General features: G+C 33.7%; 10 protein-coding genes, 1 long non-coding RNA gene and 2 pseudogenes across 13 annotated transcripts in view; 3 read left to right on the forward strand and 10 right to left on the reverse strand.

Moving 5' to 3' along the window:
• Positions 1-358, reverse strand: part of LOC144548315 (alpha-1,3-arabinosyltransferase XAT3 pseudogene) — a 2,129-nt pseudogene extending 1,771 nt beyond the window's left edge. Inside the window, exon 1 of the transcript XR_013509339.1 lies at positions 223-358. The product of XR_013509339.1 is annotated as an alpha-1,3-arabinosyltransferase XAT3 pseudogene (transcript). The remainder of the gene's footprint in view (positions 1-222) is intronic.
• Positions 359-9,872: 9,514 nt separating this feature from the next.
• On the reverse strand, positions 9,873-11,513 carry LOC144548408 (oxygen-evolving enhancer protein 1, chloroplastic-like). The gene is made up of 2 exons (XM_078297067.1): positions 11,109-11,513; positions 9,873-10,772 (listed from the first exon to the last, which is right to left on the reverse strand). The coding sequence occupies exons 1-2, from the start codon at positions 11,316-11,318 to the stop codon at positions 10,014-10,016; spliced, it is 969 nt and encodes a 322-aa protein (XP_078153193.1). The 5' UTR covers positions 11,319-11,513; the 3' UTR covers positions 9,873-10,013.
• Positions 11,514-12,248: 735 nt separating this feature from the next.
• On the forward strand, positions 12,249-15,464 carry APG2 (Sec-independent periplasmic protein translocase). The gene is made up of 4 exons (XM_078297069.1): positions 12,249-12,608; positions 13,409-13,716; positions 14,371-14,661; positions 15,100-15,464. Exons 1-4 carry the CDS (start codon positions 12,377-12,379, stop codon positions 15,307-15,309), a joined length of 1,041 nt encoding a protein of 346 aa, XP_078153195.1. The 5' UTR covers positions 12,249-12,376; the 3' UTR covers positions 15,310-15,464.
• Positions 15,465-15,634: 170 nt separating this feature from the next.
• LOC144548409 (Thiamine pyrophosphate dependent pyruvate decarboxylase family protein) lies at positions 15,635-18,732 on the reverse strand. Its single transcript, XM_078297068.1, has 3 exons — positions 18,125-18,732; positions 16,912-17,949; positions 15,635-16,169 (listed from the first exon to the last, which is right to left on the reverse strand). Exons 1-3 carry the CDS (start codon positions 18,509-18,511, stop codon positions 15,855-15,857), a joined length of 1,740 nt encoding a protein of 579 aa, XP_078153194.1. The 5' UTR covers positions 18,512-18,732; the 3' UTR covers positions 15,635-15,854.
• A 5,573-nt stretch (positions 18,733-24,305) lies between these two features.
• LOC144548413 (stress response protein) lies at positions 24,306-40,487 on the forward strand. 2 transcript variants are annotated; one of them, XM_078297073.1, is made up of 6 exons: positions 24,306-24,622; positions 24,915-24,971; positions 25,721-25,938; positions 26,471-26,599; positions 27,039-27,101; positions 27,805-27,995. In XM_078297073.1, the coding sequence occupies exons 1-6, from the start codon at positions 24,370-24,372 to the stop codon at positions 27,883-27,885; spliced, it is 801 nt and encodes a 266-aa protein (XP_078153199.1). In that variant the 5' UTR covers positions 24,306-24,369; the 3' UTR covers positions 27,886-27,995. The 2 variants fall into 2 exon arrangements, with proteins under 2 accessions (XP_078153199.1, XP_078153198.1); XM_078297072.1 differs by lacking the exon at positions 27,805-27,995 and adding an exon at positions 40,208-40,487 and having other exon boundaries at positions 24,311-24,622.
• LOC144548634 (splicing factor U2af small subunit A pseudogene) lies at positions 28,626-29,666 on the reverse strand (annotated as a pseudogene).
• On the reverse strand, positions 34,995-35,899 carry LOC144548277 (splicing factor U2af small subunit A-like). Its single transcript, XM_078296962.1, has 2 exons — positions 35,314-35,899; positions 34,995-35,211 (listed from the first exon to the last, which is right to left on the reverse strand). The coding sequence occupies exons 1-2, from the start codon at positions 35,897-35,899 to the stop codon at positions 35,009-35,011; spliced, it is 789 nt and encodes a 262-aa protein (XP_078153088.1). The 3' UTR covers positions 34,995-35,008.
• A 1,344-nt stretch (positions 40,488-41,831) lies between the features above and the next one.
• Positions 41,832-42,725, reverse strand: LOC144548278 (splicing factor U2af small subunit B-like). Its single transcript, XM_078296963.1, has one exon. The coding sequence runs from the start codon at positions 42,723-42,725 to the stop codon at positions 41,832-41,834; it is 894 nt and encodes a 297-aa protein (XP_078153089.1).
• Positions 42,726-47,140: 4,415 nt separating this feature from the next.
• Positions 47,141-52,117, forward strand: LOC144548412 (ATP synthase subunit beta, mitochondrial-like). Its single transcript, XM_078297071.1, has 9 exons — positions 47,141-47,721; positions 48,246-48,321; positions 48,418-48,506; positions 48,595-48,712; positions 48,828-48,931; positions 49,467-49,625; positions 49,707-49,931; positions 50,602-50,913; positions 51,759-52,117. Exons 1-9 carry the CDS (start codon positions 47,269-47,271, stop codon positions 51,870-51,872), a joined length of 1,650 nt encoding a protein of 549 aa, XP_078153197.1. The 5' UTR covers positions 47,141-47,268; the 3' UTR covers positions 51,873-52,117.
• Positions 52,118-52,666: 549 nt separating this feature from the next.
• LOC144548411 (LEAF RUST 10 DISEASE-RESISTANCE LOCUS RECEPTOR-LIKE PROTEIN KINASE-like 2.5) lies at positions 52,667-55,284 on the reverse strand. The gene is made up of 3 exons (XM_078297070.1): positions 54,559-55,284; positions 54,343-54,399; positions 52,667-53,853 (listed from the first exon to the last, which is right to left on the reverse strand). Exons 1-3 carry the CDS (start codon positions 55,214-55,216, stop codon positions 52,691-52,693), a joined length of 1,878 nt encoding a protein of 625 aa, XP_078153196.1. The 5' UTR covers positions 55,217-55,284; the 3' UTR covers positions 52,667-52,690.
• Positions 55,285-58,269: 2,985 nt separating this feature from the next.
• Positions 58,270-58,824, reverse strand: LOC144548316 (receptor-like kinase). The gene has a single exon (XM_078296990.1). The coding sequence runs from the start codon at positions 58,822-58,824 to the stop codon at positions 58,270-58,272; it is 555 nt and encodes a 184-aa protein (XP_078153116.1).
• A 413-nt stretch (positions 58,825-59,237) lies between these two features.
• Positions 59,238-60,225, reverse strand: LOC144548544 (uncharacterized). Its single transcript, XR_013509386.1, has 2 exons — positions 59,492-60,225; positions 59,238-59,335 (listed from the first exon to the last, which is right to left on the reverse strand). It is a non-coding gene; the product is annotated as an uncharacterized LOC144548544 (long non-coding RNA).
• Positions 60,226-63,240: 3,015 nt separating this feature from the next.
• LOC144548317 (F-box/FBD/LRR-repeat protein At5g18770-like) lies at positions 63,241-64,648 on the reverse strand. Its single transcript, XM_078296991.1, has 3 exons — positions 64,312-64,648; positions 63,737-63,942; positions 63,241-63,606 (listed from the first exon to the last, which is right to left on the reverse strand). Exons 1-3 carry the CDS (start codon positions 64,646-64,648, stop codon positions 63,241-63,243), a joined length of 909 nt encoding a protein of 302 aa, XP_078153117.1.
• Positions 64,649-69,290: the final 4,642 nt, after the last annotated feature.

A 69,290-nucleotide genomic window follows, 5' to 3' on the forward strand; every position in this document is an offset into this window, starting at 1 on the left:
TTTGCAGATATATAGTCATATATATAGTCTTCTTAATTATATATAATCAAGAACTTATTATTCCTGAAGAAACAAAGAATCACAAGCGTAATTTTCAAAACAAAGAAACTATATATGCATCAGAATCAGAACAGAGATGTGTTTTATGAAATTTATTTGCAAAAGAAATAATTTACATATATAAAAATGAAATGTATCTCAATGGGTGATAAAAGAACTTACAATCGTGAATTTGATAAAATGTGTACAAGTCATCGAAGGAGAGAAAATAGAATGAAACAGAGAGACAGGATAAGACTAGTAGTACTGCAGCAAAACTCTTTGGTTGGAACCAATGCATTTTGTTGGAAAGCTCCATTTTTGTTTTCTTGTACTACGTAAAAGCGAATTAGCAGCTAGCTATATGTGTATACGTAACTATAAAGAATAAAGATATGTATTTTTAAGTGTAATGCACGTCAATGCATGAAAGTCAAGAGTAAGCTCGTCTCGAAGTAAGGAGAAAAGATAAGCATGCATAGTATAATGTAGAAATTAATTTTACGAGCATTGCAATTTGCAATTAGGGAATAGAAATTGGAAAAGAAAGAGAGACTCGAAGACTCGAAATTGATGCCATAAATGTTTCCTAAATTAACTCCACTGTACACGGAATTTATAATGATGACTAGCTAGTAGCTGATCGAAGTCAATATAATTTACATGCTAAAAATTAATATCATAGCAAATTATTTTTCATATATTTTTTTTAAAGAAAAAATATTGATTCTGAGAATTCTAAAAAGTTAAATAATATTATACTTTGATTGAGGTTACGGTGCTATGCATAGCATACACCGGTCCGTACTATGACTTAATATTTTTGTTTTTAAAGTCCAAAGAGTCGATCCGAACCACTTAACATGATTTCTATATAAAATTGTACTTGGAGACTAAATTTTATATTTTTTAGAATATTTTTACTATTTTCTTTAGAAAGATAGAAAATCACTAATTTCGAGTGATTTTTTTAAAATGTAAATGCTAGACACCTAGTATGTTTTAATATGAAAATCATGTTAATTGGTTTTGATCGACTGTTTGATCTTTTAAAAGAAAGATATAAAGTTGTAGGGACCGGCAATTTTTTTTTGAGTAAAGGTTGGAGGTCAAGCTACCCAACTATTTAATACACTTGTAATACAACAAATGATTTCCTCCATCTGGGTTTCGAACCCATGACCTCTCACATAGAGATCATGTGCCTTTGCCACTAGACTAAAGGCTAGTTCTTAATTGTAGGGACCGGCAATTACTATCGTTGGCAACCGTATGATCATTTGTGTTAATATAAAACTGAAGAGCAAAAACGTATCTAAACCGACGTCTCCCTTGAGCGTGAGAGCATCAACGATTTAGTTCATCCATAATAAGAAGGCCCTTTAAAGAGGCTCATTTAATTATGTCTTCTGGGATAATGAGAAATGAATTCATAATGCCTTATATTTTAACCAAATCTTTACATATAACCCAAATAATTTCTTGGCTGTCCAATTATATGGTAATTATTCAATTTTTCTCATCATTAAAATGAATATTACCCTTAAAGTTATACACATTAAAGGTCGAAACCCTATATAACACATTAATGTCAAATAATTACTTTTAATTGAACATAAAATTAACAATATAAAATATATAATTATTTTACATATTAGTTCAATATTATTGAATTAATGATCCAATAATTAAACCATAATACGGACCGATCTGCATTATGCATACTACCTTAGCCTCACCCTTATTTTTTATATTTCAAATAATAGGAAAGGAAACTTAAAAAATATCAGTGTTCTAAATAGCGCGCTATAGCAGCGCTATAGCGTTTTTGGAGACCAAACGCTATGCTATGGCATTAAAACACACTATTTGCGCTACAGACGCTATAGCGGTAATAGCGGTCCGCTATAGCGTATAGCGTATAGCGTGTAGCGCAAATAGCGCGCGCTATGCAACATTTGCTGTTTTTTTTTTCAATTTATATGAGCTTTAAAATAAATAAATGGTGAAGATATTGTTTAATTTTGATGAATATTACATTATATCAAATTCAGGTCCGCTATAATAATTATTTTTATTTTGCTCTTGATTTTTTTTAACTGATGATAAATCAAATAAATAATTGCTAAATTATGGAAATTTTAGGGACTAACAAGAATTTCTTCAAGAATCATCTGTTTATTTTACTAGAAGTATGATTTTTTTTTCTTTTCAATTTCTAGGTTATTTTGAAATTTAAATAGAAAAAAAGATAAATTATGTTATGATGTTGAAGATATTTTAAATAGAAAAAGATCGATAGTTTATGATATTAGTATTATTATAGATATTTTGAGTCGCAATTTGGACTTTGTATTGGTTTAATATGAATATTATAATTTTTAATCAATTTGATATTATTTATTGTTCTATGAGACTAAATAATGTTGATATTTAGTACAAATATATAATATAATTTTTATAAAAATAAAAAAACGTTATTTGGGATAGCTTTCGCTATAGCGTCGCTATTCGCTATAGCTTTTTTTGGAGGCTCCCCGCTATGACACGATAAACGCTATTTAGAACCTTGCAAAATATATACAAATCGGCCTACATAGCTCTCAAAAGTTGAGATTGAAAAAAATTATATTATTAACTTGAATTGACCGTTAATTTATTAAAAAAATAAAATTAATTAAATTTATAATACCGACCAATTGATGTCATATATATATAGCACCCTAGCTGACCTTATTTCCAACTATAATTTGCTTGTTCTAGGGGTGCAAACGGATCGGATATTATCCGACCGTAGCCGAATTCGTATCCGAAAATTTGATACAAATATCCGATATCTGAATATCCGTGCGGATATGGATGCGAATATAGTTTTAAATTTCAATTATCCGTATTCGAATAGTAGATATATACTATATAGTTTAATATATGCTATGAAATTTTTTATGTTATTTACTATTATAAAAAGCGGATATCCATATCTGTATCCGATTAATATCCGATCCGTATCTGTATCTGTCTAATATCCGATCCGTATCCAGAAAATAAAAAATAATACAGATATAGTTTTACCACTGTCCGATCCGTTTGCACCCGTAGCTTGTTCCAAACTAAATCATCAAATCAATGGCAATATTCGTGCTCCCCTAAGAGCATTTTCTGATTGTTTAAATAATAGTATATATAGTACATTTATCGTCCAATATCATTTTCAGATTTGTGTAAAAGATAATTAAATCCAGTCAAATGAAAGCATTGATTTAAGGCATCAAACCTGTTGAAAAAGCATATGCTGTATAAAATACTTGAAAGAAGCCGGATTTTATATTCATGTTGAAAAATTAAAAGTGTCAAGTAGTTTGCATTTCGAAAAATTCAAAGGGTTAGGTCTGTGTACCTAGGCATCAGTTAGGCACATAAACTAGGTCAACTTGCGACTCTTGATATTTTTTTTACTTACTTTTTAAATTTAAAAATTTGTGTATTATTTTTGGTTGAAATTGAAATGTTGTGTATCAATATTTGTCATTGTTAATCGTTTACAATGATATGCAATATTATTTGTCTTTGTTAATCGTCAAAAATTAAAATTAAAATTAAAAATATCTTGTAATGTGCTAAATCAAAATGAAGTTTTATGATGTAATATGATCCATCAAAATAGAAATAGAAATATATTATTTATATTTTTTAGATTGTATATTAATTAATTTGTTGACTAATAATTTATTTTGATAAAAAAAATTGCAGGCCAAATAAATTTAACAAGAAAAATCAGACGTTAAACCGACGTAGCAAATTTCGATTTCTTATTACGATCACAATCCAAAAAGCTCGCAAAAAGATATACAAGATATTTTGGATGTGACTCAGAAGTTTTCATTTTCAAAGCCAACAAGAACTTGAAGCCTCAAAAATAGAGTTGAAGTTTCTGATCCTTAATAATTTGTTTGTAAATAATAGTGGATATCATTTTGAACGTAATTTAACAATAACAAATATTAGTACTTGACTTTTTCAATTATATTACAACAATAAATAATACGTAAATTTTAAAATAAAGAAGTACAAAACCAGGCACGCGACCTAATATGTGTTTTTTTTTTTTTTGTCTTATGTTTTGAGATTTTTTTCAGCTGGCTGCTACTTTCTAAAATTTATTATTTTAAAATATACAAATAAAAAAAATCGGTCCTTCTGAGGTACAACTTAAATCCAGTATGATTTGTACATCGATCAGCACTTGTCAGTCTATCTAGTAATTTTGGAATCCGCATCCTCTGCATTAAAGTACTATTTGAGTTTAGTTCTGGATCGTTCAATTAGAATTTGAACTAATCTATTCTCGCGTGCAATGCACAGAGGTTTTTTAGGATGTGTTCTAGAGCATAGTGATAATTTAATGATTTTGAAAAGGTTTGACAGAGTCAACAATTTGTAATTTGAAAATAATTCGAGTATAATTCGAAAATAATTATGAAATATGTATTGAGAGCAAAAAAAAAAAATTGCGCATAAATCATGAATAATTTGGAAAAATGTCTAAAATTCAAATAATAAACAGATTGATTCGCCAATAGCTTAAATCCAAATTATTTGTAAATAATTCGCAAATTTTATTACCATATTCGAGAGAGTTAATGAAGGAAAGTGAAGAGGAGGATGAGGGGACTTTTTAAGTTAGCATGCTCTAAAAAAATCGGCCAGTCCGAATCTAAACTCATAATTAGAGTTGACGTTGCTATAAAAAAATAAACCAATTGAGCAACGTTGCTATAAAAAATAAAATAAATCAATTAAAATTTAATTTCGTTGAATGCTTTACGAGTTTAGATTCGGTCAATCTGAACTAGGAATACTCTGGCGTTGAAGTAGGAATACGCGGATTGGGTCAATCTCTGGCGCAAATCTCAATGTGTTCATTAATCGGACCACAACAACAGAATACGATTAATAAAACAATGTCCACCTAGGAATACTCGAATTATGATAAAATACGAAATTCCATGAAGTGCATTTCATCCGCACAGTGGCTTTTCGAATGCAGAGAGGTTACGAATTTCTAAATTTTTTTTTCTCATACGACGCAGTTTGTACCCAAATGTGCCGAGTTTTTTAAAAATACTCAAATTTATTAATATTTTATTATAAATAACCAGATGTTTCACAAAATTATATTTTTACCCAAACCGTAAGGAAATCTTACGGTTTAGATTAAAAATTCAAACCGTAAGATTTCCTTACGGTTTGGATTTTTTTTTTAGCCCAACTTTGCACCTTTGGTTAACATATCAAAACACCTTCAAAAATCATGAAAATTTACCGACATGCATTTTTGACTTTATAGAATAACACTGTGAAGTTTCATACAAAATCTCAAGACAGATCGTGAGATATCAGCTCTCAAAAATTGCCCGAACTGCTGAAAGAGTGCTTCTGAGCCCAAATTTGCACATCTGATTAACATATCAAAACACCTTCAAAAATCATGAAAATTTACCAACATGCATTCTTGACTTCATAGAACAAGACTGTGAAGTTTCATACAAAATCACAAAACAAATCGTGAGATATCGGCTCTCAAAATTTGCCCGAACTGCTGAAGAAGTACTTCTAAGCCCAAATTTGCACCTCTGATTAACATATCAAAACACCTTCAAATTTGCACTTCTGAGCCCAAACTTTATGAATGAGTGCTTTTATTATGTTTTCCTCTAGTGTAGTATTATGTTTTATGTTTTATGTTTTATTATGTTTTGTTCAGATGTGCAAATTTGGGCTCATAAGCACTCCTTCAGCAGTTTGGGTAATTTTTGAGAGCTGATATCTCACGATCTGTTTTGAGATTTTGTATAAAACTTCACAGTCTTATTCTATGAAGTCAAGAATGCATGTCGGTAAATTTTCATGATTTTTGAAGGTGCTTTGATATGTTAATCAGAGGTGCAAATTTGGGCTCAGAAGCACTCCTTCAGCAGTTCGGGCAATTTTTGAGAGCCGATATCTCACGATCTGTTTAGTAATTTTGTATGAAACTTCACAGTCTTATTCTATAAAGTTAAGAATGCATGTCAGTAAATTTTCATGATTTTTGAAGGTGTTTTGATATGTTAATCAGAGATGCAAATTTGGGCTCAGAAGTACTATTTCAGCAGTTCGAGCAATTTTTGAGAGCTGATATCTCACGATCTGTGTTGAGATTTTGTATGAAACTTCACAGTATTATTCTATGAAGTCATAAATGCATTTCGTTAAATTTTCATGATTTTTGAAGGCGTTTTGTTATGTTAACTGATAAGCCGGAATTATATCTATTGAAACCTAGGATTTGTTATGTAAATTAAGCCGAGTTTTGTTGAAATTAGATTTAATTAGGTTAGAAATGTTTAAAAGTTCAAGTTACTGCCCTAGTTATGTTTATTTTGTAGGTTAATCAAGTGCTTGGAGCTTAACGGAGCAAGACGGGTGTTCTGGAGCAAGACAACACGAAGCTGGAGCAACTTTTCACATTCATTGCGGACTGCAATACATTTATTGCGGGCCGCAACATCTTGAGACAGAACAACATTTCCAGCCGGCTTTCTGCACTTCTATTGCGACCCGCAACCAAGCCCATTGCGGCCCGCAATGTATCACTCAGCCTCATTTCAGACGATATTTTATAACCTACACCACTTATTGCGGCCCGCAAGGAACTTATTGCGGCCCGCAATAAACAGTTTCAGAACAATTTCTTTTGCTATTATTAGATGTTTTTATTTCTGGATGAGCAGAATAAATGTTTTTAGGATAAATTTTAGACATTAGAAGGAGAGAAAACAGAGCGAAAAAAGGGAGAAAAAGGAGAGACAAAGGAGGGAGAAGAAGATAGCGAATTCTTCGAGCGGTTATATTGATTTCTTTCTTTTGGAACTCTTTTAATCTTTTATTCTCATTTGTGCTTTATCCATGATCGGCTAAGGACCTTTCTAGGGTTGATTAAGGTTGTACTTTAAACTTTTGTCATGATTTAGTTGATTTTATCTTATATTTTCTTGTTCTTTGTCATGACCGATTCTTTATATTACTTGATTGTGAGGACTTAATCGAAATCGCATGAAACCCTAGGATTTGGTATTTGCAATTGAGAAATTGAATATTAGGTCCTTGTTGTTCTAGCAATAATCTTTTTAGTCTATTTGACTAATTTGCAAAAACATACAATTATTGAATTTTACGATTTCTTCTATTTTAGAATTATGCAGGTTCAAGTCAAATGGAATTGCAATATGGAATACTTGAACTGAAGAAATCATGAAGACTTATCAAGAATGTAAATTGTAAAATCTAAACTTGGTAAAGTATTTTTGATGTTGTTTCAACAGGATAAAAACGTTGGTAACGTTTGTAAAACGTTATAACGATTATACCTTAAGAAAACGCTGTGAAACAACTCGATCAAAGTAAAAAAAAGTCAAAAAACGTTGCTGTAACGTTTTAAAACGTTGGTAACGTTTTAAAACGTTGGTAACGTTTTAATTAATTTCCAAACTTCAGAAATTCCTGATTTTGATCAAGTTTTTACAGTACAAAACGTTATGTAACGTTTTATAAACGTTGTAACGTTTTGGATGAGTTAGCTGAGCTGTCAGAAAAGTGTAAACCTAAAATCGCATTATAAGTTAAAACGTTGTAACGTTTTTGAAACGTTTGTGTAACGTTTTGGTGCAGCTCTCGGACTTTTGAAGTTTCATAAAACGTTACCAACGTTTCTGGAAAACGTTGTAACGTTTTAGCTCAAACAGCTCATTTTTGAGCTGCCACTATAAATAGACTGAAGGGATCACTTTCAAATCTAACCTAGCCGTCCCTAAACTTCAAAAGAGGCGATTTTCTGAGAGGTTGGTTCCACCATTGTTGATTGAGCTTAAAACTTCAATATCTCTCAATCAATCTCAAACAACCTCAAATCCACTTCACTAATCTCTAGTTAGATTAGGTTAGAGTGATCTATTGAGTGTTTCTCTTGTTCTCGAGTTGCTCGTGTGACTTCCCTTGGTTGTAAGGGCTCGCCGGCGCTCATCTCTCGTTGGCCGTGACTTCCCGTTTTGTAAGGGCTCACGGTTCACAATTGTAATCCTTTCATATTGGGTAATAGAAAGGTGCACCTAGAAAGAGGTTGCGACGCCCCGGAGACGTAGGCCATTGTTTTGCCGAACTCCGTTATCATCCCGCGTGTCAATTTCTCTAAACTCATCTCTTTTACTTTCAATTGCAATTTATTTTCAGTTTTTGTTCATTTAGAGGTGCATTAAGTATAACAAAGAATATAGGTCCTGACCATAAAGAATAGGGTATTTGATAGGCTAAGTACCGAGAGGAGACACTTGTCTTATACGGGCTTTACCCGATAGGTTAGAAAATTGTACCAAGTACCGAGAGGTGAAGAATAGCTTTCTATACCAATTGGGACAGTTAAGAACTTAATGACTTTAGATTAGTGTAGCCAAGTACCGAGAGGTGACGTTTATTCTAATTTAGAGATGGTATTAATATAGAGATATCACTTTGTACCTATAACATTCAACTGTGCCTTCATAATTATAAAAACAACTTTAATAAATCAATTAATCGTGACATTAGTGGATAAGAACCCTAAGAAACCCTAATTTCTCATTCTTGTTAAAAACCGAATTTCGCCTTTAGACTTTAGATAAATTCAGTTCGATCACCAACAAACAAACCATTTGAACAAACAACAACCTTTTTACTTCACTTTTACTAAATTAAATAGCTAGGTTAGAATTAATATTCCAACTTGTCCCTGTGGAGACGATCCCTAAGTGCTACTTGACTAGGTTGTACACTTGCAACCGAATTAAGTATAAACGAGGATTTATTACTTGTATTGTAATAATCAACATCATTAACCAGAGGTGCAAAGTTGGGCTAAAAAAATAAAAAATAAAAAAAGCAAAAAAATAAAAAATAAAAAAATTCCAAACCGAAAGAAAATCTTACGGTTTGCAAAAAAAAAAAAAAAAAAATTTCCAAACCGTAAGATTTTCTTACGGTTTGGGTAAAAATATAATTTTATCAAACATCTAGTTATTTATAATAAAATATTAATAAATTTGGGTATTTTTAAAAAACTCGGCCAAATTTGCATCCATCTCAATTCTCAAATCATTTTATTAATTTTCAAATCAGTTTACTATTAAAATTTATGGGAATTTAGAAGTATTCATCAGTCTACTATTAATTTTAACATCAGTTTACTATTAAATTTAGAGGTGTTCATCAGTTTAATTCAGTTAAAACGGAAATACTATACATAGACAAACTAAAATTTTATTGGATTTTAAACAATACAGTCAAATCGGCCAAATGAACATATCATAAGAAGAATGATTTGAGATCACAAAAATAAGAAAATTAATTATAAAAATAAATATTTTTTTTAATTTTTTTTTTCCTTTTTTTTTTCCTTTAAGATAGATTTAGAAGTTTTTTTTTATTCAATCTAACATGCATGTTTTAAATGAATGAAACAATATAAATTATGTCGTGATTTTTATTTTTAATGTTTTGTTCGAATGGAAAACAAATTTGAAAATTTCGATCAATTCAATTTAACCTGTTTTAAAAGTTCTTAATCAAACCGAACTAAATAACTAACCCGTTTTTAAAAATGAATCAGATATATTTAACCGAAAACACCAAATCATTTAATTCAAGATCTCTCAGTTCCGTTTAAAACCGATCAACACCCCGAGATTTGATTGGAGCACTTGCATATGATTCGGCCTAGTAAAATAACGTGAACACCTTTGAAGAAAGGAACAATTTCTCTGTTTTTGTTTGTTTTCGTTACCAACATACTGTCCTTACAAATCATTACAATATACATTCGAGGTTCCCTGATCAGAGATCAGAGATCAAAGCTCACGAGAAAAACACCAAAACCAAGAGCACCAGATAATTAATTCATCGATCTAAGACTTTTCGATCTGTGCATACCAGATCCCTGTGATCTTCACATCCTTTGGCACCTTTGCTCCGAGATCCGTGTCCGATGGCTGCAAGCTCTCGAACACACCGATCACCTCACCGGCATCCGGGCTGCTGTTTGTCACGCTCATGGTTATGTTTCCGTTTGAAGATTCAGTGCTCTTGATGTTCTCCTTTGACAAATCCTCCTCATCTCCTCTGCCTCCAGCCGGCAATGCAACTGCGTTGTCATAACCGGTGGACCCACCTCTTCCCTTTGGGTCCAAGAAAGAGGAGCCTCTGTAACTCGGCACCAAGAATTGACCGCTGAAGCTCTCGGGTTTTCCCGAGGCAACCAATTGCTTGATTGTAAAGAGGAAAGGCACACGCTCACCTCCCGGAAGCTGCACGGTCACGGCTGCGTAGTCAATGCCGTCTTTTTCTTCGAATTTGAGGGTACCATCAGAAGAGACCTCAAGTGGGCCCTCGATCTCGTCGAGTGTGTAGGTGAGACGGGTCATGAGCTTGGTGTTTTGGAACTCAGCAGGTGCGTTCTTGCTGACACTTTCAGCTTTCACTGTGAAGGAGGTTGGTTCAAGGCAGAGCTTCTTTATGTAGTACTTGCCTGGCTTGAACGCAAAACCGTCGACACCACCGGCAATTGTGGGGCACTGGTTCGCTGTGCCGGTTCCCTTTACCTCCATGTAGGTCTTGCTCTGGATCTCGTCGAAGGTCAGACGCTTGCCAACCTCTGCGTTTGCTCCCTGCCATCCAACTTCCAGTTAGAAGTGAAATAAAATACCAAAAAAAAAAAAAAAAACTAGAATATATTGGAAGGATGTGTTATATTGAAGCCTATGAATTCTGATATCTATGACTTTTAGCTCTATATTGACACAATTTATACAAGTAGAGCTATAATTTGATGCACACAACTTCAATTGAGATATAATTGGATCCAATTTGAATATTGCACTCACAATAAAAATGAAAAATGTTTTGGCTTAGAAAGATAATTTAACCCTTTAAATCAAAAATAGCATTCTAAATTATGCTGGAGTGTAACCCTTTAATAAAAAAATAAAATATAGTTTTTGTACCGAGACAACAAGAGCTGAGGTTGCGAGGGCGAAACCGGCAAGCTTGGCAGCATCACCGCACTTCTGTGCCAACTCACGCACATCCGACTGGAGCGAGCAGGAGACGCGAGCAGCAGACCTCAGTGATACCGACTGCACAACTGGGGCCCGGCTAGCAGAGCCGAGCTTGGTCGGCTGCATTAAAGTTGCAGCTGCTTGGAGAGATGCCATCTTTCAATTCTTACTTTCACCTCTCTCACACTGTCACACAAACTATACTTGTTGAGACTTGAGAGGGGTCTCTTTGAATGCTATCTATTATCTGATTGATATCTATGTGGTGGATAAGAGGATTGGATAAGGGAATTGATCTCATTGGTTGATTGGCGCTATGGTTAGAGTGTTAGTACTTGCCATGTGGCAAGATGATGTACCTCTCTCTGCTAGTCTATGGTGGAGATTTTACAAGGTGGGCCCAGCCAAAATTTAGGATCTGAAAGCTTCAAACCATGAACTAGTATTTGCTTGCCATGTCACCAGCGGCCCAACAATTGTAAATTTCTGTTCTAAATTTATATTTTGCCCTTATGGTCATGACAAATGTATAATAAAGCATTTTTATTATAATTGCTTTGTATGCTGTAGCATACATAATTGGAAATTAAAATATATTTTAAGTTCTATTATAAATGTAATTTATTGAAACATTTAATAGTATTTATAGATACATATAAGAGAGAATTAGGGTCCGTGTTCCTAATACAATTATTTTTTGCACCTGACAATTGACATGTATCTTATCCTGAGGTTTTATAGATTATGAAATTCTCGGCCTTCTAGATGTATTAGATTGGGCTAACAAAAGGAGAAATAAATATTATTTAGGCAAGGCCTCTAAAGATGGGCTGAAATGGGCCGTGGTAATATAGAAAAGGATAATCATCCTTCATTCCTAATATTTTCTTTCCTTAACAAGATTTAACTAAAAGTTCGAGGCTGTTTCTGCAACATCATTCATCTAAGGTAACATAATATTTATGCTTATATTTGAACCGTCAGATCAGAAACCTCACGAATATTGAAGAGTCCTGTGCTCTCATGGTTGATCGGACGGTCCAGATCTAAACATAAATATTCTGTTACCTCAGAGGAAATGGACTCGAGGTGTAGAGCCGTAGAGGAATTTAGCAACCGCGGAGCTCAGATAAAAAATATCTCACCGCTCTCAGGCTCTCGCCGCTCGCCAGTGAATCCACCAGCGGCCTGAGCTTAGAGAGAGAGAGAGAGAGATGGGAAGCACATCGCTACTGTCTCAACCGCAGCTGAGCAGTTGCTTTGGTCGGCGAGGCGATTCAGTTGGGGCAAGCCGCCGCTGCTTCTGCTCCGCCCGAGCGCAGCTGAGAAAAGCGGCCTCTGTTCCCGCTTCACTCAGTGTTGTCTCTAAATCTACCAAGAAGTCACGGTTTCTTTGCTTTGCTATCGAGGATGAAGGTGCCGGGTCTGCTCTTGAAGAAAGACCTCGTAAGTTCCTTGTTAATCTTGATGTTTGCAATGGTTTCTGAGACGTGTCATGTCCAAGGGTTTCTCGATTTTGTCAAATTAGTATCGGTTTGCTTCTTCCTGTGGGGGAAAGTGGGTGGATTCAGATCAAGAGTCACTGTTATACCGGATATCCATTGCTATTCCCTACCATCATAGCTATTACCATTTCAGAGCAAAAGCAATATTAAGTATATATTTTTCTTTGATTGAAGCGACTCTTGTGGATCCTTTCTAAGTTGTGGTAGGATGAGAAGTATAGAGCATGTGTTCCATTCGTTACTTTCCTGTAGTCTTGTACAAACTAAAATCACTTCCATATTTTTTTTGAAGCAAAAGTAAGGTTCAAATACAAGTATGAATTAGCCCATCGAAGAAAAGAAATATCAACCTTAGCCCTTGGAGGCTTTTACAATGGTGTTGCTTCCAATCAGAGACCAAAATTCAGTTAAAAGAACTTTTCATACGAGGTTTATGATCGCAACCTTGTTATTTTGTTTGTATGTTATGTGCATGCTTAACTTTGTAAATGAATGAAAAATCACAAAATGAACAAAGAATGAAACACTTTTCTAGTGAAAAAAAATGGTTGAAATTATGGTATAGTTAAACTTTTCTTTATTAGAGCTGTAATAAGTGGTTAACAATAATTTAATTGCAGCATGGTTGAAATTATGGAATAGTTGAGACTTTTCTTTGAGCTGAAATAAGTGGTTGATAATAATTCAATATCAGCTTGAAAGTTCTATTTCTTATGGCTAACTGTATTTCATATATTTTAGCTGTAAATGGCAGCTTGGAAGAAAGCATTAAGTCAGATCCTGATTTGGATTTGGAAAGCAGTGCATTGTACAATATCCTTTATCCCGGCAAGGAACTTCTCCCTGATGACAAAGAAATGAGCATATTTGACCACCTAGAGGAGCTTCGTCAGAGAATTTTTGTCTCAGTTTTGGCCGTAGGGGCTGCCATACTAGGTTGTTTTGCATTCTCCAAGCAGCTGATTTTTCTTCTAGAAGCACCTGTCAGTAACCAGGGAGTTAGGTTCTTGCAACTATCTCCTGGGGAATTTTTCTTCACAACACTTAAGGTGTCTTTTTGTATATTCCACCAAGAAATATACCATGCAGTTTGTCATCCTCTTTGGACCACCAAACCTTAAACTGATGGTAATTGTATAAACTCACTGGAGCACCTCATAGGGAACTTGTCCTTTGCTACCTTTGAATAGAGAGAAAAGTTTTTTGGTATAAATTTACCATCTCCGCCTTTTGTGAAATTTATGTTGAAGATGTATGCTTTGGGGAGAGCTGTGTGAGTTCTCGTACAGCAATCAGCTGTAAATAATTAATAGTTGGATTAGGTCTACTCTATCATCCCATTGTTGATGTTATCTAAAATAGATATTATCATATCACTACAGAATTCATATGCACTGAGAAACTTTAAAGTATCTGCATGCCACTTGAGCACTTGAAATATCACTCATGCTTCTTTTCCACTTAGTACTAAAAAATTTCAAATAGCTTCTCCTCTAAATTTTAGAGAAACTTGAGGGTGTGATAGTGCAACTTCTAAAATAGGGAAGCATGCTGTGTATAGTATATTTTTGAACTTTTGTAGGTTGGTTTACTTGCAAATGATATTTTTCTAGTTTGAGAAGGTATTTGGTATTTGTGAAATATGTAAAATTCTGCAAGGTGATATGTGAAATTGCTCCTAATAGACAGCATTTTTTTTTCAGGTCTCAGGCTATTGCGGGCTGCTTATTGGGAGTCCTATAATCCTATATGAGATTATCGCATTTGTACTGCCAGGCTTGACCAAGGATGAGAGGCGATTTCTGGGCCCAATAGTTATGGGCTCTTCTGTGCTTTTCTATGCTGGCATCGCTTTCTCCTACATAGTCCTGAGCCCGGCTGCATTGACCTTCTTTGTCAACTATGCTGAAGGGGCTGTCGAGTCAATTTGGTCAATCGATCAGTACTTTGAATTTATCCTCATTCTCATGTTCAGCACTGGTCTCTCTTTCCAGGTAACAATTAGGCTTCTTTAACAGGAACTTGGTTCGAGCCAAGTCAAATGGCAATTTACTATTAATTGTACTTCAAAAGGCTGTGTATAATATATTCCAAAGATCTTTTAGTCTTGACCCATTTAGCTCTTGAATTTTTGTTCAAGTAAATCCTGTCTCCAAATTATCTCAAAATTAGATACATAAAAAAGCAGCATCACCTTGTGTGTCTTCTGAACCACTATCTTTGTACCTCGCAACTTGATCTGTTGGATTAACCTATCTATTTTAGACAGGCCTGACAGATTGACAGGTTAGCATTACTTCATGATTTGGCAGGTCAGGTTAGGTCTGGGTCATCCTGGAAAGAGAGACCAGCACTTTGAGCCTATACAAGTTAGACACTGGTCAATCGATCAGTACTTTGAGCCTATATAAGTTAACACCTTTTCTTTTCAGGTCCCTGTGATACAACTCTTGTTGGGCCAAGTTGGTTTAGTGTCTAGCAACCAAATGCTTTCCATTTGGAGATATGTTGTGGTGGGTGCGGTGGTGGCTGCAGCTGTGCTCACACCTTCAACTGATCCCTTGACACAAATGTTGTTGGCTGGCCCACTTCTTGGTCTCTACTTGGGTGGAGCTTATATGGTGAAATTAACAGGACGTTAATTTTGAATTTGTAATCAATCGTATTTCGATACTGTGGGGCTTATTATTAGACTGGTTTTAGTAGCTCTATTTTTCGTGTTATTTTTACTGAATGTGTTAACTTTCTAAATGTAGAATATTCTTTGTTATAGAAGAAGATATAGCCGAAGGTGGAATTTTTTTTCTTTTTCCAGCTTATGGAAGCATACGTAAACTCAGTCGAATTATCCATGAACATGTCCTACAACTGAAGAACTGATTGATATTGGATTGCATGATATCTGGAATCGAATGTGTTGTGTTCTCTTGGAAAACAATCTCTTGGCGAATTTGAAAGCATAAAATATTCAGCACCAAGAAATCACCTCTTATTTAATCATTTGGTAATAAATTACAAAAACCTCACCAGTTTATCTTGTCGTCCAACTCGTGCCATACCGTATTTCTGCTAAAAAAGCAAGAAAACAATCTACCCAGCTCTTATTTAAACAATGACTGGTAAAAAAACAACCGATTGGTAAATCAGCATATATAGATTACAAGTTATTAAGCAAGACAACCTAGCCTCAATTTTTGTGCTGCATTCTGCCACTCTCTGCACCGGCATAAGGATCGATAATGACATTAACAACAGCTGGTTTTCTCGCACTAAAAGATTCAGATAGAGCAGATTTGAGCTCGTCAGGAGTACTGACACAATAGCCCTTGCCGCCAAAAGCTTCCATTAGGGTATGGTAAGCCGCACCGGGAACAAAGGAGGTTGGAGCTGGGTCATCCTTGTGGGGCCCAGTAACTTCCTCAGGGGTTCTTCTATCACCACCATAAACGCCACCATTGTTAAAGACTATGACCACAACCGGCAGCTGGTACCTCACGAGTGTCTGCAGAAATCAAATATTAAAATAAGAAATCAAAGTCTTCTTTTGTTTGATTTTTGTTGTTATGGTCTTTTATGAGTGGATTAAAACTCAACTACACATGACAAAGCTTTTGCCAAAATAAGAAAATGGAAGAGGTACAGTACAAATAAGGTCACAGTTCAGTAAAAGAAATGTGAAACTGCAAGCATGATCTTTAGTAACTATAGGGAAAAATGAAATGGTACCAGAATAGGTTTGAAATCACTCCTCCAATTCTCTAACCCCAAGTATCCATCAATCCCCAATCTTTTTTTCCCTTTTCTTATGTGGGTTATTTTGACAAATAGCAAAAGCAAGAGTGAGACTGGCACTATGCATAGCGCATATTGACCCGTACTTTGGATTAACAGTTCCATTTTTAAAGTCCAAACAGTTGATCTGAACCGTTCAACATAATCTCTAAATGTAAATGTTGCAAACTAACTATTACATTTTTTAGAATTTTTTAACTGTTTTTTTAGATAGTAGAAAATCACTTGATCTAAAGAATAGTAAAAAATTCTAAAAAATGTATTAGTTAGTTTGCAAGTACATTTACATTTAGAGATTATGTTGAATGGTTCAGATCAACTGTTTGGACTGTGAAAATGAATATATTAATCCATAGTACTAACTAATTCGCGCTATGTGTTACCATAGCCTCACTCCAAAAGCAGTTTAAAATTGTAATTGAACTTTCAGAAAGACCTAAAAGTGGACATACCTCAACCTCCATGGCACTAAACCCAAAACCTGAATCCCCTTCCACTGCAACAACTAATCTGTCAGGATCTGCTGTGGCGGCTGCAATACAATATCCCAAGCCAACCCCCATAGTGCCCCAAGTGCCGGCATCAAGCCTCGTCCTTGGTTCACGCTGCACCAGCACTGCCCTGCCTACATCCATTGTATTCGCTCCTTCTGACACTAATATCGGTGCAGGGCTCCCTTGTGCTGATATCGCATCCCTTATAATTTTCATTGGTGTGAAGAAATTGAACGGGACCACCTCTTTTGCCAGCTGTACATCCATCTTTGCCGCATTATCCATTGCCTTTTTTCTAATTGACTCAACCCAAGGGTGTGTTCTTCCCATGCAAAATGGGTCGTCCTTAATCTCTCTGTTTATCAAATCAAGAACCCTTTTTGCATCTCCCACCAACCCCACCTGAGGTTTTCTAAGCTCAATCTCCTCTTTAGAAACATCAACTAGAATAAATTTTACATCCTTGGACCATCTAGGTGCCTCACCAAAATGGAGGAGCCAGTTGAGCCTGGCACCAACAACAAGCGCTACGTCACACTTCCCAATGGCAAGAGACCGAGCAGCAGTAGCAGCAAGCTCATGCGTGTCAGGCAGTAGTCCTTTTCCCATTGGAGTTGGGAGGAAGGGGATCCCAGTTGTTTCGACCAACTTCGTTACCGCACCCTCTGCACGTGCATATGCCGCACCTTTGCCGAACACAATCAAGGGGCGTTGAGCATGCCGGAGAAGAGACACCGCTTTCTCGACTTGTGTGATTTCTGGATCTGGGATTTGAGGAGGTACTGGATTTGCCGCTTCAGAAAGGAGAGATGATGCTTCAGACTCAGAGATGGTTTGGTGGAGTACGTCAGTTGGGAGGTCGATGTAACAGCCACCAGGACGGCCAGCAACGGCAGTTGCAAGAGCAGTCTGAACTATACGAGGGATTTCAGAAATCGAGGTGACCTTCAAGGCTACCTTCACAAAGGGTTTTACAGCCGCAATTTGGTCTAGTTCCTACAAGATTGAATTGTAAAGTTGACCTGAATATAAAATTTTCCACCAAAAAGATGATAAGTCTTATGGATTGTTAACAACTTCACCGTGTATTATGAGAATTTTCATATTAGTCATTCAGATTTCATGGAATAAGGGTTTAGGATTTTTCATTTGAAAGAGAACAAAAACCTACCTGAAAATCGCCTTTACCAAAATCAGCCTGATCACAAGAACCCGAGATCATGATCATGGGCCAGGTATTGATCCAGGCATTTGACAGCCCAGCCAAGCCGTGAACACAGCCGGGCCCAGATACAGTGAGTAGCACCCCAGGTCGGCCAGTTAGGTAGCCGTAAGCTGAGGCAGCGTACCCAGCCGATTGCTCGTTGTGAAAAGCAATGAATCTCACTCCAGCTGCCACGGCACGGGTAGCCACGGCCGTGACAGGGATGCCGACCACGCCGAACATGTGGCTCACTCCCGCCGCGGCCAAGGCTCGCCCCGCCAGCGCGCTCCCGTCGACTAGAGCCGACGCGGTTGCGGTGAGTTTCTCCGTGTCGGTTTCGGTCGCCATGGACATGGAGTGATCACTGAGGTGATGTGTTGATTGAGTCCAGCTGCAGCTTCGTGAGGTTTCGCAGACTGATCACAGATGTCTGATGAGAGGATACGGATTCAACTTCAAGGGGTAGATTGATTAGTGCTCATACCTGTATTAATAGGAAGGGAAAATTAGTTAACTCCTTATTTTCCTTGAAAAAGAGAGCTCCGACAACGACAAGACCCGCTTTCTCTTTTTGCGTTCATTTTATTTTGGGGTTAATTTCTTATGTATCCTCAAAGAGTTCTTTAATTTCTTATTTACCCCTCAACTCTTAAATATATCTAATTTGTCTCTTAACTCTTAAAATTATTTCTTTTTTATCTACACAGTTAATTACTCTTTCTCAAACTATATTTTTTCCCATTGTACCCCTTGTGTGGTTTCTCTGATCAAAGCACATCTATCTGTTAACGAATTCAAATTCAAGTATCGAATAAAGCACATCTATCTCTAAGTATCTAATTTGCACAGCTTGGCCAATTGTTTTTATTGCACAGCTTATTTCCCATTTTCTAGCAACATCTTCTTATGTAATATATTCATCATATGGTGTGAGAGATGTGGAAAGTTATTTCAAGATACCAAGAAGAACCCGGTTACCTTGATACAGGAGATAGGCTAGCAACAAATTGTTTGAAAGAGGCACGGCAGGTACAATAATACCAGTGACAATCCTAAATTTTTTTTGGTACAGTAATTGGTACCAAGACCATCACGCTGGTACAGGAGGGCATGTTCAGTTGGTTGAATCAGAATCAATTAAGAAAAAGTCAACTGGTACCAGATCTCGTACAGCTACGCAAACAATATAGACTAGAACCGGGATTGGTACAAAAATGCAAGCAGTATCGAGTGGAACTTGAGAATAAAAGCAAATGATATACCGCACCATTGACTTGAGAACAAAAGCAAATGATATTAAACTCAAAAGTTTCCATTTAAATCAGCAAAAAATGCAAAAGAGATTGAATTGGGAAAATAAGATGTTCTGTCCATTGAGAAGCATGTGAATTTTGTTCACTTATTTAAACAGTGTAAATTAATAAATTATATTTTATTCGGTACTTAGAGAATTTGAATTCGTTAAGAGATAGATGTGCTTTGATCAGAGAAACCACACAAGGGTACAATGGGGAAAAATATATTTTGACAAAGAGTAATTAACTCAATGAGTAAAAAAGAAAGAATTTTAAGAGTCAAGAGACAAATTAGATATATTCAAGAGTTGAGGGGTAAATAAGAAATTAAAGAACTCTTTGAGGGTACATGAGAAATTAACCCTTTATTTTGCTATGAGAACACCTCCATTACTAACTCTTACCATGCTCTCTATTATTAATGGTCACTGTCAGTAGCGACCCACATATATCCAGATGTCAGTTAATTTTTCTTAGATTTAAATCTTTTATAGAAATAGAAGAGAGTTCAAATACTTCTATTTTTTTTTTGTGCCTCCATTATATTTTTATTTTCAAAATATTAACAACTCAAAATTTAAATCATAAATCTCAAAATAAAACCGTTAGATGTGATCTATGCTATTTATTTATGTGCTAAAAAAAATATCACATTTTGATTTTCTTTTTATGTGAATCAATTAGTTGAAAAATCAACATCTAGAAATTATTCACAGTATTTTTTTACAAGCTCTTGATGACAATCAAAACAAAGTTGAAATGTCATAATTTTTTACAAGTGCATAGATAAAATAATGTAGATTATATCCAACGGTTTTATTTTGACTATTAAGTTTTAAATTTTAAGTTATTAAAGTTTTTAAAAATGGAGGCACAAAAAATAGAGGCATTTGAACCCTCATAGAAATATATAGGTTGGGATCGAGTTTGTATTTTTCTTTAGATTTTTATTTTGCTTTTTCTTGAATTTTGATTTGTAATTTGGATTAAATTTTAAATTAAATTTAGAATAAATTCTTTGATAATTAGAATTAGAAGTTAGAGCATTGAAAATTAAGTCAAAATATTACAAATTATAAGTCATTGTTTTTTTATCGAGTATCCAATTAGCTAATAAATTTAAACCCGATTAGTTATTTAAATCCGATTCGCTATTTTTTTTTTTTTGGACACCTTCCTTCCATCTTGGCAAAAATTCTGAATCCGCTCCTCCTCTGATGACTGTGCTGGTGATAAAATTTTATTCTTAGAGTTTGATTCCTGCAATATTCAAAATAGTTGGTGGACAATGAAGGGAGTTGAGGCTTTTTCTAAGATTACGATCAATTTACAAAAAACTAAGCTTTTTTTCTTTCCAATGCTATGTTGGTCATTTCCCTATTAAATATTTAGGTTCCCTTGACAGATAAGAAATTGAAATCTTTTGAATGGTTTTTTTTATTAGATAATTTCATAAAAAAAAATACATAATTGGAAAGGAAAAATGATATCCATTGGTGATAGAATGGCTCTTAGTTATCAACTCTGTATCTGTCATTCCTTTTATATACTTAAAAAATTCTAAAACATATTGATAGATATAGAAGACAATTCTTGTATGTTCATTATAACTTTACTTTTTAAAATATTTCTTATCCAAAATTTATATCAGAATTTTTTTGAAATAAAAATGAGATAAAAATCTGTTGACTTTAAATATTCATTAAAAAATTCTAAATAATTCTCCAACTTGCAATCTCTCATGCAAAAATATTATTTTAGACACTGAATTATAATCTTATTCTCATTGAATTTAAATATTTACTCATCGAAACATCCATCCTTTTTGTATCTTCTCAATTAAATCAACATCAAGTATTTTAAAAAATAAATATTATACAAGAAAGTTTGATGGGTATTCACACAATATATGTTTTTTTTTTTTTTTTTTTTTTTTATATGTTTGAGTAGTTTATACTTATAGTTCTCAGTATCGTTATATTTTTAGGGACACTGATTTGGTCTCTAAACTTCTCAATTTTCAGAAAATTACCTACGATATTTTTATTTAAAATAGATACGAACTTTTGTATGAAATTATAAATTTATAATCAACCATAAAGATACATCGTTTTCATATCATAACATGTCCCTTGGAGCAAGATTGCTTGGGATTCTTTCTTCTTTTTAAGAAATTTAACTCTTGTGTCATCAGTGGTAATTCCAAACCTATGAAACATACTTCAAATGACAAGTTCAAAGAGCTAAACATGTTCTTCAAATTAAAATATACTTAGAAATTAAGTTTTACATATATTTTGAAAAAAAATTTGCTATTTTTAGAATTTTTAGCACTTTAGATTGACTGTTTGAATTTTAAAATCGCAAAAATAACTTATTTAGATATAGACCTCTATTCAAGCATTTGGACACTAGCCGGACATTACATAGCAAATTTATACCTTTTTACTTAATTTTGTATACAAATTAAACGTTAAAAGATTAATAAGTTTTTTTTACTTTATATTAAATTAATACAAACAATTATAAATTTAATATCTAAACTCAAAATTTAAATTACATAGGTGATTTAATTCATCCTTATCCTCTTCACTTCCTACGGCCTATGGGATAATTATATATAAAGTAAGGCTTGGGTGCTATTAATAGCTATGGATAGTACAAGGTTATTCGTGCTACTGCCTCAAACTTATCATGTGATTTGAAAAAAATTATCCATTACATTTGTCATGTGACTTGCAACGTGACTCATCTGCTTATACCACATGTACAACAATTTGGGATTTATTTTTAAATAGAATAAAATTCAATATTTTTAACAAAATATGTAATTGTGAATTCTACAAAAAAAAATCACTAATTTTGCAGATTGGTAGAGATACAAAGATGTTTACTCTACTGATTTGCTAGATCGGTGGAGTCATTTTATGATCCATCTATACAATCTGATCAGACTAAAATTGTGAATCGGTAAAACAAACATATTTGTGACTGTGAATCGGTATAGCTGTTTGTTATAAAAACAAATTAATAATGCTGATTCTGTTAAAATATTTAAAATTAATTATATTTAAAAAAATTTCACAATTTGGTGGTAGGTCCCAACGCAAACTTTGAACCCCCAACAACATCAAATATTCTATTGGGGCCCTTCTTGAGTCTTGATTGATTGCGAGTGGCGGCTAAACAATGCCACACCTCCCCTGGTTAGTAAATTGGTCACCGACTGACAGTCAAACTTTCGAAGACAATTTGGATTTGATTTCATAGAGCAAAATGATTGAATAAGAATCTAAATTGAGAGGGATGCGTCGGTAAGGTGTGTAGCTACACATAGGGGTGTTTATTGGTCCGAATTAGTTGATTTTGAACCGAATCGAATTAGTTTGAATTAAATAGTTTGATCTTTTTTATTTAATGGTTCGGTTTGATTTATTTTTTAAAATTGAATTATAACTTCGGTTCGGTTTAATTTTTTTCAAAACCAAGATAATTGGACTGACTGAACTTTTATATTATGAATTTGGTCTGGACCGTCCCGATTTATTTCTTAATCAATTGATTTAAACAGTTCAATTTATTTCTTAATATACTTCAGTTTATTATAAATCAATTGATTAAATAAAAAAATTAATATATTTCGGTTTGAATTGAACAAATCGAACAAACTGAAATAAAAATTTTAGTTCGGTTCGATTTGATTTGATTTGATTTTTGAAACCGAATTATAACTTTGATTTTCCTAATTCAGTTCGGATTCAACCAAATCGAACTTATGAACACCCCTAGCCACAGACTGGAAAAAGAATGAGGCTCATGATTCCATAAGTTTATTTTCGAGTGAATCAAACTTGATCAGTTACACAATTACACTTTCAAGCGCCTTACTCCCACACTTGCCCAATAATACATTGTGTTTTGGTGTTTAATTGCAATACTCGATCAACTCTTCGGAAAGGGGAATTTTTAGTGTTTGTCAACCAAATTTAGTGCTCTGATGTTTAATCAGTGCATTAAACTTCACAAATATGTTGAAGTTCGTTCAGCATCCAATTTTGTTATTGGAATGGAAAATGCTGTTTTTTTTTAATTCTTTATTATTATATTTGAGTCCATAACTACAAACATATAATCTTTTTTCGGATAAATGTGAAAGATCAAATCACCTAATTATTTAATATTTGTAAGAGATCTTTAACCGGTAACCTCTCATTCAGAGGGTCAGAGGTGGATTTATGTATAGCCTTAGCTAGGGTGTTTAGTCACTCCAATAACGTCAAAAATTTAATCATGTATATAATTTTTTTTTTTTAAAAGTTTTTATATAGTTCAGCTCCTGCCGTAAATTCTCACATGTGTGATTGTACTCTAGTGTGGTTAGGATTCCAATTTATTATTACTAAGACATGAGTTCAAGTTCCGTACATACGCATTTAAAATTTTAATCATGTTATTTAAATTTTCTAGTTCTGTCGTACGAAAGACAAAATATTTGTCACTAAGAATAGATAATAAATGGTTCTCAATAGTTAGATAAAGCAAGTCAACCACATACACTCAATGCCTCAATGGGTTTTCATGCATCGAACTTTCCGTAATTTGATGATTAGAGCGAAAACACAAGCACATTGTGCATGGTACCAATTCCATTTCTATCGCATGGCCAGACAATATTTCCATTGCACTCAGATCGTAATTTACAAGTTCTGGACCATTAAAAAAAAGTTCTGGACTATTAAAGAATCAAAGCCCTAAAAGCCCGGCCCAAAATTCGCGAAATGTCAGCTCATCCAAGCCCAAGACCACTAACAACCCATGAGTTACTCTCAAAACTAAAACCCTCTTCCACCACCACTGCGCCTCCCCACGCCAGCAATCCTAAACCCCTCTTACTCTTAGTGTTGGAGGTAGGAGGAGATGATAAAGAGGGTTCACTACAAGGTAGATCATGGGGATCAAAGCGGAGGATCCTCGTCGGATTCCTCTTCTTCCGATTCGGGTACAGAATCTGATGCGGATGTTCCCGCCCGCCCTGAGCAAGCGTCTGAATCAGAATCAGAATCAGGAGGAGAACAAGCGGTTACAGTAGAAACGAATCAGGAGAGTGACGATGAAGACAAAGTAGAAGAGGAAGTTCTTTACCAGAAGCAGCCTTCATTTCCCTCCCCTGGTATTTCTTTTGCATTCATATAACTGTTGCTTCAAAATTGACCTTGTGTGAGAAAATCTAACAATTTGCATACTACAGTCTGATGTTGAAGTACTAAAATGAGAATTGCTAAAAAATTGCAGGATAAGCTTGTTATGTGCTATTGTTTGTTTGCCAATGCTTTTGTTAATATGCAATGGTCTATTTGCTTCTTGACTGAAATATGCAAATAGGTCTTGGCACATTTTTCTTTTGATCAGATCCATCAAATTCATTAATTTCTTCTGATGAGTCTGTGCTTTGAAATTGTTAGGTTCAGGATATGAGAGTGAAGAGGGCTCAGGAAATGAGGTTGACGAGGATTCCCCAGGTATTACTATGAAATAATTTGTTATGTTGTTTCTCTATTGAGAACTCCTTTTGTTTAAAACCTTGCTATGCTGATTGCTGAAGTAAAAGCTGACAAAAAAATGTTTTGGTTATTTTTCATGTGTTCTCTGTGAGGCTGTGCAGTATTCTGATTTTCTCAAGTAGAATCCAATCAAACTATATGTGTATAGAAAGACAAGTTTAAACTGCAAGTAGACATGTACTAATAAGTAGGCAAATTCAAATTGTAAATAATCTCTTATAGCCTAATTGCCTTATGGAATTGGAACATTACAAATAAACAACAAATACATTTGTTTGCATTTTAGTCTCCCAAGTATACAATAACAAAGAGTCCTTGTAGAAATTAGGATAATGAAGATGGAACTAGGGAATGCTACATCAGCTGGTTCATCAACATGCACAGTCGACAGTTCCATTCTTTTTTCATTTGTTTTTAAAAGGATAGTTTGCTGAACAAGAGGTTTAGGATTTTGAAACCCCAAATATTCATATTATAAAAAAGAGCATATTTTTTTATCATATTTTGACTTTTGACTAGTACAAGTATATTTGCTGGTGTGGTGCTGGTAGTAAGCATGACTAGTTTGGCTCTTGGTAGTATAATACACTATCATATGTCTCAATAATGTCTTTCAAATCACTCCTGTGGTTTCATTTATTGTTATTTTATCTATTTATCATATAGTTATCTAGCCACTTAAACAATTGTGTGTAAAATGTGAACAGGCTTAGTTGCTGATATGGAGGAAGAGAAGGAAACAAAACCAATAAAAAAGCACAAAAAAGGGGGCATTGTTAAAGCTGACGCTGCTAAAGAAAATAGCACTGGTGTAGAAGAGCTTGACAGCTGTATTTTGAAGTCGAAGTCTGTGTTTAGATGCAAGCTTTGCCCTCGAATAATTTGCTTAAGTGAAAAGATTGTTAAACAACATCTTGAATCAAAGGTAAGAAACAAGGCATCTTGACAGGGGAATTTATCCCAAGGGTTGAGCTCAACAAGGGATTAACTTGATCATCTTGACAACTGTAAAAAAATACTTAAAAAAGTTTTAGATCTGGCATTTGGCACATCATACATGTGAATAATTATGAAATTTAATGTAAGTTTGACTGTTTGTCAAGTGACTCAGAATTTGCCACGGTTTGTATTAACCAGCATTTGATTGGATAAAAAATGACATCCAAGTTGCACAAAAATTATTTACACCCAATCTATAAGGCTAACTACATGTCTATAACTTTTTTACATTTTGAAAAGTTTCTTACTTGATTTGGAATAGTTTTGTCATTTGTTAAGGTTGTCAGGTTTTTCATAAGATATCATACCCGATATCCTAATTGTTAACTTTTACTTTTTATTTTTTTAACTCTCGACTTTCTTCATTCGAATTAAAGAGACCTTTTTTTTGATGGTTACGAATTAAAGAGACCTTACAATGTAAAAAATTAGCCACTCTTTTTTTGTTATGATTATAGAGGCATGCTAGGTCAAAGAAGCTTTTTGAAGGAGGGAAGCTGAAGGTCATGCTAAATAGTGATGGAGAGTTGGAAGAGGATTATGAAACACATGCTGAAAGATATGCTAGAACTTTAGCCCTTGCTGAGGTATATATATTACGCTCTAGCAATAGCATGGCTAATGATCTAATGTTTATTTTATTTGCAAGAAGCATCCAATACATCTTTTGTTACAATTGACTCCCAAATAATATATATATATATATATTTTTTTTTTTACTTTAGTTCACTGAAATAGACTTGTAAGATGCAGGTGCAATATGGTTAACAAAATATGTGCAAGTTTGAGTCATTTATGAATATCCCAGAATAATGTTAGCTGTTGGTTTCAAACTTGAGAAATTGGGGGTCAATTTTATGCGGTAGTAATTTGTTATATTACATATTTTCATAAAATAATGTATCGATAAAAGACTCACTAAAGGGTGTTCCTGTATGTTTGGTGTAATTAAAAAACGCAATTTCCATTGCCATTAAGTTGTGGCATGTTATTAATTGTTTCCTTGTTTTTGGTAAAAAATATTAGGAGGGGCCTCATGTTCCAAAAAAAGACACAGGGCGTCAAAGGCAAAGACTAAGAAGGAAGAAGGTTAGTTTCATGACCAACAAAAAAATTGCCCTTTTTCTTTAATTGTTATTTATTGAACACTTGAAGCATAATATAGGCTTAACTGATCCCTAAGCTTAAGTCAGCAATGGAAAGATAACTGACTATGCAAATAGCTTTTTGAAGTGGCTTTTTATTACTATATTGCAATATTCTATGTGGTGTTCTATCGTAGCTTTTAGAGGAGGGTTCAAATGCCACCATCATGCCTTCATTTTTTAAATGTCTAAAAACAAAATATTTAAAACTTATATGTTAAATAAAACCGTTAGATGTGATCTATATTATTTTCTTTACATGCACATAAAAATTTATCACTTTTCAATTTTATTTTTATGTGAATCAATAAGTTGAAAAATCAACATTCAGAATTTATCCATATCAATGTATTTTTTAAGCTCTTGATGCCAATCAAAACAAAGTCAAAATGTCGTATTTTTTATATATTCATAGAGAAATGATATAGACAAAATCTAACAGTTTTATATTGATATTTGAGTTTAATATTTCATGTTATTAAGTTTTAAAAAATGAAGGGATTTGAACCTCTAGTTTTAAAACTTAAAACCAAAAGAGTGCAGCAAAATAAAAGAAAGAATTGATAAATGAGAAATCAGCCATGCTTCAATAGCAATCAAATGTTAGTTTTAGTGTCTGGTATCTTATTTGCTGTTTTCCTTTGCAGAGAGCAAAGAATGCAGCCGCAGAGAAAGCTGAACAACATAGTGGGAGTTCTAAGAAGAAAAAACAAAAGAAAGAGAAATGATGTTGTGGCCAAATGAAACTTTAAAATTTTGAAGCGTTAGAATTTGTTTGTATCTTTTTGGGTCGAAAATATGATTATTCTTTCAAGTTTGTAGTGACGTTTGTTTATGATTTCATTTCTATCAGGTCATTTGCCTTACTAGGAAGAAAGTTAAAAGTAGTCCATATGCTATGAAAAGAAGAGGAAGATATATTTTTTTTAATAAATGAGCAAACTAAAGAGAATTGATAAAAAAAAATGGTTAGGTCTTTTTTTCTTTCTAAAATTAAAGAAAAGATACAGGACATTATTGGGGAAAACAATGGTGATTTCAACAGCATAGTATTTTATTTAAAAAAAAAGAGGTAAGTCAGAATAATAAAAAAAAAAAACAGAGGCTGTAAACAATTTGGAAAGCAATGTAATATCCAATGTTGCTGATTGTAAAAAGTTAATTGTTTTGAAACAGCACAATCAGATGCATGATATTAGAAAGATAAATTTCTCTGTCATTTGAATCTTCATTTAAAACACAGATTAGTTTGAATTGTTTAACCACAATAAATTTCAAAACCAATTGGTTTGATACTGGATGCAACATGTTAATATGCCTCAACCACATGCAACTCCGAGCAAAACCCAAATGACATGATATTAGTCCTGATATCCTAATATATATGTTATCAATCTTAGCCTTCCGTTCCTCACTGCTTACCCTAACCGGGCTTCTAGACCGCCCTTCCCTCGATCCTTGACCTCCTCTAAGATCTCCTTTCATGCCTTTCCCGATCTCTGTCCCGCTCACTGCTCCTCCTTTGAACACCTCTTTCATGTGACCTCTCTCTACTATACCTTCTGTAACTAGGGCTCCTGCTCCTGCTTCGACTCCGCCTATACCTCAACCTCCGAGACATTCTCTCATACTTCATTTCATGCCTTACCTGATCTCTGTCCCTAAGATCAGCTCTTTCATGTGACCTCTCTCTATCCCTTCTAAAACTAGGGCTCCTGCTCCTGCTCCGACTCCGGCTATACCTCAACCTTTCATGCCTTTTCCGATCTCTGTCGACCCTATGATCACCTCTTTCATGCGACCTCTCTCTATCCCTTCTAAAACTAGGGCTCCTGCTCCTGCTCCGGCTATACCTCAACCTTTCATGCCTTTCCCTATCTCTGTCCCTATGATCACCTCTTTCATGTGACCTCTTTCTACTCTCTCTATCCCTTCTACAACTAGGATTCCTGCTCTGACTCCGGCTATACCACGATCTCCAAGACCTCGCATACAACTCTTGCGTAAGTTCATGTCTTATCTTCTTCACATGCAAGAAATTGCATTTAGAACCCCTTTTGCATCTGTTTTTCTCAAATAGATTGCATGTAGCATGATAAAAATTAGTGACTGGTGAGTAATCAACTCTAATAGGTCGCCCATTATTGTATAACATCCCTTGAAGATCATTCAAGGCATCTTCCGCGTGCTTTTCATGACGGAATTGAATGTATACATTGCCAGCCATGTGGTGGGCAAGGTTATCACACACATGTAAGCACATGATTTCACCATATTTGCTCAACTGTTTAAAGATGTCTTTGTAGAAGTATTCAAAGTAGTGTTCCTGGATCTGGTTCGGATCAATGGGATTGCCCTGAGCATCAATGCCGGGAGTGATCTTGTCAAGGCGTTGGTACATGTTGGAGAGTAGTAGTGTGGGCGAGATGGTGGGGCGGTTATGATACTGCGTGCAATAATCCCCATGACGGCATGACCCGGTTGTTAAGTACATTGGGCATTTCGCCATTTGTTATGGAGGTTCAAGACCTGAAATAAATGGATTAAAAAAATTAGAAAGAACTACTAAGTGTTTTCAAGAAAGATATGTAGAACAAAATTTTTTAGAATGGATTCATATTAACAACCGTATTTGCTTGACCATGATTGATGAATTACCAAATTTCTCTGTTATTCTCATAATCATTTGTCAAATATATATATATATTATCAATATGATATATCCCTCTTGAGATATATGTAGAATAATAAAAAGCAGTAAACTTAATTTGCTAATTAAAGAATTAAAGGAAATCATTTGAAGTTTCATAGTAGTCCAATACAAAAGATTTCAGCTTCGTTACAATACCCAAAATAGAAGTTAGGTATACTGGTAATTGGTTAAGTAATCCAACTGAATTACAAACACCAAGAATTGCATTTGATGGAACAAGAAATTTCCTTCACGGCTTCATGGCTTCACTGTAACTTTATGGCCAGCTAGCTTACCCCATACAGAATAGGAGCACAGAACTAGCTAGAATAATTAATAGACTTCATACGAATTTCCACTTTTTTCCCTTTATTGTAAAACAATATGAGACCAATAAAAGATCGGTTCTTGCAACCTCAACTGGATTGGTGGACTAAAAAATCATGCATTAATATCATCAATTCCTACAAATTGTATATAATGCAATGCAAACGCATACTACTGTTATGTTACCTTGTTGGCTGTTGCAGTGATGGAGCGAGAGAGAGAGAAGAGAAACCTCCGAAAGCGCGATTGGGAAAATAGGATTAATTGGCTGTCTTGTTAAATAACCAATTTGACGGCCAGATTTGCAAATTGAACGGCTATAGATATATTCAAAATCTCAAACGAACTCGATTTAACCATCGGCAACTCTGGAAAGGTAAATATTTTCCTGGAACAGTTTCACGTAGACCGTGTGAAGTCGATGGGTCATTCTTGGTCCTCTAGGAGAAAGATTAAAGAAGCATTAATTAAACTATTAAAGGTTTTTTTTTTTTTTTAAAAAAAAAGTCTAATTATCCATAGTCTTTTGTCCACCACTTGTCCACAGTTTGAATTGCGCGAATACTGTAAAACTACTTTTAAATGCTGTATAATTATACAATATATCACATAAAATATATCAGTTAATCACAAAACATCCAGCAACTATTTGAAGTGGTCCCATTATAGTTAAAAACAGATTACAACTTGCACTACAAGACAAAAAAAATGTAATTTCAAACTGTACTTTCGAATATTGCAGTTATAGAAAGTTATTGGCAGTTAATGTTAGTTATTAGCAGTTATTTTGACAAAAAACATGATAAAAAGACAAAATTAAATTTTCTGATCAATTTTTTTTTATTCTTTTTTCTTGATTTAATGAACACACAAATTAATCATCAAAATATTGAATACTGTAAAATTGACCACTTTACCTATAAAAATAAAATGTACAAACTATAAAATTACAGACATGCAAAATTCACAGATGAAAACGATAAAATATAATGTTTAAAAAATATCAATTTTTAATACTGTAAAAACAACACGTAAAAACTATAAATTTTTAACAATGTAAAATTAGCAAATGAAAATGATTAAATAAAATTAAAAAAAATATCAATTTTCAATACTGTAAAATTGTCAACTTAAACTGTGAAAACAAAACGTAAAAACTATAAAATTTCAATAATGTAAAATAAGCAGATGAAAACGATAAAACAAAATGTAAAAAAATACAAAATTCAATACTATAAAATTGTCAACTTAAACTATAAAAACAAAACATACCAGATTTTTTCACAAGAGGAATACTGTAAAATTAATAGGGAAAATACTGTAAAATTAACAGATCAATACTCCATATCGCCTTTCTATCATCTCTTTTCTCCAGATTTTCACAAGATGAATACTGTAAAATTACAAGATGAATATTGTAAAATTAACAGGAAAAATACTGTAAAATTAACATATCAATACTCCATATCGCCTCTCTATCATCTATTTTCTCCATATTTCCACAAGATGAATACTGTAAAATTAACAGGGAAAATATTGTAAAATTAACAGATCAATACTCCATATCGCTTCTCTATTATCTCTTTCCTCCAGATTTCTAAAAGATGAATAATGTAAAATTACAAGATGAATACTGTAAAATTAACAGGAGAAATACTGTAAAATTAACAGATCAATACTCCATATCGCTTCTCTATCATCTATTTTCTTCATATTTTCACAAGATGAATATTGTAAAATTAACAGGAGAAATACTGTAAAATTAATAGATCAATACTCCATATCTCCTCTCTATCATCTCTCATCCATATCGCCTCTCTCAGATCATCTCCTCATATCTCCTCCATATCGAAATTCAACAGAAATAAATAAATAATTACGAGATCCCTTACTGCATCAAATCAAACAACAAATTCAAATAAAAGTTCAAATAAAAGTTCAAAACAATGCTAGATCCGTTACTGCATCAAATCAAACAACAAATTCAACAGAAATAAAGATATAACTCACTAGATTTAAATTTCGCTATGTTCTTCGTGAGATGCAACCGTAAGTAAATTTTAGTCGCTGCTTCCAAGTAAGATGCAATCATAATAAATCTGTACATCTTTGTGAGAAATCAGGGTTAGATCCTAAACCTCGCGATTTCTGCCTCTTCAAATTGAACTGACTGATTTCACCAGATCTGACGAGACGAGTCCGTCAGAGAAAGAGCAGGAGGTGGAGGTGTAGATGGGGTCGGAGAGGCGAGGGGAAGGATGAAGATCAGAAGAGACGAGACGATGAGATCAGGATTTTTTTTATTTGAAAGCCCTTTAGAAAAGTTGGAGGCGGTTGTTTTAAATAAGAAAGTTAGAGGCGGACAGTTAAAATAGAAAAGTTAGTGACAGTTTTAACCTGATCCAATCAACACTGTGGACAAATAGTGGACAAAAGTCTGGGGACCATAACCTTTTTTTTTTTTTTTAATTAGAACTCATTTGAGGGATTTCAAGAAAACAAGCACAATAAATAGAAAAGTACAAAAATCACCTCTATCTAGACACTATTTTGGTGGAGGGGGGGCGTAGGGAGTTACAAAAAATAATCATCTCTGCTGTACATTAAGATTTTGTTAAGGGTGTACAATGAGATAAATGAGAGGTGGAGGGCTGTACTGAATAATTGTCCTGAGCTGTGGCAGGGAATATGGAAGAAAGGGGATATACAACCGCGGGTTAGGCTCTTTCTCTGGAAGCTTGTTTCTGGTGCACTACCTCTGGCACAATTAATAGCAACCAGAATTGGAGCTGTCTCGTCAACATGTGTCATATGTTCTCAAGGGGAGGAGGATGCAATGCATATGGTTTTTCAATGCCAATTTGCAAGAGCGTGCTGGATGAGCTCGGGCTTCCCTTTCAGAACAGATCAGCTACCGGGAAATCTCAAGCAAGCTTTGCTATTGGTGCTGACAACTGGTACAGAAGAACTATGGTCAGAGCTTGCCTCAATTGCTTGGGCAATATGGAGATGTCGAAATTCAAGAGTATATCAAGGACAGCAGCCTTCTTTAGCTCAATTCTCAAGTTTCCTGTTGGCAATCAAAGCAGAGAACGGTTTGGTAAGTAAGGTAAAAGGAAATGGGAGGGGTGAAAGGGCTGCTGGTACGAGAGGAGCCAATACCGGTACGGTTTGTAATGCCACAGGGATTGGACGATCTCAACAAATTGTTTGCTATTCGGATGCATCCTGGGTAAACTCATGGCAAACTGGAAATCGGATTCGTTCTGAAGAAGGGTGAGCAGTTGTTGGCATATGGGGCGCAGCAAGCGTCATCTGCATGCCCTCTTCAGGCGGAGGCCAAGGCACTATTGGTAGCGGTTCAGTTTGTGCTGCAAAGGGCAACACCGACATGCTATTTCCTCACTGATAATGCAATTTTGGCATCCTCAGTATCACAAATTCAACCACCAGTGAATGTTGATTGGAGGGCCTCTAGAGAATTGTTGGAATTATGGAGGGTGTTCAAAGAAAATTTGGGGTTCAAATGTGAAAAAATTGCAAGAAGCCACAATGAGATGGCTGATTACTTAGCGGGTTTGGGTAGAAGGGAGGGATTAAATTATGTGGGGTATACTTTTCCCCTTTTTAAATTGTAACTCCTAAGTGTAAAACTTTTCTGGTATGAATGAAATTGCCTACGGGCGTGTTTGAAGCAAAAAAAAATACCGATCAAATTCAAAACAAAGTCAAAATGTCGTATTTTTTATAGATTCATAGAGAAAATGATATAGATAAAATCTAAAGGTTTTATATTGATATTCGAGTTTAATATTTTAAGTTATTAAGGTTTAAAAAATGGAGGCACAAAAAGTGGAGGTATTTGAATCCTCTAGTTTTAAACTTAAAACCAAAAGAGTGCAGCAAAATAAAAGAAAGAATTGATAAATGAGAAATCAGCCATGCTTCATTAGCAATCAAATGTTAGTTTTAGTGTCTGGTATCTTGTTTGCTATTTTCCTTTGCAGAGAGCAAAGAATGCAGCCGCAGAGAAAGCTGAACAACATAGTGGGAGTTCTAAGAAGAAAAAACAAAAGAAAGAGAAATGATGTTGTGGCCAAATGAAACTTTAAAATTTTGACGCGTTCGAATTTGTTTGTATCTTTTTGGGTTGAAAATATGATTATTATATATTCTTTCAAGTTTGTAGTGACGTCTGTTTATGATTTCATTTCTATCAGGTCATTTGCCTTACTAGGAAGAAAGTAGTCCATATGCTATGAAAATAAGAGGAAGATATATTTTTTTAAATAAATGAGCAAACTAAAGAGAGTTGATAAAAAAAATGGTTAGGTCCTTTTTTTCTTTCTAAAATTAAAGAAAAGATACAGGACATTATTGGGGAAAACAATGGTGATTTCAACAGCATAGTATTTTATTTAAAAAAAAATGAGGCAAGTCAGAATAAAAAAAAAAAAAAAACAGAGGCTGTAAACAATTTGGAAAGCAATATAATATCCAATGTTGCTGATTGTAAAAAGTTAATTGTTTTGAAACAGCACAATCAGATGCATGATATTAGAAAGATAAATTTCTCTGTCATTTGAATCTTCATTTAAAACACAGATTAGTTTCAATTTTTTAACCACAATAAATTAATTTCAAATCCAATTGGTTTGATACTGGATGCAACATGTTAAGATGCCTCAACCACATGCAACTCAATCAAAACCCAATGACATGATATTAGTCCTGATATCCTAATATATATGTTATCAATCTTAGCCCTCCGTTCCTCACTGCTTACCCTAACCGGGCTTCTAGATCGCCCTTCCCTCGATCCTTGACCTCCTCTAAGACCTCCTTTCATGCCTTTCCCGATCTCTGTCCCGCTCAATGCTGCTCCTTTGAACACCTCTTTCATGTGACCTCTCTCTACTATACCTTCTGTAACTAGGGCTCCTGCTCCTGCTTCGACTCCGCCTATACCTCGACCTCCTAGACATTCTCTCATACCTCATTTCATGCCTTACCCGATCTCTGTCCCTAAGATCACCTCTCTCTCTATCCCTTCTAAAACTAGGGCTCCAGCTCCTGCTCAGACTCCGGCTATACCTCAACCTTTCATGCCTTTCCCGATCTCTGTCCCTATGATCACCTCTTTCATGTGACCTCTCTCTATCCCTTCTAAAACTAGGGCTTCTGCTCCTGCTCTGATTATACCTTGAATACAACTTTCGCATAAGTGTGTGTCTTATCTTCTTCACATGCAATAAATCGCATTTAAAACCCCTTTCGCATCTGTGCTTCTCAAATAGCCCACATGTCGCTTGATAAAAATTAGTGACTGGTGAGTAATGAACTCTAATAGGTCGCCCATTATTGTCTAACATCCCTTGAAGACCTTTGAAGGCAGCTTTCGCCTGCTTTTCATCACAGAATTGAACGTATACATTGCCAGCCATGTGGTAGGCAAGGTTATCACACACATGTAAGCACCTGATTTCACCATATTTGCTCAACTTTTTAAAGATGTCTTTGTAGAAGTCTTCAAAGTGTTCCTGGATCTGGTTCGGATCAATGGGATTGCCCTCGGCATCAATGCCAGGAGTGCTCTTGTCAAGGCGTTGGTACATCTTGGAGAAGAGTAGTGTGGGCGAGATGGTGGGGCGGTTATGATTCTGCGTGCAATGCTTCCCACGACGGCATACCCCGGTTGTTAAGTACATTGGGCAATCCGCCATTTGTTATGGAGGTTCAAGACCTGAAATAAATGGATTAAAAAAAATAGAATTATTAAGTGTTTTCAAGAAAGATATATAGAACAAAATTTTTTACAATGGATTCATATTAACAACCGTATTTGCTTGACCACGATCGATGAATTATCAGATTTCTCTGTTATTCTCATAATCGTTTGTCAAATATATATATATATATATATATATATATATTATCAATATGATATATCCCTCTTGAAATATATGTAGAATAATAAAAAGCAGTAAACTTAATTTGCTAATTAAAGAATTAAAGGAAATAATTTGAAGTTTCATAGTAGTCCAATACAAAAGATTTCAGCTTCGTTACAATACCCAAAATAGAAGTTAGGTATACTGGTAATTAGTTAAGTAATCCAACTGAATTACAAACACCAAGAATCGCATTTGATGGAACAAGAAATTTCCTTCACGGCTTCATGGCTTCACTGTCATACAGAGAATAGGAGCACAGAACTAGCTAGAATAATTAATAGACTTCATACGAATTTCCACTTTTTTCCCTTTATTATGAAACAATATGAGACCAATAAAAGATCGGTTCTTGCAACCTCAACTGGATTGATGGACTAAAAAATCATGCATTAATATCATCAATTCCTTCAAATTGTATATAATGCAATGAAAACGCATACTACTGTTATGTTAGAGCATGAGCGAGAGGGAAGGATTTGTGAGAAATGTTACCTTGTTGGCTGTTGCAGCGATGGAGTGAGAGAGAGAGAAGAGAAACCTCCAAAAGCGCGATTGGGAAAATATTAATTGGCTGTCTTGTTAAATAACCAATTTGAAGACCTGATTTGCAAATTGAACGGCTATAGATATATTCAAAATCTCAAACGAACTCGATTTACGGATTTAACCATCGGCAACTCTGGAAAGGAAAATATTTTCCTGGAACAGTTTCACGTAGACCGTGTGAAGTCGATGGGTCTTCTTGGTCCTCTAGGAGAAAGATTAAAGAAGCATTAATTATTAAAGTTGTTTTTTTCTTTTTTTTTAGAACTCATTTGAGTAATTTCAAGGAAACAAGCACAATGAATGAAATAGTTACAAAAATCATCTCTATTCAGGCACTATTTTAGTGGAGGGGTAGTTACAAAAAATAATCATCTACGCTGTATATTAAGATTTTGTTGAGACCTCTCTCCATTGAAGCAGTGCTTCGGTATTGGTGATTTTTGTAACTTTCTCACCGATTGTACTTGTTTTCTTAAAATCACTTAAATGAGTTCTATTTTTAAAAAATATCTATTTAAGTACATCATTTCAAGAAGTTTTAAATTGAAAAAAAGGAAGGTTGTCTTGGTAATAATTTTTTTTTTTTTTATCTATCCCCATTATGAAGGTTTAATTATCATAGAGTATGATCGAATCATTCAATTAGTCTTTAACATTATTTTTTATATATTCTACTAAAAAGACATACTTTTTATATTCTTAGTCTCTTTAATTTTTTCAATTTTTTCATTATCTTTTTCGTATATTTTTATATTATTTAAGTCTTTTTATATTTATCAATCTTATAATACATCATGTGTATCATTCAACGTACTCTTTAAGTTGGTTCATATTTACATATGAATTTAATTAATATATAAAATTTAGTCAAAATACACCAAACATATGGTATATTGGATTATTGTTGGTATTAAAAAATTGAATAATTATACTTCTTTTTCTAAACAATAATATTTTTAATATTTTTATTTTCTATAATTGAAAAAATACTCTCGTCTAATATTTTTAAAATTTTATTCATTGACAAATTAAAAAAAATACGAAATTTTTTTATTTTTGAAGGGCGGAGCGGAGGACAGTTATGTCAATTCATAAATCACTCATATATATCATGAATGTCAGAATGTAAGATAGCTTTTATGAATCCTCCGTTGACACACACTCTCTCTCTCCCTCACTTACCTCCTCTTCCCCCATGTCATCAATCAACTAGGGAGAAAACCAAAACCCTAGATCCCGTCTTCTACTGGCATTCATGGCCATCGCCGCCATGGCCTCCCGTCGGATCCTCTCTTCCCTCATCCGCCGCTCCTCCTATATATATGCCTTATCCTCACCGCAAAAGACTCACAAAAGGGTGTTCCTGATCCTGTATGTTTGGTGCAAGTAAAAAAAACACTATTTCTATTGTCATCAAGTTGTGGAATATTATTATTTGTTTCCTTTGTTTTTGGTAAAACATATATTAGGTCAGGAGGGGCCTCGTGTTTCAAAAAAAAGACACAGGGCGTCAAAGGCAAAGACTAAGAAGGTCAGTTTCATGACCAACAATTATTTTTCCCTTTTTGTTTAATTGTTATTTATTGAACACTCGAAGCATAATTAAGGCTTAACTGATCCCCAAGCATAATTATTTTTCCCTAGCTTTTTACTATATATATTGCAATATTCTATATTATATACAATCATAGCTTTTGGAGAAGGGTTCAAATGCGGATGCCTTCATTTTTTAAACATCTAAAAACAAAAAATTTAAAACTAATATGTCAAATAAAACTGTTAGATGTGATCTATATTATTATCTTTACATGCACATACAAAATTATCACTTTTCAGTTTTGTTTTTATGTGAATCAATAAGTTGAAAAATCAACGTCCAAAATCTATCCATATCATGTATTTTTTTAATTAGCTCTTGATATTGATCAAAACAAAGTCAAAATGTTGTATTTTGAGAAAATTTCTGATGTACCCATACAAATTTTTGAAATAGCCAATATCCCCATAAAAACACAATAATATCCAATGTCCCCATAAAAACTTAACAAAATTTCTTCTATCCCCATTTAAGCATTTAACTTTTATTTAATTATATATTAAATATTATTTGACCAATATACCCTTCTAATATCAAATAGAGGTGTTCTGTACAACAATTGAGGTGCTGTGCTGCTAATGAATTGGAATCAGGGATGATATAACTGCCGAAGGTTTACTTGTTTACTCAGGATCTCAGGATTTTTACAAGGATTTTACTTAAGATAGTATATTTCTCCGTTAAGACTATATTTCTCCATAGAGAGACAATACTAATAACAGCTAATTGTCCCAACTTGACGTTAAAGTGCGAATGAGATGATATACCATCTAATTCTTAAGACATTATCTCTTACAACAGCGGGTGTAGAGTTAGAAGATTGTTGTAAGCGAGAAAGAAAACCTTGAGCCCAGAGAGAGGATAAATCGGGTATGGTACCCAATAACAGGTTTGATTTGAGGCTAATTACCTTGAGACTGTCAAGCTGGGACAGAGCCAACTGTACCGGTCAGGTTCAAGTCTTCAAGTACCAAGCGCATGACCCGGCCGCCGTCGCATGTGACCCCGAGCCACGTGGCATGTGGAGAAGGGGGTCGGAGCGGTTCCAGGTTCAGAGCGCACCTAATAACTGATCGGAGACGGTGTAGAAGTTGAGCAAAGCGGTGAGGTCATTGTCGAGTGAGCTGGAGGCAGAGGAGAGAGTTCGTGGTTAGGAGAAAAATGCATTTTGTTTTGGCCTCTGCCATTTAATCCTGGAGAGAGGAAGAGAAAAGATAATAGAGAATACAGACATATGGTAATTAGGGAAGGAAAATGAAACTAAAATGCATCTCGTTCTTTTATTACAATTAAGCATGAAGCACAGGAAAGGGATGAAGAAGATGATTAGAAACAAAAATCACCTTAAAATTAAAAGGGTATTTTTGTCAAATCAAATTTTAATATAATTAAATAAAAAGTTAAATAATTAGATGGGGATAAAAGAAAGATTGTTAAGTTTTGATGGGGATATTAGCTATTATTGTGTATTTATGGAGATATTGGCTATTTCAAAAATTTGTATGGGTATAGCAGAAATTTTCCCTATTTTTTATATATTCATAGAGAATGATATAGACAAAATCTAACGGTTTTATATTGATATTCGAGTTTAATATTTTAATTAAACAACAATGAAACAGTATTCGCGAGGGTAAAAAGTGACTTTTCACGATGGAGTACCGTTATCAATGTATTTTTTCTATTCGTGACGGTACTTTTCGCAAGGGAATACTGTCATAAATGTGTTTTTCCCTCGCGAATACTGTCTACTTTGTTGTTGTATATTAAGGTTTAAAAAATGGAGGCATTTGAACTCTGTAGTTTTAAACTTAAAACCAAAAGAGTGCAGCAAAATAAAAGAAAGTATTAATAAATGAAAAATCAGCCATGCTTCAATAGCAATCAAATGTTAGTTTAGTGTCTGGTATCTTTTTTGCTGTTCTCCTTTGCAGAGAGCAAAGAATGCAGCCGCAGAGAAAACTGAACAACATACTGGTAGTTCTAAGAAGAAAAAACAAAAGAAAGAGATTGTGGCCAAATGGAACCTTAAAATTTTGAAGCGCTTGAATTTGTTTGTATCTTTTTGGGTTGACAATATGATTATTATATATTCTTTCAAGTTTATACTGACGTTTGTTCTATTAGTGATCCTGTTTATGCTTTCATTTCTATCAGGTCTTTTGCCTTACTGGGAAGAAAGTTAAGTAGTCCATATGCTAAGAAAAGGAGAGGAAGAATTTTTTTTTATATAAATGAGCAAACCAAAGAAAGAGGTCTTGTTTCTAAAATTAAAGAAAACTAGATTGGCTAATCTCGAAAAAATTAGATGTGCTCTTGTACCAAACTGTCGATAGAGAGTCAAATAATTTTTGCAGCTGGATATATTACTGATATATAACCCAGTAAGTCTGGCAACTTTGTTGATTTTGGTTCCTTTTTTGTTTTTGGTGACAGAAGTCGTTGGAAACTAACATGTGACTTATTTGAGGTAACAAATTAGTCTCTGATTAAGTTCTGTGAAAAGAGTATAAATGTTAATTTGTCGACAATATAACCTGAAGTTTAGTATGTCATCAGTTTTGTTAATTATAAACCATATAATTAATGAGAAATATGAAATTAGAACAAGTAAATTTTAAGCTCTAGTCTGTATTTTATAAATAAGATATGAAGACATGATTAAGCTTATTCTGATGAGAGGCACACTTTTACAGTTCCTTTTTGTTGCTTGACTTGATGGCTGTTAATTAACATTTGAATTTGGGTTTAAAGCCAGGTTTGTGAAATAGATTTTTTTTAATTATTGTGTTTTTCCGAAATAGTTTTATATACAGGCTTAAGACTTAAGAGTACCGATATATGCTATAAAAATGTAATTATTATTGGTTTGGTGCTGCATGGCTGCACCAGCATGACAACAGTGTCGTCTGGTATGTTGCCATAAGCCCAGAGTCTGAATCCCTATTATGCACTGTTAGAGAGAGAGAGAGAGAGAGAGGGAGGGTTGAACTGGACTGATCTAGTATTGCGTTTAGCATATGGTGCACGATTTTGCATTATCCAGCTTTAGATAATATATTTTGGAAGGAAAAACTTTGACAATTAATGTTGAACTTTAAAATTTAGGTACGGACTCTGATTATGTTGTTTTCCCTTTTTAATTTTTTAGGGAAATCATGCATCCGATGAATATATCCTGGTCATGTTTTTGCTTCCCTCTTTTGGCGCGAGGCTCATCTCTAGTATGTATCTAATCCTCAAACACAAATTAGTTTCAATTTTTTAACCACAATAAATTAATTTCAAATTCAATTGGTTTGATACTGGATACAACATGTTAAGATGCCTCAAACCACAAGCAACATACTCAAAGCAAAACCCAATGCCATGCATGATATTTGTCGTAATATCCTAATATATATGTTACCAATTAAGGACTACATAAACCACAACTTAAAATACACTCAATGCAAGACCCAACACAAACCATGCATGCCTCTCCTAGCCTATTCCTCATATGCTCTTTCTCCTTCCCTCTTTGACCTCCTTTCATGCTTTTTCTGATCTCTATTCCACTCACTGCTCCCATACATGATCACCTCTTTCATGTGACCTCTCTCTACTCTCTCTAGTATACCTTCTGTAACTAGGGCTCCTGCTCGGACTCTGCCTATACCTCGACCTCCTTGACATTCTCTCATACCTCATTTTATGCCTTACCCGATCTCTGTCCCTAAGATCATCTCTTTCATGTGACCTCTCTCTATCCCTTCTAAAACTAGGGCTCCTGCTCCTGCTCTTGCTCCGACTCCGGCTATATCTCAACCTTTCATGCCTTTTCCGATCTCTGTCGACCCTATGATCACCTCTTTCTTGTGACCTCTTTCTACTATCTCTATCCCTTATAATACTAGGGCTCCTGCTCCGACTCCGGTTATACAACTCTCGCATAAGTGTGCGTCTTATCTTCTTCACATGCCAGAAATTGCAATAAAAACCCCTAATGCAACTGTTCTTCTCAAATAGCGCGCATGTCGCAGAATAAAAATTAGTGACTGGTGAGTAATCAACTCTAATAGCTTGCTCATTATTGTATAAATTCCCTTGAAGACCTTTTAAGGCAGCTTCTGCCTGCTTTTCATGACGGAATTGAACGTATACATTGCCATCCATGTGGTAGGCAAGGTTATCACACACATTTAAGCACATGATTTCACCATATGTGCTCAACATTTCAAAGATGTCTTTGTAGAAGTCTTCAAAGTGTTCCTGGATCTGGTTCGCATCAATGGGATTGCCCTCGGCATCCATGCCAGGAGTGATCTTGTCAAGGCGTTGGTACATGTTGGAGAGGAGTAGTGTGCACGAGATGGTGGGGCAGTTATGATACTCCGTGCAATGATTCTTACGACGGCATACCCCGGTTCTTAAGTAGAATTGGCAATTCACACGGTCCAAATCCTTTGCCATTTGTTATGGAGGTTCAAGACCTGAAATAGATGGATTAAAAAAATTAGAAAGAATTATTAAGTGTTTGCAAGAAAGATATGTAGAACAATTTTTTTTAGAATTGATTCATATTAACAACCGTATTTGCTTGATCACGATTGATGAATTACCAAATTAATATTCTATATCAAATTACATAAAATTTGATAACACAGTACAACCATATCAATATAATATATCCCTTTTGAGATATATGTAGAATAATAAAAGCAGTAAACTTAAATTTGCTAATTAAAGAAAGGAAATCATTTGAAGTTTCATATAATTAGTCCAATACAAAAGATTAATTTCAGCTTTGTTACAATAGCCAAAATAGAAGTTAGGTTTACTGGTCACATTCCTAATATACATGCTTTATATCATGCTTTACATCAAACTTCTTTAACCAGAAAGTCCAATTGGTTTACTAATCCAACTGAATTACAAACACCAAGAATCACATTTGATGGAACAAGAAATTCCCGTCATGGCCAGCTAGCTAACCCCATACAGAGAATAGGAGCACACAACTTTTTCCCTTTATAATGAAATAATATGAGATCAATAAAAGATTGGTTCTTGCAATCTCAACTGGAGTGATGGACTAAAAAATCATGCATTAATATCATCAATTCCTACAAATTGTATATAATGCAAACGCATACGTACTACCATGTTATGTTAGAGCATGAGCGAGCGGGAAGGATTTGTGAGAAATCTTACCTTGTTGGCTGTTGCAGTGATGAAGCGGGAGAGGAGAAGAGAAACTTCCGAAAGCGCGATTGGGAAAATTGGATTAATTGGCTGTATGGTTAAATAACTAATTTGACGCCAGATTTCTTTTATCTGAAGATCGCAACATTAGCTGCAAATTGAACGGCTATAGATATATTCAAAATCTTCGGATCCTCGAGTTCGTTTTAATATTTTCCTGGAACAGTTTCACGTAGACCGTGTTAAGTCGATGGGTCCTTATCGGTCTCCTCTAAGGAGAAAGAAGCATTCATTACAGCATTTCAAAAAGTTTAAAATTGAAAAAAAAAAAGAAAAAAAAAAGTTTTCTTGGTAGTATTTTTTTTTCTTTTTATCTATCACCATTATGAAGGTTTAATTATCATATAGAGTATGATCGAATCATTCAATTAGTCTTTAATGCCGATACATTTTATCTATGCACGTGTAAATAAAATATGATATTTTAATTTTGTTGTGTTTGTCATCAAGAACTTGTAAAAATGTATCGATGTGAATAATTTTTAGATGTTCATTTTTTAACTTATTAATTATGTGGTAATTTCTTCTGAGCACATAGTGGAAAATTATGTAGATCATATCTAATGATTTTATTTTGACGTTTATATTTTAAATTTTGAGTTATTAATGTTGTAAAAATGAAAGGCACGATGAAAGCATAAAAAATGAAAGCACTTAAACCCTCATCATAATTTAATTACAATTAAGCTCATAATAATATGATTGAGTTAATTCACATGTTTTCTTTTAAATTATTAAGCTTCTATTATAATATGTACAAGTGAAATGTCATAATTTAATAAAATTTATTCTTTAATTCCTTCTATCACTAAATCTTCCTTTTTTTTTCCCTCCTCCCTTAATTATAAAATGTTGGTTCATAATATTTTAAAAGGTAGCTTCATAGGCAGCAAATAGACAATATGTTTATAGGGGCGAATTCAGGATTTTTGTCGGAAGGAGCAAAAAAATATCGAATCGATAAAAAAAAATCTCAAATAGCCCACTAATTAGGTACTCGATAAAAAAAAATAATACTTTAACTTATACTTTCCAATACCCTGACTTGTAATTTCTGATACTCTAATCTTTAATTATGATTACCAATCATAATTCAGAAAATTTATTTTAATTTTAACTCTAAATTTAACCCGAATTACAAATTAAACATTTAGAGGGGCAAAAAAAATTTTAAGAAGAAGAAAGTCGATCGAAACATCCAAATCTCCATTAAAACTCAAAATTCAGAGAAGAAGAGCTGCTTCTAACTACATGGGTCCGCCCCTGTGTGTTTAGCTGGAGAAAAAAAAAATAATAAAGATAATACGGATATAATGAAAGGAGACATTCGAATGCATAAAAATAACACAAAGTCAAAATATTATTGTTAAACCCATCCAAATGCAATCCGAACACGTTTCTATCTCTTTAAAATAGTGTTGAATTAGCACTATTTTAAATGTATTTTCTAATCGACCAGGCCCACGATTTTTGTATTTGGACCCTCAAATGCCGAATTTTTTATTAATATCCAAATTTAATATTAAATTTCAAAAAATAACCGGATCAGTAACGTTTTTCGAAATCTACCCTTTTCGGAAATTTTTTTTCCGGAAACAGAGACCGTTTCCGAAATTTTTTTTTCCGGAAATAGGGGCTGTTTCCGGAAAAAAAAATTTCCGGAAAGGGTACATTTCGAAAAAAGGTGCTGATGCGGGTATTTTTTGAAATTTAATATTAAATTTGGATATTAATAAAAAATTCGGCTCAAATGACTAGCAAAAAATTAATAGTGCTATTCACATTTTAAAACATATCAGAATAATTTTAATTAACAAATTTAAATTGTTAAAATCTATTTAATTCATAAGCGATATGTTTACATATTAAATTTATAAAATTTTCTAATTAATTTAATATAAAATCAAACGTTATAAAATAAAAATTAATGTAATAAAATTAAATTATAACTTTCATTTTTTACCACTTGTTTTTATTCTAAATTAAGTAAAAAAATTATAAATTTGACTAACATTCTTAATCAAACATTTTCAGTTGAAATAACAGAGAGATATAGATAATGTTTTCTTAAAATTAACTTGATATATGTAGTGTGTTTATTTCGACATATATCATTATTTATTAAATTAAGATGCATGTGTAATATTATTTTGATAGTCGAAAAAAATATATTATTATTATTTTGCTGTAAATTTTGTAATTAGTTGAATAATAAACGGTATATCACATATTCACATTTCAATTTTAAGCAACGGCTATAGCAAAAACAATTTTTAAAATCATGAAATTACCGTTTATGGTCTGTTAGACTGGAGATTTTCTGCATCTCACGACACGTGTGGAAATATGTAATTAGTTGTAGATACTTTGTTGATTTGATCCTTAGTGAGCATATTGACAACTTAATGATTCTGAAAAGGTTCGACGGAGTCAAAAATTTGTGATTTAAAAATAATTTGAGACTAATTTGAAATTATACATTGAGTCCGGATTGAACATTTTATTCCACAAGAGAGTTAAAAAAATATATATACTAGCAATTATCTTTGCATATGGAATAATTTGAAAATAATTTGTATAATTTATGAGTAATTTGATAATTCACGAATAATTCTGAAATAATTTGAGTTTTCCAAATAATACACAGATTGATTCACCAACATCTCAAGTCCGAACAATTCGCAAGTCTTGTTACTATATATCAATGAGTATTTTTATTTTATTTTATTTTGAAGTACAAGTTTCTAAATATATGCTTTGCATTGCGAACTTATAAGTCATGTGCATTTTATTTTTCATAATTACTGATTTTTACACTAATTGGACACTCATGAAATAATGTTTTTTTAAAATGTGTATATTAGTAGGTTCGAGCCACTGGCAACTGATTAATTTGATTATTTTAATCACAATGAAAAATACATTTAACTTTAAATCAATAGTTAAAACATAATCTGTCTATGACGCACATTATACATATAAAAATGATAAAACTTGATATAAATTTCACTTGTTCAATAAATTACTTAAAAATGTAATTAACATATATAATTATATTTGATAGAATATCATGTGACCTTTATGTTATATAAAAGTTAACACGTGACTAATTTACAAGACTAACACAATATTTTATGATCCAATTCAAAATTTTCTGGTTAATTAATATTGAAAACCAAAGTTTTGAGAAAATAAAATAAAATGTATTCTCAACGTAAAGTTGCGGACACCCAATTTTACACTACGGTCGTGTTAAAAATTAAATTATGACCAAATCATAATTATTTAAGTTAACTTTTTTAATAATATATTAAAGGAATTTCTATACGATATTACCTATCATAATTTGAGAGGCTGACCTGCCTGATCACCTTATTACTTTTATTTATTTCTCTCATAGAGATGCAGAGATCCAGACATTGCGTCCGGAGATTCAAAGAAAAGAAAATATATATAGAAAAATAAAAATAGCTAATTTATCAAGTAAAAATAGTAAAACACCCATTATTTGTCACTTGTCACTTGTCAGAGTTGTTTACACGATCGTGCCACAGAAAATCCCATCATACCAAGAATTGATCGGCATTCCTCAACTCCAAAAAAGCATATATAATCCCTTCAATGATAACACTCCCTCCTCCGTTGACACTCTCTCTCTCCTCCCTCCGTCACTTACCTCCTCTTCCCCCATTTCTAGGGAGAAACCAAAACCCTAGATTTCGTCTTCTACTGGCATTCTCAGGCCATCGCCATGGCCTCCCGTCGGATCCTCTCTTCCCTCCTCCGCCGTTCCTCCTATGCCTTATCCGCCCGTCGCGCCGCCCCCTCGATCCTCCCTCACCTTGATCCTAGACCTGCTACACCCTCCCGTCTTCTCCCAACCCGATCCGCAGCCTCCGCTGCCGCCGTTGCTCCGAGCGAACCATCCGCATCATCGGGCCCCTCTGGAAAGATTACGGACGAGTTCACCGGAGCAGGTGCGGTGGGCCAGGTTTGTCAGGTCATTGGAGCTGTTGTAGATGTGCGGTTTGATGAGGGGTTGCCTCCGATCTTGACTGCGCTTGAGGTTCTAGACAATTCGATCAGACTGGTGCTTGAGGTCGCTCAGCATCTAGGAGAGAACATGGTCCGTACGATTGCTATGGATGGAACCGAGGGGCTAGTTCGTGGACAGAGAGTTCTTAACACAGGATCGCCTATCACTGTATAATGCCTTTTTCTTCTCTCTTCCCATGTTTTTGCTTAGTTTTAGATGCTTGGTTGTTGCTTGATCTGTTAATCAGTAGACTGATCTAGTTTTGCCATTTTCAGTGATATTTTTTTTGCTTTAGTATTGGTTTGTAAAAGCAATTTTGAGGTGTTCTGGCTATTCTGTAGAACTTGGGAAACCATAGGATTTACAGAAACATTTTGGGGAAATTAAAACTCCCATGATTATTTGTATTTATCATGGCAAACTAATACCTCATCGAGATGATTTTAGCATTAATACACTTTCACAACGTTTTAGTATATACCATAGGAAAATTAATTACATCTTATAAATCTTAAATTTGAGAAATTGGGAAAAGTAAAGTGCTTTTGTGCATGCCCTTAATTTTGAATGGGTTTCCTAACGGTTAAGTAGTTTAATTTTTCATTTATCATGATTTCTTTTACTTTTTAGCTGCCCTGTGTTTTTGTGTACTTGTATATCGCTTAATATGTTGAATTCTTGTGCTGTATCAGGTACCTGTTGGAAGGGCTACACTTGGACGTATCATGAATGTCATCGGTGAACCCATTGATGAGAAGGGCGATATAAGTAAGTTATTTTACTCCATTTTTTTGGTCTTCCATTACATCTGTTTTCAAAGGAACTAAAAGAGTGAAGTTGACTTTTTATGATATTTTTCATCAGCAACCAGCCATTTCCTTCCGATTCATCGTGAAGCTCCTGCATTTGTTGAGCAAGCAACAGAGCAGCAAATTCTTGTCACAGGAATCAAGGTACATTTGCTGTGAAGTTGTTATGTCATATTATGCAACTGTGGTGCGTGATTTATTTCTTAGCATCTGGATTTTGCATATTTTGCAGGTTGTCGATCTTCTTGCACCTTATCAGAGGGGTGGAAAGATTGGTCTTTTTGGTGGTGCCGGTGTTGGGAAAACTGTGCTTATCATGGAATTGATCAACAATGTTGCCAAAGCTCATGGTTAGCTTTATCATAAATGCTTTAACTAGTATCATTGCTTGCTGATATCAAAAGCTGATGTTGAGTTTCTTAGATCTTTATCTCATTTATTTAAGTGTTTTTATTCAATTGCTAGGTGGTTTCTCTGTCTTTGCTGGTGTTGGAGAAAGAACCAGGGAGGGTAATGATTTGTACAGGGAAATGATTGAAAGTGGTGTTATTAAGCTAGATGATAAACAGGTAGCTGTTTATTGTCTTTATTATATTTTTTATTTTATTTTATCATGGGTCCATTCCTTAAATGGTCAACTATACAAAGCCACTGAAGTTTTTTGCGTAATACAAGTACTTTTTTGAAGTAGCAGGTAAAATCAATAGAAATCTATCACTAGTTGTGGAATTACTGGTTATTAGTAGCTGTAATCAGCGCAATAAATTTTGCGAGGCTCTGTTGGAACAGGGGTATTAAGGCAATGAACCAAATATCAGAAGTCAGTCGTGCACACTCTGAGGATCTTTCTGTATTTGAAATAATTGGTTGATTTCAGTCATGATTATCTATGAACAAGTATGTCTGAAATGCATCCAAAATGAACCAGATATAAATCTATGTATTATTTTTCACTGAATACTTTAAAGGCAACTCATTTTTGAACAAATATGTTTTTGGATGATTTCATACCCTAACTTTTAGTATAGGTTGTATAGGAGTTGCAGTGTAATTAGAAAGATAATTTCACAATTTTTGATGCTCATCTAACGTGGTTCATGGCAGTCTGAGAGCAAGTGTGCGCTTGTCTACGGCCAGATGAATGAGCCCCCGGGTGCCCGTGCTCGTGTGGGTCTAACTGGCCTGACTGTTGCCGAGCATTTCCGTGATGCTGAAGGCCAGGATGTGCTTCTTTTCATTGACAACATTTTCAGATTTACTCAGGTTTGCTTCTCTTTCTCTACTGTTTCTCATTTCATTTTGTAGAATAAGAGGAAACTAACTCATTAATGAATGGAACTCCAGGCAAACTCTGAAGTGTCTGCTTTGCTTGGGCGTATCCCATCTGCTGTGGGTTATCAACCAACACTTGCCACTGATTTGGGAGGTCTGCAAGAGCGTATCACCACCACAAAGAAAGGCTCCATCACCTCTGTCCAGGCTATTTACGTGCCGGCTGATGACTTGACTGATCCTGCTCCTGCAACTACCTTTGCCCATCTTGATGCCACCACTGTGCTGTCTAGACAGGTCCCGTCCTGTCAAACCTCCCTTTTACCCTAGTTATATGAAATTTAGAGCACCAAATTTAAATATCATGTGATGTCATTTCCTTCCCGAGAATTTATTTTTAGGGGTGCTCAAACGGTCGGTTTGTTTAAAACTGAGTTAAAATAGTAAAACCAAAATTTTATTTGGTTTTCAAAAATCTAACTGAACCAACCAAATTAAACTTGTCAACCGAATAACAACTGGACCAAAAAAAAAACAAAGTAAATTTCGGTATGTTTGGTTAAACAGAAATAACAGATTAAATTTGAATGGTCAAAACTCAATACATACACAAATACATTTAATAATCATAGAAATAAATATCAAGATATATATATATATATCAGTTGACCTGAAATAAGAGAGATTAAACCGAACCAAATAATAAAAACCAAAGTAAATTTGGAGTAAATTTGGTTTGTTCGATTGAACCGAAATAAGAGAGATTAAACCGAACAAAACATAAAAAACCAAAGTAATTAAGAAATTCAACTGAACCGAACCATTTAAACTGCCAAACCATTTAATCCAAAATTTGTCGGTTTGGTTGAAAACCAAATAAACCGGATCCAATGAACATCCCTACTCATCTTAGTTAAATATGACGTTGTTCAATCTTATTTAATTACCCTTTCTCTTCATGTAACAGATATCAGAACTGGGTATCTACCCTGCCGTGGATCCGCTTGATTCGACATCTAGAATGCTTTCTCCCCATGTGCTTGGGCAAGATCACTACAACACAGCTCGTGGTGTCCAGAAGGTTCTTCAGAACTACAAGAATCTTCAAGATATCATTGCCATTCTTGGAATGGATGAGTTGAGTGAGGACGACAAGCTGACAGTGGCCCGTGCCAGGAAGATCCAACGTTTCCTCAGCCAACCCTTTCATGTGGCTGAAGTCTTCACTGGTGCTCCTGGAAAGTACGTTGAACTCAAGGAGGGTGTGGAGAGCTTCCAGGTTAGTTTCTAATATGTTCAAGGATTCTGCCTATGCATAGTGCATATTGGTCCGTACTTTGAATCAATATCTTTGTTTTCAAATTTTAAATTGTCGACCTGAACTGTTCAACGTGATCTCCATATGAAATGTACTTGCAGACAATATTTTACATTTTTTTTTACTATTTTTAGATAGGTAGGTAAAAGATCACTACTTTTGAATGGTCTAGAATCTTTAGATCAAATGATTTCTGCCTATCCAAGTAAGTAGTAAAAAAAAATCTAAAAAAATCTAAAATTTGATCTACAAATACATTTTCAGATCAACAATTTGAACTTTGTAAATGGAGATATTGATCCAAAGTAAGGACCAATGTGCGCTATGCAAAGTACCGTAACCTCAATCAAACATTATTGAAAGTCAAGATCAAGATATGATCGCCCTTTATGGATCATGCATTTTATGGTTTTGACTGATTTTGCTGTTAGTTATTCTGAGTGCCTGTTGAAATTGATTTTGAAAGTTTCCTCTGTAGCTAAGTGAGAAACCTTGCTTGCAATTACTAGTTTTAACTGTTGCCGGGTTGAATTTCACCTCAAGCTTGCCAACCAATTCTTCTTGTGTTGTGTAAATTATGTACAAATTTTAATTTTTGTACATAGTTCACACTTGACACAAACAGGTGAACATTAATTGGTGCACAGGCTAGGAGAGAAATTCCTCTAGCTATCTCCATGTCACTTTCCTTTTTATAAATGCATTACAAGTCTAATCTGTTTAATTTGTTCATCTTTTCATGTACGTTAAAGTTCTATTTTTTTCATAGGCAAGTAATAAATATAATTTTGTGCAATTAATTGCAGGGTGTTTTGGATGGGAAATATGATGACCTTCCAGAGCAGTCATTTTATATGGTTGGAGGAATTGAGGAGGTCATTGCAAAGGCTGAGAAGATTGCCAAGGAATCTGCACAATAATTGATAATGGCGATTTTTTTTTTTTTTTTCTATTTCTTTTTATTTTTGGGTAATAATAGAAGCTTCCGAGGCCCATGTTGTTGGGGTCTCACGATTTATATATTGAACACACTTTTTATTCTTTCCCCCCATTCACTGTGTAAAGCTGCGGTGAAGAAGAAAGCAAATGCTGGATCCAAAGTGACTGGTTTTGTGTTTCAATAAAATTTTCCACGACTGACGAGTTTAGTTGGTTCAATTTTTTAATAACAACTGTTATTTTTCTTGCATTAGTTATTGGGCCTACAACTAGGACGAAGCTACGCTAAATCCTGACCTTACGCATATTGTCTGTATTGAATGAATACATTAACTCTATTTACATGCTAGTGGTGCATCACATTGCTATCACATTATGAAGATCAACTCAACTGTTTTGAGCATTTCATTTTTACAAATTATAGTTATAAAATCCTTGTAACTGATCATTCAATATAACAAAATGAAAGCATGATTCTTATTTTTTTTCTCAAAAGATAAAAAAGAAAGAAAAAGCTGGTAGTTATGTTTTTTTTTTTTTTTTTCTAATGATAAAAGTTATTCATATAACAAAATAAATTTGTTACAGATGGAGATATAGAGATAATAAGAGGAAAAATTCAAAGTCATATAAATTCACAAAAGTCCTGAAAAACTTTGTAGATTGCACAATTGAACCCATCTGGACAGCTTTTCCCGGGGGAAATGTTGAAGAAAAATGATATTATTAGGTTTCGGAGTACCAGCATGGCCTAGAGGCCCATCAGAGCACAGACACTAGTGAGTTGCCACACATATACTCATAGTGTGTTAGCCCCAACTAAATAGTCGGAATCAGACTCAGAATTTAACCCAAACATGGGAGTATGAGAAGTATCTGATAATATTGTGGAATGAGGCGGAGAACACAGGTAAGGTTTTGGTGGCATTTCCAACTCGTCTAAATTTTTCTCCAGCATTTCCATGACTCTGTTCATTGATGGCCGATTAGACGGCGTTGTTTGTGTGCACCACAAACCAACCATACCCATCTTCCTTGCAATTTCTTCAGTTTCTATTGACAATACATCGCAAGCTTGTAGTGGACTGCCTTCAACAAGATGATCATAAAGCCAATGTGGAAAGTACACTTGGCTTGGATTTTCAGCACTTGGTTTTGCATTTCTTCTTCCTCCTACCATCTCCAACATCATCATTCCATAGCTGTATACATCAGATTTCGTTGAAACAACACCAAAACTCCTAGAGAAGACTTCCGGAGCAATATACCCAATTGTTCCCCTCATCTCAGCCATTGAAATAATGCTCTCTTTTGGTGGGCACAACTTCGCCAAACCAAAATCTGCAATTTTTGGGTTGAAATCTTCATCTAACAAAATGTTCTGAGGCTTTATATCAAAGTGCACAATACGCATGTTACAACCTCGGTGTAAATACTCTAAACCTCTTGCAATACTAATTGCTATTTCATAAAGCTTTGCCCAACCAAGAAGTGCTTTAGGATTTTCAGAGTATATATAATTATCGAGTGATCCATTTGGCATGTACTCATAAATTAGAGCATGCTTGGAGCTTTCAATGCAAAACCCTAGTAGACTAACAACATTGACATGAGAAGTTTTGGCAATGCTCAGGATCTCATTCAAAAGCTCCTCTCTATCACTTGAAGGGCTGTGCAAAATTTTGACAGCAACCAAACAACCATCCTGCAATCTTCCTTTGTATACGGTGCCAAAACCTCCTTTACCTAGTGTATCCTGAAACGAGCATGTAATTTTCTTCACCTCTGCATATTTATATCTTTTTGGTACAAACCATCCATATTTTTCTAAGAGCATTTCAATATTTTCTTGAGGTCTGTCTTTGCTCCATAAAATGCATTCGGTCCAAGTTTTGCCACTTCGAAGCTTTAAAATCAAAATAAGGCATGCTACGATGAATGCTAAAGATCCAGTAGTGGTACCTACAATAAAATCCATTACATGTAATGAGTATGTATGCACATTATAAACTATAGAGTGAAAATGTTTTTAATTATTTTTAGAAGCTAACATATTTATTGCAAACAGAAGAAATATTATAAATAGTAAGACAGTCATTTAAACTGGCAAAACAATCTCTTGCATATATAATCCATTGAAGACACTAATAGATAAAATTGAAGTACCATCCGCTAGTTATGATACTTTTTTATCTGGATATTAATGATTGGGATATTCTACATTGATAGCTCAACACAAAGATAATGGCGAGGATACTGATATTTTTATATACTCTTTATGTTCTACTACTTGGTTAAGTTTCACTTTAACCAAAGATTTAGGTTTCTTATCCAAGAATATAGGTTCAACAAATAGAGGGCAGAAAAGAAACAGAGCAAATCAAACAGATTAATTAGGAAACAGAGCAAATCACAATAAGATCAATCATGACAAAGAAAAACAATCCTTACCTATCAAAATGTTTTTCCTTGTTGCTCGATTTGTCTTTCCTGTATTAGTACTGTAATCTGAAAATTCCAGAGTACATCAGTGTCAGTTATGTGTTACAAACCAGAAGAGAAAATAAACGCGAGTATTATGCATTGGTAACATAATATGAGCTTCAAGAAATAAACAAATTAAAAAAATAAATAAAAAATGTGGTCTTTCTTCCATGAGCCACTAACCTTTATACGTGTAGTTGCTTCTGAGTATGCTTTGATTGAAGCATCCTTGCTGAGATAGAAATTTATAGGAATATTTAGCTGACAAGAGAAACACACTCCCATCATCATCAAATGAAAACTTCCACTCAAAAGATGCTTCTGGAGCTTTCCTATAACAGTTGCTAGGAAGATATTTGTTAGTTGTAGCTGAATAATTCAAGGTATACTCTCCATCGAAGATTGGGGTTTGAGAGGACAAATTTGGAGATCCACAAAAGGACTTGATGTTTGTACTAAAAGACGAAAACAGATCAAAATCAAACTGTTGGGGTGTTAGGAGGGAGAATAGGAGGTTTCCACAGTTTGATGAATTTATTTCTTTTTCAAGTGTGGTATCGCTAACTATTAACTTGTTTGTGGAGTAGAGAATGTTTTCCAAAGAAAACCAGTAGTTTGCCGTCTGAAATAGATAGACTCGGGAACTATTTTCATTAAAGCACTTGATATTTATTGCACTCTCACAAATGTTTTTTGTTTCATTTATTAGGAAGAAAGGAGGTTTTATCTCAATAGATTTGTTGCATGGTGCTTCATATTGTTTTAGCAGGGGCAGGCATGAGCTAGATAAGCAGGGTTGAAGGAAGAACAGGGAAGCAAGACAAATAAACGAGAGAGACATTAAGAAAAATCAAGCGCACAAAAATAAAATGTTCTTTAAAAGATGAAGAAGGAAGAAGAGGCCATAAGAACATGATCATTAGAGGGGAAATAGAAAAGACGTCAAAAAAATAAAAATAAAAATAAAAAAAATAATAAAAATGTAGACATGACTACATGAGCATAGTAGACTTACTTGGTCAAAGTCATCTCCTGTCAAGTCAACATGAGGAAACCACCGTCGCATTTATTTTTCCAACAAAATTGCTCTGTAACATCACTTTCAGTTTGAAAGCTTTTCGTAATTAACGTTTACTTCACAGTTTGCATCAATTTGCACGGTGTACGTGGCGTATTGGGAAATTTCGTGCTGCATATAATACGTTACCTAAGTCAATAAGGGCGTGTTTGGCGTGATACTGTATCCGTGGAAAAAGAAAAGAAAAAAGAGTGAGTGATTTTCTTTTTTCTACACGAATAATATATTTTGGTCATTCAAATTGGATCCAATTCAAATTCATTCCCGTTCTCGTCTGACAACTGAATACACCTATGAGATTCAAGATGAAGTATCGGGATAACATAGAGCAAAACATAATTTAATTATCTACAAAGAATCTTGGACCTAAAATAATTAAATATTATAGAAAAAATCTCTTGGACAGCCTAATTAAAAGGATTTTTTTGGACCGCCCCTTCAATTAATATCTCCTAATACACGAATCCAATTTATTTGAATAGTTAATTCGTTGTATATGCATGATGAATCCCAATTTATTTGTTTTTCTATTAAAAAAATTGAATGCTGGCCTTTATAGCTTGTCGAAAAGAGAATTGGAATTAAATTGTCAAAAGCAAATTTTATGCCCTCATATGGCTTGCCCAGATTTGAAGTATACAGTTTGGATTGTTTTGTTTTTTCGTGTTTTTTTAATTTTTATCTAAAAAAAATAATTATTTTTTCGTGTTTTATTTTTTGCACTTCTATATCATGCCTTTCATTTTAAAATATTAATAACTTAAAATTTAAAACTCAAATATCAAAATAAAATTATATTTAATCTATATCATCTTATCTATGCATGTATAAAAAATTATGACATTTCGACTTTATTTTAATTAGTATCAAGAGTTTGTAACAGTAAAAATATATAAATAAATTATGGACGTTGATTTTGCAACTTATTGATTAATATGAAAATAAAACTAAAAAATAATAAATTTGTTGTAAGTATGTAGAGAAAATAATATAATCACATTTAACGATTTTATTTTGACATATAAATTTTGTGACGAGTATGTTTGGTTAATTTCTTGCCATTCATTCAAACAAACAGGCTGACATATAAATTTCATGCTGAAAATCAGCTCGAAATTACTCTGTTCCTCACCACTACGCCAAAAATTAAGATCGAATTATGTATAACATGGCTACAAATTCTTTGGCTTCTATTAGAAATTTAGAATAACTATATATTTCTTAAAAAATATTTAGTTGGGATGTATATATATTTCGAATTGGAAAGCTCCAATTTCATACATTTTTTTTTCTTAATAATCAGTTCCACCGTTTGTCTTCAAATTTCTTTTGGCACGTTCTATTTTAGACCTTATGTATGGCTACAAGTCAACCTAAACCTACTAAAGATACATTGGCAAAAAAAAAAAAAAAATCAAAATTTGTTTGAACCCTTGATGAGTTAACCCATTTGTGGGATTGCTTAGGGTCTAATTATGCAGTCGGTGCTAAAAAAAGCTTTAAAAATGTTAAAAATGTTAAAAAATATTAAAAAAATGAATGTATTAAAATTAACTTAAAAACTCACACATTTTACCGCTTGACGTGATACTAAATAAATTCAAAAAATTAAAAATTTTGCATGTAAACACACAACTACATAAATAAATCTTTTTTTGAGAGGACTAATGAAGTAATTCGGTTTGAACGGTTTGGATTCACCATTTGAAGTTGATTCGATAGGTTTTGGAGTTGGTATTATATATTATGAAATGACACTGATGTTATACTAATTATGGCAAAAAAAAAAAATGTCTAAACCCTTGATGAGTTAACCCATTTTTGGGATTGCTTAGGATCTAATTATGTGAGTTACAAGCTTGGTATCTTTCAATCATGCCCAAAAGCTCTATAAGAATATAAGATGTGAGCTTGATGGAAGCTTAAGCCGACCTGTTAAAAATTAACACAGCTGAATTGAACTGAACAACATATGCTACTATATATTTTCTAACATAAAGGATCATCCATGCTCGATTTGTCACATTAAAACATAAAAAAGAACAAAAATCAAATGTGCTCTGATATAATAATCTCTGTATTCTCTATTTGTTTCCTGCTTGAGATCCAAAGTGACTGGTTTTGTGTTTCAATAAAATTTTCCACGACTGGGGAGTTTAGTTGGTTCAATTTTTTAATAACAACTGTTATTTTTCTTGCATTAGTTATTGGACCTACATCTAGGACGAAGCTACGCTAAATCCTGACCTTACGCATATTGTCTGTATTGAATGAATGCATTAACTCTATTTACATGCTAGTGGTGCATCACACTGCTATCTCATTATGAAGATCAACTCAACTGTTTTGAGCATTCCATTTTTACAAATTATAGTTGTAAAATCCTTGTAACTGATCATTCAATAAATTTGTTATAGATGGAGAGATAGTCAGATAGAGATAATAAGAGGAAAATTCAAAGTCATCTAAATACACAAAAGTCCTGAGAAGACTTTGTAGATTGCACAACGATACCGGCTACTTTTCCCGGGGGAAGTGTTGAAGAAAATGATATTATTAGGTTTCGGAGTACCAGCATGGCCGAGAGGTCCATCAGAGCACAGACACTAGTGAGTTGCCACACATATACTCATAGTGTGTTAGCCCCAACTAAATAGTCGGAATCAGATTCAGAATTTAATCCAAACATGGGAGTATGAGAAGTATCTGATAATATTGTGGAATGAGGCGGAGAACACAGGTAAGGTTTTGGTGGCATTTCCAACTCGTCTAAATTTTTCTCCAGCATTTCCATGACTCTGTTCATTGATGGCCGATTAGACGGCGTTGTTTGTGTGCACCACAATACCAATTGCTATTTCATAAAGCTTTGCCCAACCAAGAAGTGCTTTTGGATTTTTAGAGTATATATAATTATCGAGTGATCCATTTGGCATGTATTCATAAATTAAAGCATGCTTGGAGCCTTCAATGCAAAACCCTAGTAGACTAACAATATTGACATGAGAAGTTTTGGCAATGCTCAGGATCTCATTCAAAAGCTCCTCTCTATCACTTGAAGGGCTGTGCAAAATTTTGACAGCAACCAAACAACCATCCTGCAATCTTCCTTTGTATACGGTGCCAAAACCTCCTTTACCTAGTGTATCCTGAAACGAGCATGTAATTTTCTTCACCTCTCCATATTTATATCTTTTTGGTGCAAACCATCCATATTTTTCTAAGAGCATTTCAATATTTTCTTGAGGTCTGTCTTTGCTCCATAAAATGCATTCGGTCCAGTTTTTGCCACTTCGAAGCTTTAAAATCAAAATAAGACATGCTACGATGAATGCTAAAGATCCAGTAGTGGTACCTACAATAGAATCCATTATAAACTATAGAGTGAAAATGTTTTTAATTATTTTTAGAAGCTAACATATTTATTGCAAACAGAAGAAATATTATAAATAGTAAGACAGTCATTTAAACTGGCAAAACAATCTCTTGCATATATAATCCATTGAAGACACTAATAGATAAAATTGAAGTACCATCCGCTAGTTATGATACTTTTTTATCTGGATATTAATGAGAGCATCTTGGGATATTCTACATTGATAGCTCCACACAAAGATAATGGCTAGGATACTGATGTTTTTATATACTCTGTATGTTCTACTACTTGTTTAAGTTACACTTTAACCAAAGATTTAGGTTTCTTATCCAAGAATATAGGTTCAACAAACAGAGGGCAGAAAAGGAACAGAGCAAATCAAACAGATTAATTAGGAAACAGAGCAAATCACAATAAGATCAATCATGACAGAGAAAAACAATCCTTACCTATCAAAATGTTTTTCCTTGTTGCTCGATTTGTCTTTCCTGTATTAGTACTGGAATCTGAAAATTCCAGAGTACACCAGTGTCAGTTATGTGTTACAAACCAGAAGAGAAAATAAACGCGAGTATTATGCATTGGTAACATAATATGAGCTCCAAGAAATAAACAAATTAAAAAAAAATATTAATGTGGTCTTTCTTCCATGAGCCACAAACCTTTATAGTTGCCTCCGAGTATGCTTTGATTGAAGCATCCTTGCTGAGATAGAAATTTATAGGAATATTTAGCTGACAAAAGAAACACACTCCCATCATCATCAAATGAAAACTTCAACTCAAAAGATGCTTCTGGAGCTTTCCTTGAACAGTTGCTAGGAAGATATTTGTTGGTTGTAGCTGAATAATTTAAGGTGTACTCTCCATCGAAGATTGGGCTTTGAGAGGACAGATTTGGAGATCCACAAAAGGACTTGATGTTTGTACTAAAAGACGAAAACAGATCAAAATCAAACTGTTGGGGTGTTAGGAGGGAGAATAGGAGGTTTCCAAAGTTTGATGAATTTATTTCTTTTTCAAGTGTGGGATCGCTAACTATTAAGTTATTTGTGGAGTAGAGAATGTTTTCCAAAGAAAACCAGTCGTTTGTCGTGTGAAATGGATAGACTCGCGAACGATTATCATGAAGGCACTTTATATTTATTGCACTCTCACAAATGTTTTTTGTGTCATTTATTAGGAAGAAAGGAGGTTTTATCTCAATAGATTTGTTGCATGGTAATTCATATTGTTTTAGCAGGGGCAGGCATGAGGTAGATAAGCAGGGGTGAAGGAAGAACAGGGAAGCAAGACAAATAAATGAGAGAGACATTAAGAAAAATCAAGCGCACAAAAACAAAATGTTCTTTAAAAGGATGAAGAAGGAAGAAGAGGCTATAAGAACATGATCATTAGAGGGGAAATAAGAAAGACGTCAAAAAAATAAAAATAAAAATAAAAATAAAAATGTAGACATGACTACATGAGCATAGTAGACTTACTTGGTCAAAGTCATCTCCTGTCAACATGAGGAAACCACCGTCGCATTTATTTTTCGGGAGCAGATCACCTGCCCCCCGGGGTGCAGGATTTTCCTGTCCCCTCAGTCACTGTGGGGTGGGGTCGGGTTTAGGGTGGGTGGGGCCGGGTTTAGGATTTGGGGTGGGTGGGGCCCACTAACAGTGACTCTGGGGGTAGGAAATTCCTACCCCCAGGAGGCAGGAGATTCGATCCCTTATTTTTCCAACAACATTGCTCTGGAACATCACTTTCAGTTTGAAAGCTTTTCGTAATTAAAGTTTACTTCACAGTTTGCATCAATTTGCACGGTGTACGTGGCGTATTGGGAAATTTCGAGGTGCATATAATACTTTACCTAAGTCAATAAAGTCAATAAGGGCGTGTTCGGAGTGACACTGTGTCTGTGAAAAGAAAAAGAAAACTTAGTGATTTTTTTTTAATTGAATAGTAATTTTTTTTTAATTGAATAGTAATTTTTTTTTTTCCGCGAATAGTCTACGGACATTCAATGTTGCAAATAAAAAAAATGAAATAAATAAATAAATAAATTGGACCTGAATCCAAATCCATTTCCGTTCTTGTCTGACAACTGAACACACCTATGAGATTCAAGATGAAGTATCCTCCTAATTAGAAGGACTTTTTTGGGCCGCCCCTTAGATTAATATGTCATAATACACGAATCTCAATTTATTTGAATAGTTAGTTCGTTGTATATGCATGATGAATCCCAATTTATTTGAATAGTCAGTTCGTTGTATATGCATGATGATGAATTCCAATTTATTTCTTTTTTATAAAAAAAAATTAATGCTACCTTTTATAGCTTGTCGAAAAGAGAATTGGAATTAAATTGTCAAAAACAAATTTTATGCCCTCATAAATAGCATGAATAGCAAGGAGTGTGGGTTGTCCCGATTTTAAGTATACAGTTTGGATTGTTTTGTTTTTTCCTTTTTTTATTTCTATGAAAAAATAATTATTTTTTCATGTTTTATTTTTTGCACTTCATATCATGCTTTTCATTTTTAAATATTAATAACTTGAAATTTTAAACTCAAATATCAAAAATAAAATTATTATATTTGATCTATAATCTTATCTATGCATGTGTAAAAAATTATGACATTTTGACTTTATTTTAATTAGTATTAAGAGTTTGTAACAGTAAAAATATATAAATAAATATATTATGGACGTTCATTTTTCAACTTATTAATTAATACAAAAACAAAACTAAAAAATAATAAATTTGTTGTGAGTATGTAGAGAAAATAATATAAATCACATTTAATGGTTTTATTTTGACATATAAATTTTGTTACAAGTATGTTTGGTATATTTCTTGCCATTCATTCAAACAAACAGGTTGACATATAAATTTCATGCTGAAAATCATCAGCCCGAAATTACTCTGTTCCTCAGAAGTACGCCAAAAATTAAGATCGAATTATATATAACATGGCTACAAATTCTTTGGCTTCTATTAGAAATTTAGAATAACTATATATTTCTTCAAAAATATTTAGTTGGGATGTATATATATTTCGAATTGGAAAGCTGCAATTTCATACATTTTTTTTTTCCTAATAATCAGTTCCACCTTTTGTCTTCAAATTTCTTTTGGCACGTTCTATTTTAGACCTTATGTATGGCTACAAGTCAACTTAAACCTACTAATGATACATTGGCAAAAAAAAAAAAAAAATCAAAATTTGTTTGAACCTTGATGAGTTAACCCATTTGTGGGATTGCTTAGGGTCTAGTCGGTGCTAAAAAAAAGCTTTAAAAATGTTAAAAATGTTAAAAAAATGAATGTATTAAAATTAACTTAAAAACTCACACATTTTATCGCTTGACGTGATACTAAATAAATTCAAAAAATTAAAAATTTTGCATGTAAACACACAACTACAGAAATAAATCTTTTTTTGAGAGGACTAATGAAGTAATTTGGTTTCAACGGTTTGGATTCACCATTTAAAGTTGATTCGATAGGTTTTGGAGTTAGTGTTATATATTCTGAAATGACACTGATGTTATACTAATGATGGCAAAAAAAAAAAAAAATTGTCTGAACCCTTGATGAGTTAACCCATTTGTGGGATTGCTTAGGGTCTAATTATGTGAGTTACAAGCTTGGTATCTTTCAATCATGCCCAAAAGCTCTATAAGATTAGTGGATTAAAGTCGGGTAGGGCACGGGCGGGCCAGGTATACCCGGGTAGGGCACGGGCGGGCCGGGTATACCCGGGTAGGGGCAAGGGTATTGGTCGGGCACGGGTATCACAGGTAGATGGGTATCTCGGGTATTTTTTTCAAAAACCGTGCCCTGCCCGTCCTATATCCATGCCCGTTGTACCCTTGAGGGGCAGGGCGATCCGGTCCGGTCCGGTTTTTCTTTTTCTTTGTCTTTTTTTTTTTTTTTTTTTTTTTTGAACCGGGTGGGGAAAAAAAAATCAAATTTTGGGTTTGAATTTGAATTAAAGTGGGTCGGGTATAAGGGTACGGATACGGGTAAGGGTAGACGGGTACCCGGGTAGGGTAAAGTCGGGTACGGGTAAGGTCGGGTACGGGTATGAGCGGTCCGGGTAGGGTCGGGTATTTGCCAAAAAAACAGGGTCCGGTCCGATTTTTGCCCCTACCCGCATACCCGTTTACCCAACCCATACCCGGGCACGGATATCCCCGGGCAACAGGCACGGGCGGGCAGGGCAGGGTATACCCGACTCGGGTATAATTAATACACTATATAAGACGTGAGCTTGATGGAAGCTTAAGCCGACCTGTTAAAAATTAATTAACACAGCTGAATTGAACTGAACAACATATGCTACTATATATTGTCATAACAACTAAAGGATCATCCATGCTCGATTTGTCACATTAAAACTTAAAAAGAACAAAAATCAAATGTGCTCTGATATAATAATCTCTGTATTCTCTATTTGTTTCCTGCTTGAGAGCAAAGCCTCGTCGATTTCATGGGCTATAATAAAATCTTTCAGAAGCTTGATATCAACCCGCTTAAGATTCTTGCATCGAGATAATTTTGTCCACATTAAATATTTCACCATTATGTGGATGCTAACAAGTTTCTTCCCACGACAATGTCGACTTGCACACATGTATAAGGTGATCTTCTGAAGATTTGGTGTCCGCTCAAGAAACAATGCAACTGGACCGAAATTACAAATCATGCACGAAGTACCAAGAGAGAAATCCTTCAGGTTATGAAACTCTCCGAGCTTTGGTATTGCTGCTTCTAAGATATACTGCACAGATCACATATAGAAGAATATGTTCATAAGATTCAAGGTACATATCATGCATGTATGTTGAGATATTCATCTCCCATATTTATAATACAAATGTTGATAATAAAAATGGGTTTGTCATACTTACCTTCATTTCTTTAATATGTAACTCGAGAGTTATAACATCTGAAAGACCACCTATGTTGTCACCAAAATCAAAATAACATAAAACATTTCGCATGAAAGGAAAAGTGTTACTCATTTCAGTTGTACCTAGACTTTTACACATGAACTCTACATGAAAAGGATGACTGATCATCACTGAATTGACTGCATACCCAAGGAGGCAATAGTCTACACACAATAATCTATAATTGTGCACAAAAGTGCAATGACGGAGAGATAAGTAATTTAGCTTCTGGTTGAAAATACATAAAAAATCACCAGAGCAATATTCCAATGACACGTCTTCAAGAACTGGACACCCTGAGAAAAGTCTAGTGATACATCTATTATCAAGTCTAGTTTGTGTAAGCTGTAACCTTCTGATGCGGGGAAGATTTATAACTTCTGGGATAATTAATTGAGGATAATTATAAGTTTTTCTCAAGAAGAGTTCCTCTATTGATTTACAAGAGAAAATGGGTCCAAATATATCTTTGTGGAAGAATGGGGCCTCCACAAAAAAAACTCGAGTATTGACCTTCATGGCATAGATGATACATGTGCCGACAAGGTCCGAGCAACCATCTTGGTCTAAGATTTTAATCCGAAAAGTGTCTAAGAAGGATGTCTTATGACGGGATAACAACGTCTCAACAAATTTTTTAAGCTTTGCATCAAGTGCTCTTTTCCTCTCCTCGGTACTGAGACGATATTCATCGGCTAAAACAAACTCATGTGGATCAAAATTGAGATTAGACAAGGAGGTCCAAACATTCACCCATCTCTTTGACAAAACGCTCGTTTGAACCGCCTGTCGTATTCCTAAGAAGGACAAAATATGTTGGAGCATTTCATCTGGCAAACTACTTATCATGTCATACTTGTCATTCGACATGCGTGTACATTTGTTGGTGTTATTCATTGCTCAGGCCTTGAAGTTAACACCTATGCACAAAACAATGTAAAATAAGAAAAAAAAAACAAGTATTAATACCAGCAGAAAATCAGTTAAGAAAACTTCTTATCTCCTTGTGATATTGTCATTGTGCATACAAAATCATTATTCAATTGAGATTGTCTAATTCAAAAAAAAAGAATATGACTTAAATTAATCAATACCCATCAATAATAAAATATTGGGAATTTAATATGTGAAACACACAACTCACTTTCGCAACAGAGGCACCATGCCATAAGCCCATAGCCCATAATCCATATATGACATCAACAGATAACAATTTTTCAAAACATGAGATCCATATATAGTCTGAGCACAAACTCTCTCTTTCAATTAATAATTACATTAAGAAGTAGTTAACTTAGTTTGTGTTGCTTGGTTTTATATTATCATCAGGCATCCACACAAAAGTGGGCAAATTTTATGCAAATATGATGGATGAAAACTTTAATTCGAGAGAAAAAAGTAACATAAAAAAAATTGAAGACAACTCATTCAAATAATGAGACAAATTATTACCTTGCAAATTGAAAGAGTACTAGAGGCCGATGTCAGACAAGCAGAGCAAGTCCAAAGGAGGAAGAGAGAGAAAAAAAATTCTTAGGTTCGAAGAGCAAGAAAAGAAAAAGAAAAATACTCGAATATAACCTTCTTCAATTAGATATTTATTTGAAGCATTTATTTGAAGCACTCTAATTCGGAGCAATTTTGTTATATTTGGCTATAGATAAATTTAGGAATAATTATATTGATCCCCTCACATCTGTCCCCCCATTTAACCCCGCACTCTCTCTCCAAATTAACTCCCTAAACTGCCTTTTATCCCCGCATTAATTCCTCTAAGAATTTTCATTTATCCCCGCATTAATTACTGCCCTTTAATAACAATCCCCGCATTAATTAACAATCCCCACATTAATTATACTGTCCTCTAATAACAATCCCCGCATTAATTATACTATCATTTAATAACAATTCCCGCTAATAAATATTTATCTGTTTATTGATGTTCAAGAAAGTATTTATCATTGTTCTGACAAGTATTTATCCTTATGTCAGAGAAGTATTTATCATTGTCCCTGACATGATAATACTTTGATTTGATTAAACATTACTTATTGACAAGTTCAAGAACAAAGTTCAAGAAAGTATTTATCGTTGTTCTGACAAGTATTTACAATTATATATGGGAAGTATTTATCATTGTCACAGATGTTTTACTGTAAGTTGCAATTATGTCTGAGAAGTATTTATCCATGTAATATAAAGTATTTATTCATGTAACATAAAGTATTTATCATTATGTCTGAGAAATATTTATAATTGATATTTTACTGAAAGTTGTAATTATGCCTGATAAGTATTTATCCATGTAACATATAGTATTTATCAATGTATCATAAAGTATTTATCCTTATGTCTGAGAAGTATTTATCATTCATATTGTACTGAAAGTTGCAATTATATCTGATAAGTTTTTATCCATGTAACATAAAGTATTTATCAATGTATCATAAAGTATTTATCCTTATGTCTGAGAAGTATTTATCATTGGGTGAGGGGATAGTTTATTTAATGGTCCCCAGTTGTGCGGGGACAATCCAAAAAAAAAAGGAAAATTTGTGCGGGGATAAATAACAAGTATTTATGAGGGGATTGTTTATTTAATGGTCCCCAGTTGTCCGGGGATGATTCAAAAAAAAAGAAATTTTGTGTGGGGACAACTAATGGATTGATTTATTCTTTCCTAAATAGAAATCATTGCATATGGATTAACACTTTGCAAATTCACGATAAATACTTTGATGTTTCAAGTTAAATACTAACAGTTTCTGCGGAGTATTAATTATTGAGCGGTCCCCCCCCATGATATTTTTGACAGTTTGTGCGAGGTTTTTTGCGGGGATTGTTATCAGGATCCTAAATTTAGATATATATGTTCAATTATACATTTCTCCATTAAAACTTCAAAATCAGTTATTTCTCCATCTTAATATAACTATATTACAAATATAATCATTTCTCAATTAAACTTAATTAAAATTAAAAGGACAGTTATGCCCTTCATTTAAACATAAACTTTATGAGCCCGTGTAGCTTAATAGCATATTTCTCATTTCTTTGAAATCATTTGTTCTCTTTCTCGATTACAATACTATTCAATGCTTAATAGTTAATACGTAAAATTTATCTGTTTTTATTTTGCAGCTACTTACTTTTGATCTTTTACTAGAGATTGATCAGATGATGAGTAAAAATGATAAGTCTTTTTTAAGGTTGTCATATTCCACAATTTGATTTTTTTTTTTTTTTGAAATCAAAGATTTTGAAATAAAAGTATAGTATTGACCGTTTCGAATTAAGGGATACACGATTTTTTTTCCTTATTTTTGTTTTTTTAAGTTTGAATTTATTAATAAAATTATGCAATATAAACTCGACCATGCTTACAAAATGCATGGTTCCATACAAGCCATTTTATTTCATATATTTTTAATTGGTTCTCATTGATGAAAAGGTTCAAACGTATGGAACGTGTATGAAATTTTGTGTCAAATAAAAATAACGCATGTTGTATATAATTGTTGTCATCTTCATCGTACAAAATAAATAAATAAATTAAACTATGTATATGTTATGCTTTATAACTCGTGACGAAGCCAGGATTTTTAGCAAAATAATATTATTAATTTATTATAATTTAATTTGTTATTAATTTTTTGAGTGAAAATATGGTAATTATTTTAATTGAGCAAAGTGTTGCAAAAAAGTTGGTGTAAATCTAGAAATATGAATGAAGTATATGTAAATAAAATGGGAAAGCAATAAAGCACAATACTGTAAAGCTCTTACAGCATGTAAGTTAGTATATTAACCTGCTTTATTATAATACTAATATTCAAAAACTTATTTTTTAAAATTAAGGATGAAAGATTTTACTAATAAAATACATTAATATAATAATTACAATCATACACAAAATAACCAGAAAGCTATTCCATAATAAATTGCTTAAAATTAATGAATTTTTTTTCAAATTTTAATTAAAATGCAAAAAAAAAGAGTAATCAAAATTCGGCTGAAATTTAAACAAAAACTTAAATTAAATAGTAAATAAAAAAATGCCCAATTGATTCATTTTCAATAGCAAGCTTCATCTAAAAAGATGGGCAGTAAATTAGGCCCATTTAATTTGAGCACAAAGATATTTTACTAAAATTTTAATTTTGGTCTCATCATGTCATATTTGTCTCCTCCATCTTCATTCGTTCATTTTATTTTAAAAACAACGTCTCAATGCAAGAATCGACAACCAATACAAATCAACACTCCAAAATCATACAAAAGTTATGAATTAGACTGCGATAGGGTAGGTAACAAGCTCAGATATGATAAACAATATTCCATTATAAAGAAATGATTTTTTTTTTTTTTAAATTCAGAAGTAGACAACTGTCTACTTCTAATTAACTGTAACTTCGCTACTGTTTATAAAAAAAAAAGATCGATTTTTTGTTTTTAATGATTTTGTCATTTTAGATTGGAAGAGTGATACTACAAAAATTGAGGCGTCATCTAATTTTCTTTTTGATTTGCTTGCTTTCAATATATTTAATTTAATATGTTTTGAAAGGGAAAAAATTGTTTTCTTACAATTTTGTATATATTAATCGAAGGTTTAAAAAAGAGTAGGATTTAAATGCCTATCTCTTTCGTGCTTCAATTGAGTTTTACATTTTTATCTTTATTTTTAAAATCTAAACAGTTGATTTGAATTATTTAATATATTTTTCACATAAAAATGTACCTAGAAACCAAAAAAATTTTTACATTTTTTCTAAAATATTTTATTAGCTTTTAGATAGATATACAATGTTTGAATAATTGTGGAGTAGAATCAGAGTGTTCTTAAGTTCACTAAGTTCTTTAATTAATTTTGTATAGAGTTAAGTGGTAAAACAACATTAAAAATGAATACATTAACATTAATTTATAAACTTTCTAATTTTGACCGCTTGACTTTATAAATTAATTTGAAAGTTTAAAGTTTTTACATGTAGATACATCATTCGGAAAGTAGATGACAGTTTCGACGGTTCAAATTCGTCATTTGAAGCCAATCTAATAAATTTTAAAATTAATTTTACAAAGAGATTTGACGGACTTAAGTACACTCTAGTTCTACTCATATTTGTGTATTGTAAGTTTAAAATCAAATTGATGCAGATTATGCCGGTGTTACTTGCAAATATATTTTTTATAATAAAGTTAGTTGGTTGCATTGTGTCATCTAATTCAAGACAACAAAAAAATTAAGATAAAAGATTGAATAAATAAGCGTTATGTAATTTTATTTTATAAAGAGATTAATAACAACTTTTTTTGTAAAAAATAAAATTTTAAAAGTCAAAATTGCAAAATTTCTAAAAAGAAAATCAAACGGTGAAATAATGCGGAGGATCAAAACTCATCGACACCCTTGATACCATCTGTCAGTGACAGCGCCGAGAACGCCCAAATGTTTTCCCCGTAATGGACGGCTCAGATGGATTTATTTTCATCTGGCCAAGAAACCAAC

The sequence above is a fragment of the Carex rostrata genome, chromosome 33, assembly GCF_964058835.1.
Source record: "Carex rostrata chromosome 33, lpCarRost1.2, whole genome shotgun sequence".
Taxonomy (NCBI): domain Eukaryota; kingdom Viridiplantae; phylum Streptophyta; class Magnoliopsida; order Poales; family Cyperaceae; genus Carex; species Carex rostrata.

What these genes read in the sequence shown, in the direction of transcription:
- LOC144548408 (XM_078297067.1), bottom strand. Translation starts at nt 11,318, where the DNA reads ATGGCATCTCTCCAAGCAGCTGCAACTTTAATGCAGCCGACCAAGCTC. An exon ending in CCTCAGCTCTTGTTGTCTCG is followed by an intron (nt 10,773 to 11,108) that starts GTACAAAAACTA and finishes GTTGGATGGCAG; the next exon opens with GGAGCAAACGCAGAGGTTGG.
- APG2 (XM_078297069.1), top strand. Translation starts at nt 12,377, where the DNA reads ATGGGAAGCACATCGCTACTGTCTCAACCGCAGCTGAGCAGTTGCTTT. An exon ending in TGCTCTTGAAGAAAGACCTC is followed by an intron (nt 12,609 to 13,408) that starts GTAAGTTCCTTG and finishes CATATATTTTAG; the next exon opens with CTGTAAATGGCAGCTTGGAA. An exon ending in TTTTCTTCACAACACTTAAG is followed by an intron (nt 13,717 to 14,370) that starts GTGTCTTTTTGT and finishes TTTTTTTTTCAG; the next exon opens with GTCTCAGGCTATTGCGGGCT.
- LOC144548409 (XM_078297068.1), bottom strand. Translation starts at nt 18,511, where the DNA reads ATGTCCATGGCGACCGAAACCGACACGGAGAAACTCACCGCAACCGCG. An exon ending in TTGGTAAAGGCGATTTTCAG is followed by an intron (nt 17,950 to 18,124) that starts GTAGGTTTTTGT and finishes TCAATCTTGTAG; the next exon opens with GAACTAGACCAAATTGCGGC. An exon ending in TTAGTGCCATGGAGGTTGAG is followed by an intron (nt 16,170 to 16,911) that starts GTATGTCCACTT and finishes TGATTTCTGCAG; the next exon opens with ACACTCGTGAGGTACCAGCT.
- LOC144548413 (XM_078297072.1), top strand. Translation starts at nt 24,370, where the DNA reads ATGATAAAGAGGGTTCACTACAAGGTAGATCATGGGGATCAAAGCGGA. An exon ending in GGTTGACGAGGATTCCCCAG is followed by an intron (nt 24,972 to 25,720) that starts GTATTACTATGA and finishes AAATGTGAACAG; the next exon opens with GCTTAGTTGCTGATATGGAG. An exon ending in AACAACATCTTGAATCAAAG is followed by an intron (nt 25,939 to 26,470) that starts GTAAGAAACAAG and finishes TTATGATTATAG; the next exon opens with AGGCATGCTAGGTCAAAGAA.
- LOC144548277 (XM_078296962.1), bottom strand. Translation starts at nt 35,899, where the DNA reads ATGGCGGATTGCCCAATGTACTTAACAACCGGGGTATGCCGTCGTGGG. An exon ending in AGAGAGGTCACATGAAAGAG is followed by an intron (nt 35,212 to 35,313) that starts GTGATCATAGGG and finishes ATAGAGAGAGAG; the next exon opens with GTGATCTTAGGGACAGAGAT.
- LOC144548278 (XM_078296963.1), bottom strand. Translation starts at nt 42,725, where the DNA reads ATGGCAAAGGATTTGGACCGTGTGAATTGCCAATTCTACTTAAGAACC.
- LOC144548412 (XM_078297071.1), top strand. Translation starts at nt 47,269, where the DNA reads ATGGCCTCCCGTCGGATCCTCTCTTCCCTCCTCCGCCGTTCCTCCTAT. An exon ending in TGATGAGAAGGGCGATATAA is followed by an intron (nt 48,322 to 48,417) that starts GTAAGTTATTTT and finishes ATTTTTCATCAG; the next exon opens with CAACCAGCCATTTCCTTCCG. An exon ending in TTAAGCTAGATGATAAACAG is followed by an intron (nt 48,932 to 49,466) that starts GTAGCTGTTTAT and finishes GGTTCATGGCAG; the next exon opens with TCTGAGAGCAAGTGTGCGCT.
- LOC144548411 (XM_078297070.1), bottom strand. Translation starts at nt 55,216, where the DNA reads ATGTCTCTCTCGTTTATTTGTCTTGCTTCCCTGTTCTTCCTTCAACCC. An exon ending in AAGCAACTACACGTATAAAG is followed by an intron (nt 54,400 to 54,558) that starts GTTAGTGGCTCA and finishes TGGAATTTTCAG; the next exon opens with ATTACAGTACTAATACAGGA. An exon ending in AAGGAAAAACATTTTGATAG is followed by an intron (nt 53,854 to 54,342) that starts GTAAGGATTGTT and finishes ATTTTATTGTAG; the next exon opens with GTACCACTACTGGATCTTTA.
- LOC144548316 (XM_078296990.1), bottom strand. Translation starts at nt 58,824, where the DNA reads ATGGATTCTATTGTAGGTACCACTACTGGATCTTTAGCATTCATCGTA.
- LOC144548317 (XM_078296991.1), bottom strand. Translation starts at nt 64,648, where the DNA reads ATGTCGAATGACAAGTATGACATGATAAGTAGTTTGCCAGATGAAATG. An exon ending in CTCGGACCTTGTCGGCACAT is followed by an intron (nt 63,943 to 64,311) that starts GTATCATCTATG and finishes TATTGTGTGTAG; the next exon opens with ACTATTGCCTCCTTGGGTAT. An exon ending in TACATATTAAAGAAATGAAG is followed by an intron (nt 63,607 to 63,736) that starts GTAAGTATGACA and finishes TGATCTGTGCAG; the next exon opens with TATATCTTAGAAGCAGCAAT.